This window comes from Grammomys surdaster, unplaced genomic scaffold (genome assembly GCF_004785775.1).
Source record: "Grammomys surdaster isolate TR1022 unplaced genomic scaffold, NIH_TR_1.0 125606, whole genome shotgun sequence".
NCBI classification, from domain to species: domain Eukaryota; kingdom Metazoa; phylum Chordata; class Mammalia; order Rodentia; family Muridae; genus Grammomys; species Grammomys surdaster.
The window spans coordinates 846,829-912,334 of record NW_021620449.1 but is presented as its reverse complement, the minus strand read 5'-3'; the positions used below and the strand labels follow the sequence as shown (position 1 = coordinate 912,334).

Here is a 65,506-nt window from a genome sequence, read left to right as displayed (position 1 = left end):
GCATATGTGAGTGTATGTAAGTATGCATGAATCGTATATGCATATGTAAGTGTATGTAAGTATGCATGAATACTTGTTGAGTTGATGAGACAGGGATCGGGCCTGACATGTCTGTGTGTATCTATAAATGTGTGTGTTTCTGTGCTTATTGTCTGTATAAAATTTTTTCTTACTGTGAACATGACTCTCTTTTTCTGGTTCACAAAGAGTTACTTGTTCCAAACCTCCCTCTCTCTCCTTGCCAGTGATAGGTGAGGCTCCTGGGCACAATTAGTCCTTCCTTAATTCCTTGCTGATGTCAGCAGGAATTAATTACCAAATGTATCTCTATCTGTCTGTCTATACATATGTACACTGAATTAGAAGAGCACAGAGTTTCTCACTGGGCATTTTTGTCAGTCCCAGATATTTAACTTTTGTTCTGTCAGTAGTATTGACACAAGAAGGTGCTATAACCAGAGATTCAATATTTTAAGTGTGTGAGTGTGGATTAAACCCCAGTATAAACTACTAAGGCAATTGGGGCTTTAGTCAGGGGTGAAGACCTCGAATGAGCAGTAAAGGACTTTTTCTGACCCTATGTACTGAAATGTGGAACTCCACCTCACAGTCCATCAGTGTTCAGGTATGGCCAGTTATAGCCGAAAGGGCTACATGTTTCCTTATTATTTGAATAGGCAAGAGGCAGCTTTAGTGGCACCAAGATTGCATAGGCTGGGGGTTGACTTCCCAAAGACTAAGAGTGCTACGTAGCCTGTTCGCCTTCTGTGGAAGTGCTTAAGCTGGAGAGAGACAGCTTTCCCAAAGCTGTGATTCATTGTTAGGTCACTCTGGTGACTGATTGAAGTGGAACAATCAAGGCTCAGAATTGGAATTCTGAACACAAGCTTGTGTAGCTTCAGGAGCACAGGTTGAGAACTTTGTTGAAAAAATATAGGAATCCAAGTTCTTCTTCTGCTTAATTTGGCTTCACTGTTGTCTTAAGAATACTCATAGCAATGTCCCATGTATTCATCTTCATCACAGAGTGCCCTTAGTGTTCCTAACTCCTTGTGGTACAGTGACTGGATCTTTCTGGTCTTTGTCTTTACCCAGATCTTTGGGTAGGTCTTAGGGGCTCCTTGAAAAGTTAGAAACCCATATTTTTCTGGCTAGCCCCAGAGATGGAGACTCTGTTATGTCCTGATATGTACTTGATTGTAGAACTTTGCATTTGTTCAGAACACACATCTTACCATCATACTCCATCATATTTGGATACAACCCAGTCCTCTTTAAGCAGTTCTGTCTGGGTTACATTGTGATCACCTACCTCCAGGATCAGCTTCTGTAGTTTAGCTTTATCAACCTCTGTTACCACTTTCATTTCTGAAGTTGGGTGTAATGGAGTGATGTTGATGTCATCCTTTCCACAAGCCATCCTGTCTTGGGAATTGCTAAAGAAATGCTACTAATTGAAAATCAGGTCATGTCCCTTTAAGATTTCCTTCATCTTCAAGATCTTAAAAGGAATATACTCTGCTATAGGGTGATTTTTAGTCTAGTGATATTAAGTAGAGGAAATACCTTTGTGTGCTACAATCACCACAAAAAAGCTATAATTTTGGAAATTGATACATTCAAGGCATTACAGGCTATTGGTTACAATGCTGGAAACTGGAAGCAGAAGGGAGCAAAAACAAACCAGATCTTTTGGGAAGATGGGTCTTTAGTTGGGATTTGAGCTCTGTAGAAAATCCCATGGCTGGCAGATATAGTTAGAAAATACTAATTTCTCCAGTGCTAGCTTTTGTCCTCTGGTTCCCTCTTTGGCCACACCTTTCAGTGAATGCATGTAGTTAAGGGTAATAGTTTCCTTTCCAGGACATCCAGATGCATCATAGGTCTATTTAAATTCTATGCTTAGGGTTGAATATAGAATATAAATTCTACCTGATAAAGTAATACTCAGGCTTTTCTTTTTAGACTCTATAAAATGAGTGAACTTCATACTATACATCTGGCATCCAAAATGTATTTGGTACAGAGTTAAGAACTTCATAATGACATTAGCGTGGCTTATTACAAGCCCAGTATAATGAAGTCAATATAATAAAAGCAAAAGAAGAGGAAAATTTTCATGACCCTATTACTCATAAAAATATATAAAATCTATAATCATATCAGACAATTTATGCTTTGAAGCTTGACAGAAGTAGAACCATGATACATTATGACAAAAAGAGTCAGTTCACTAAGCACATAACGTTGCTAAATGTGTGTGATGTGTCACCATTACTCCATTTATAACAGCTTTAGAGACTAAAAAGATTTACAGGACTGAAATGGGTATGGACAGATTGTGTTCACAAATACCTTTCAGACTTTACTCTATTGTCTAAATAAAATAAAAGCAATAAAAGGAAGTAACTAGACCATGAATCATTCACCAATATGGGTCAAATCAAGAATTACAGAGCATCTCACCCAACAGTAGCATAATACTGTTTCTTCTTAAGTTTAGATGGAATACTTTATCAAATGTTATCATATTTGGAACCATAATACAAATTTTAGACATTTGAAGAGTTGAAAACTTACAAAAAATTTTTTCTTTAATAAGATCCCAAAATAGTTGGAATAAGTTTTCTACTCTGTGCTATTTATTAATGACCTAAGGGTCATAAAGGAAGTCTTAAGGAAAAGCATAAAATGTTTTGACATAACAAAATTGAAAAACTAAACCAGCAAAATTTATGACCTATAGCTGAAGCAATGCTTTGAATAAGGGGAATTACAACATACAGCTTATGTTTGTGTACCATGGGTATAGCTTGTGACAAATTTATGCTTAATATCTGAAAGTCTCTAGGGTTCATCCTTAGTTGTGCCTGAAGCAAAAACCAAAACAAAAAACAAAAAACAACAACAACAAAAAAGAAAAAAACATGTGATTTGATTTGCCTAGTCTATGAGGACAATATAGCACAAACTAGAAGGTTTAAATAACAAATGTCCTGTCTCACAGATCTCAAGCCCAGGCATGTGGGATCTGAGTGCTGACTAGGTTAGTACTTTCTGATAGATTTGAGGAAGTCTCTTCCAGGACCTTCTTCTTGGCTAGAGCTGGCTGTGTTTATGTCTGCATGGTACCTCTAGGTGTTCTGTGTTTTCTTCTTTATCAGGAGAAGTATAACAAACATCATATTGGATTAGGAATTGATTACCTTCCTTCAGGATGACCTCATTACTAACTAACTAATTAATGTCTTACTCCAAACAAACCCACATTTCAAGATCTTTCAGGTTAGAAGGTCAACAAACAGGAGAGTGGAGGACACAACCCAAGTCAGGAAATCTTATACCAGAATGGGAATCTCAAGTCAACAACCAAAGTTTCTACCTTAGGAAATTCCCAAAAGAAAACCAAAGGGAGACAATGAAAAAGCAAATATAATGGAAGAAATCAGATTAAAATCAGCAACAGTGAAGAATGTTCATGAAACCAAATTCTTGTTTTGAAAAGGTCAATGTAATTGAATCACCACTTTATATGGATCAAACAAACAAATAAACAAATAAACAGAGCATATGAATAACTATTGTCACAGATAAGAATCAATAACAATAGAGACCTCTCATACTGTAAAAGGATATTAAACTATTTAAAGCAAATGCACATTTAAATTGGACAGTTCAGACAAAGTGCTTTCATTTCTTAAAAGCTGTGATGTTTATATGATTCTCAACTAACTTGACAGGATCTAAGTTCAGCTTGCAGACAAATCTCTACGGAAGTCTGCTAGGGATGTCCTAGATTGAACTATTTGAGATGGGAAGATTCACCTTTAATGTGGGTGACATTGTCTCCTGGGCTGGGAGTGCCATGGAATCCAAGCAAGAAAGCAAGCTGACCACCAGTATTCATTTCTGTCTCCTTGAAGACTGTACATGTGGTACGACCAGTGCCTAACCTCCTGACACCATTCCTTCCCTTCTGTGATGAGCAGTACCCTCAAGCTGTGAGCCAAAAACAAGCAAGCAAACAAACAAACAAACAAACAACAACAAAACAGTCCCTTAAGGTGCCTTTTCTGGTCAAGTTATTGTCATTGCAATGAAGAAAGTGACTAACATGCTACTCAAACTCCAAAATAAACTAATAAAGAACTTAACTCTATTGAAGAAACTGAAATCGCAGTTAAAACAATAAATAAACAACATTTCAAAAATAGAAACTTCCTAGATCAACCGGTTTTGCCTATTGGTGGGGAGTTTCCCCTGAGGTCAAGACTTCTCTCAGGGTCAATTTATCTGTCAGATGCCGCCCCATTAGGCTCCACAGCCCCGGAGTTATGGAGTTACAGGGGACCCAGAAGGCTGCCCCCTGGTGGCAGGGAGGGAGAATCCATTCGCATAGAAACTTCATTCGGCTCCTTTCTTATGGTGCTCTATATACTGAGGACCTAGGAATTCTTTTTCCTGTGATGCTGAGCTGGCTACTAGGTACCCTATGGCTTCCTCCTGTATATGGCCTTCTGCTCAAAGATTCTTTTTAGAATGTGTAGATGGAGCATGTATATTCTTTGAGGTGTCTACACTCATGTGGGGACTCTAGAGGTGTCTACACTCTAGAGGGCAGGGGAGACTTTTGTGTCACGGCTGTGTGTTCTTAATGTGGAACCGCTGTAGAGCTTTAATGAGTTAAACTGAAATGACGAAGCCATCGCTCACTGTCTGTCTTGCCTGTGATGTGAATTTGATTCTTGGAAGAAACTGGATCAAGAAAGACACTTGAGCTTTTAATAATCAGAGCACTGCTGTAATCAATAGGCCCTTAGAAGACAATAAATTCAAGGACACCATATGAGAAAACTCAGGGTGGAATGTGCTTGCTCCATGCTGATGAAAATTCCCCATTTATCTTTCGAATTTAATTGAAATAACATTTTAAAGAATTGTCAGGCAAGCTTTGTTCTGTTCCTGTAACCCACAGCCATGGCTATTACTCAACTTCAGGATGAATTATTCCCAGCTTTCCCTTTGTCAGGGGAGAGAATACAGCAAACAAGCACGCTAATTATTTAAAGGAACCCTGGGGCCAATTAAGCTTTTTCTATTACTGCCATAAGAATGAGTGAAACAGGTGGAAAGTAATGTATGGACTGGAGGCATCCTTGAGTCTCCAGCAGGCCATGCTATAGATCTATAGATAGGATGTTTACTTCACATGCAAATTCAGTGATTAGAGAAGATGGGCAGTAGCTTGCAGCAGCAGCAGCAGCAGCAGCAAGCTCCTTGGCTTGCAGACTTTCTTAAGGAGGGTACATCAGTGCACCCACCTCACTGATGCAGTGACAACTTTCAGGATGTGGTCCTTAGTTCTGTTAATTCTTCCATTCAATAAGGCTGATGTCTACAACTCTAACAAGTGTTTATTGAAGAATTTAAATTGTGTGTGTGCATGTACATGTGAATACAGGTGTTCTGGGAGGCTAGTGGCATCAGATTCTCCTGGAGCTGCAGTTACAAGCAACTCCTGACTTGGTTACTGGGATTTGAACTCAGGTCTGTCTAGCCCCTGCCTACAAGTTTAATTTTTTTCATAATAGTTTTCAAGATGATAATAGGATTACATCATTTACCCCTCCTTCAAACCCTCCTGAGGTACCCTCCCTTGTTCCCTCTCAGACTCACAGTCCCTCTTTGTTAATTATATGAATATATAATTTTTTCTCTTTGCTATTATATGAATATATCCATACATATGATTCTAAATACATGAATACAACCTACTCAGACTGTACAATGTTAATTGTATGCATATGGTTTCAGGGCTGACCATTTTGAATTATGTACCCAATTGGTGTGTTCTTCTCTAGGGAGGACTATTACTCCTATTTACAATGAGACCACAACCTGCCTGCAACAATTTTTAAAATACCACTAACCATTAAACAGAGAACAGTGATATGAAATATATACAGGAATTAGATCATTGGAATCTTTTAGGTAAAAAAAAAAATCTTCTCTAAAATAAGACAAACAGAAGTATGGCGATGTGGTTCAATGGGTAAGAGCGCTTGCTGCTCTTCAAGAAGAGAAAAAGAAACACTTAAATGGTGGAGGCTTCTTCGAAGATTTTAATATTTAAATGTAACCATTAGCATAATTAGTGGATGAGCTATTCATTCATCTATTAAGGCCCTTATTCTGACTGTTTCCCTTACAGCGCACGTCTCTGTGCTCTCACCTCTGTATCCTCAGCAGACCTTTTGTGAATGTTTTCCCCCAGTGTCAATCTCTTAATTTTGATTCCTTGCCATATTTAAATAATCTCTTGCATCTCTTAGCTATGCTGTTATCTTTTAAAACCTCTAGTACTCCTTTTTAGGCATATGCTTCCTTTCATTGAAGCCACTTCCGGTATAGAGGAAACATATTTCTCTTTTCTTTTGAATTTTGTCTTCGATCCATATGCTTCTGCATACGGTTTGTCACTCTCCATTCTTGGGAGCATATGCTAAGCTGGCCCTCGGAGGTGTTCTTTGGGATGGACTGAGGTGGGATTGGATGGTGTGATGGTTGGAGATCTGTTCTTGTCATTCAGTTCACGCTACTGTAAACTGATCAGAGACCTGACCCCTTATTTGGGGGAGGGAGCTACTATAAGTGTGTCCACAGGGAGGCTTCCCATCTCCTGCATAAGAATGTGTGGCTTCAGGTCTAGCACCAGGATGGGTAGAGAACTGCTGTTCTACAGGCTGACTCCATCTCAGGTTTTCTTTTCTGCATCACTCTTCTGGACCTCATGCTTCATTCTCAAAGTCTATGCTGTTTTGGGACAAGACTTGAGAGAGTGAATATCTAGGCTTCTTCCAGGATGAGACAGGCATCTCTAGGGTCTCTGGGTGGGATAAGAGGACATAGGTTGTTTAAGCATTTAAATCCATTCTTTGTTGTTCAGTTCCAGCTTGCTTTTTTTTTTCCCCTTGGAAATGCCTTATTGAAAAATAAAATCTGTGTTCATCTGGGAACGAGTGGGCGTTCTTTCCATCTTCCATCAGCTCAGGTTTTATTCAGGGTCCTGTGTTCTGACGCATGAATACTTTCTATTCTTATTAATCTCTTTCTCTCCTTCCCTCTCCTCTTTCCCCTTCTCCCTTCCTGTTTCTCTTCTCCCTTCTCATCCCCTCCAAGCATGTCTCTGCCATTTTAATCAGACATGCAAATGATCAGAAACAATATCAAGATTATTTAATACACGACTTTAAAAAAAAAAAACAAAAAACACACAACCAAACATTATTTGAATCAGTGGATGCAAATAATTTCATTATTTCATCAAAAAACCCAAACATTAATTGAATCAGTGGAGTTTAGAAACATTTTAAAAATTGAAACAAAGTCTCAGACACCATAAAAATACAAGAAGTTTAAAACTAGTTTTTACAAACATTGTATTGTTTCTAAAAATACTCTAATGGAAATTTTTTCGCTCTTTTGAGCACCTCAAAATAAAGTTTGCTTTGGAAGAGTAGAAGGAAGCATCAGGGAGACATTTACTTCCTCAATTTACCCAGGTTGTACTCCATTGTTTTTCTTCATTTAAGCAAGAGACAAAACAGCCATTCATATATTCATATATCCATCAAAACAACCATTCTCAAATAATTCAGCACTCATAAATTCCTGAAACTTGGGCTCACTGTTTGCCTCAGGAGTAGTGAAGTTAGGACTTTGTGGCAGTTAGAATGATGCTGATAGGTTCCTGTGTTTGAATGAGCTTGGTCCCCAGTTGATGGAATTGTTTGCAAAAGGATTAGGGAGTGAGGAGGTCTTACTGGAGCCAGTGTGTCATTAGGAATAGCTTTGTGATTTCAAAAGCCCATGACATTCTCAGTTAGTGCTCTTTGCTTCATGGTTGTCTCAACATGTGAGCTCTCAGCTGCTGCCCAAGCACCATGTCTGCCTGCCTGCTGCCATGCTCCCCACTGCTGTGGTCATGGACACTAACCCTGGGGAACCACGAGCTCCAAAGGAAATATTCTCCTTTATAAGTTGCTTTGGTCATAGTGTCTTATCACAACAACAGAGAAGTAGCTAAGACAGATCACTATCCTCCTGAAATGAAACAGAGCAACTAGAGAAGGTTACGATGGGTGAGCAACGCAACAGTAGTTACTCAAGTGCATCGATGAGTAATCAAAATGTTGATTCCAGAGATCAGACCCAGTTTCAGCTTGTTGGATGCTAAAAGCAGAAGTTTGTTTTACCTCGGAGTTTCTGGCTCAACGTTGCTTTGCCCATACCGCATAGCTGAGCCTAGTTTGTCTTGGCCAGTTTCCCTACTTCCCACTAAGGGCTTCAGTGTGAGGTGCCCTAGGGACCTTGTTAATGCAGATCCTGATGGAGCAGGTCTTCAGAGGAGAGGAAAGATCTGCTAGCTAGGTCCCAGGGGATGACAATGTTCTAGCCCATGCACATTTCCCAGACCAGAGAAGTTTTCCATGACCTCACCAGTATCATGTAACACTCATCCACAGGGCGTTTCCAATATGTGTGAAAGATGAAATTACTTTTCCAAACAGTTTCAAGAGTTCTGTGCATTTGCCTCCTATAATATATACATATATCTCCTAAATGGAAGTGTAAATATTATGGAAGTTTTAAGGTATAAAGGGTAATATCCTGTCTTGCAAAGGCCCTCAGGGGAGCCTGACTGGAGAAGATCTTTGCATATGCAAAGAAAGATAAGATGTGAATATGTAAAACCTAGAGAAGTCTTCACAAGAAAGGACCATAACAATTACAGATATATTCCACATGTATGCCACTTATGGCTGGCACTATTTTGAACTTATATACATATTAGCCAATTGCATTACCAAAATAGCTCTATGTAACAAGGCTGTTGTTTTCAGTATTGTGTGTTGAACCTGGGGCCTTGCATTTGTGTGGCAAGCACTATATTGCTGTGCCACACTCCCAATATCATTTTAAAGTCTGACACTAAGCTTGTGATCCTCTTGCCCCAGCCAAGAGAAGTAGTACAGATGACAATTGTCCATCCTCATCATGCCTGGCAGGTACTTATGTTTATACAACATTTTCGTGGATAAGACTGATGAATCAGAGAGCATGGAGAAATTTGGAAACTGTCCTTCTCCAACATCATCCAGTTGATAAGTCATGGAGCTGATATTATATGCAGGAAGGCATCACTATGTTAGAACATTCCTCAACACTATATCAAAAGATATGAACTACGGGCTGCTTACAGGGTCCAGCCTCATCTACCTGGTGTGGTAGGAAGGATGCATCAAGTGGAGTGAGCAGTAGGACATGATGCTGGGAAAGGAGCCACTGCTGAGACACCAGGAACAATTCAGTAGATTACAAACATTTTCAATGCTGACTCTTGACTCCCTTGTGAGTTCTATGCAAATCCCACCCCTCCCTAATGATAAGCAGCCATCTTTTCCTATGAGAACAGTGATTTTTCGAAGAGATCTCCATGTCCAAAGTTCCCATCTTTTGTTACTTTAGCAGTGCTCAGTATTAACTAAATGGAAAGTCGAGGTTGCTACTGAACAGTATGTACTACTCGTATTTCTTTTTCTTTACTGTCTGGTGATTTCTACAACACACATACATACACACAGAAATGCACACATACAAGCAAACTAATCCCTACATATGTTGGATAGACTATGGGCAGAGGGAAAACAATTAAGGCTAGCCTTGCTGATGACACTACATAGGAAGCTTTGATAGAGACCTACAGGTACTACCTAGGACTAAAGAACTACCACTTAGTGCCAATACTAAATAGATAGCCTTTTGGGTAAAAAATTAAAAAGCTATCTACTTAAGGGGTGCTGCCACAGAGCACATGAGTACTCTTGATGCCTGAAGAAGTATAGGCTGGCCCCCTTACTTATTTGTCAGAGAGCTTTATAGCATAGTAGCTTTACTATTGCTGTGTTCTTTTCCTTACTTGCCACCCCAGCCTGACATCTGACACTCCACTGGGAATCTCAGCCAAGCAGCATCTGGCAGAGGCTCTCAGTCAGCCTCTGGTGGAAAGCGGAGAAGCTGCATTCCTTTGTGTTGCCCCTGATTGGAAATGGGTTCCTCCAAAGGCCTGCAAGGCCCAAGGATCTCTTTCTTCTTTATCACAGCAGCGGTGCAGAACTACACAGCAAACCTTGTCCTGTGTCCACTCTGCCAGCTTCATAATGATTCTCAGATCTTTTCTCATTGGAATGAGCTATGCTATCTATGTATGTACCAGCATGAGGATGTCCCGGTCACAATGCTTCTTCTCCTGACCCTGACCATGACAGGATATTTTGGAGAGGAGCAGATGCCCTAGCTGAGTCTCTAGAACCAAGCTTGATGATCCTAGAACTGATGCTGCTATTAAACTCTGCATCATCAAGTTTCCTCCACCACAGGGAGCTAGCTCATGCAGTGAATAATGTGGTTATCATAGTAGTTGATCAAATCCTTGTAATTTTAGGCACCATGTGAATGGCTTTATAAATGTCATTGAAGTCGGAGAATAAAATAACTATTATTAAGTCTATTTTACAGATGAGAAAATTTAAGCAAAGTGTTAACTGACTAAGGGCTTAATCCATGTTATTTATACTGTTACAACAATGCAAAAATCATTTTTTTTATTTTGTGATACTACATGGTCTATCACGCATAAGACATTTTCATTCCCACATTGGAGAGTAGCGCATCCTATACAGGTAAAAATGGATTAGAAAGAGTTAGGGTAAAAATAATTTTCTGATGCTATGATCTGAGTGAATGTGTCTACCCCAAATCTCTATCTTAAATCCTAATAATCCCCAAGGTGATGGAGTTGAAGGCTGGGGTTGGGGACAGTGACTAGATCACGTGGACAAAGTCTTTGTGAAAGGGCTTTGCAGTCATTTGAAGGAGGCTCTGGGATCTTGCTTCCTTTATGTTGAAGAAGCCAATGAAAAGGTATTATTACGGGACATGAATTTGTCTTGAGTTTGGAGACTCTGGCACCCAGTTGTGAAAAATAAACTTGAGTATGTGTTTTATCAGGCTTCCAGTCTAAGGTGTTTTTGTTAGAGCAGATTAGATAGGTGACGAAGACAGACAAGCTCTGATGTTATATGGGGAGCAGGTCTGATGACTCAGGCAGTACTTATGGAGTTGGGGAGGGGAGTCACAGCTGAGCCCCTCATCTCAAGTTCAGAGAAGTATAGACACAGATGGGGTGTTGTGTGGCTGGTATTTAGTTTGTGGAGGCAAAGGTATTGAGTTTCTGCAGTACTCCATGGCTCTCCCAGGGGTCTTATACCCAGCTGATGAAACGGCCTTGCTGATTTCTTTGATCTTTCTTGTCTATGGATAATTAAAGGGAGTGTTTAACCTCTCTTCTATTCTTTTTAATTTTATATTTTTGAGATTATAATATAATTACATTTCTCCCTTCCTTTTTTTCCCCTCCAAGCCCTCCTATATACCCTTTCTATGCCTCTTAAAATTCATGGGCTCATTTTGTACTAACTGATAGTACATGAACATGTATATGTTGTATAAATATAATCTGTTCAATATACATAATGTTATTTGTATGTATGTATGTTTTCAGGACTAACCATTTGGTACTAAACAACCAATTGGAATGCTCGTCCCTGGGGAGGACCACCTCTTCCACCCTCAGCTTTCCCCAGTTACCTACAGTTCTTTGTGTAGTGTTGAAGACTCACCTATTCGCCATCTAGTTTGTCATGTCCACTGGTGTCATCCTTGTTCAGCCCATGTTTGGGCAGTGATTTGGTAATAGTCTATGGATGTAGCTTCTGATGCTACTAAGAGACACATTCTCATAGCAAAGTCCCTGATCCTCTGGGATCTTTATAATCTTTTCACTCTTTCGACAGCAATGTTCCTTCAGTCTTATGTGTGAAGAATGTTTTGTGGATGTATCCATTGAGACTGGGCTCTACAACTTTGCAAATTGTTCATTAGTTGTGGGTTCTGTAGTGGTCTCTCCTCTCTTGCAAAGAGAAGTTTCCTTACTCCTTAATGTAGCTGTGATAGTGGATTCAATGTTCTTTGTGTCTTGCGATGTCTTTTGTCCCCATTTCTTATGTCGAGACCCATTATTAGATGAACACTATGTTAGAATGGCTTCGTCTTTCCATCATTTATAACATGCTCCTGTTGGCTGCTGCTACTACTTTTCCTTAAGGTCTATTTTGCTTAGCTTCATGGGTCTCCTAATGAGGGATCCGTTCTGTGAAACACATCCTTATGTGATCTCATTATCGGAACATGATAGAGTGAGCTTTTACCAGCAAAGGCAGTTACAGTGCCACTGAGTGTCTCAAGTTTACATGTGGCCCCTTATTGACAGGGACACTTTATATAGCACATGTTTGGATTAATATAGTCACAAACATGTTTTGCTTTTGTCTAATGCTTGTGGGGTATGAGTTTCCAATGTGTTATGTTTCAAGATTTTAAAAATTAACTTAAAAACATTTTGAGATGGGTTCTTGCCTTGTTACAACTACTTAATTTGAGCATGTCTATGTCAGTTTTTTTAAAAAGGAAAACAGCAGTTATTTTTAAAAGAACTTAATTCTCTAAGATACTATAAGATGTTCTGGTCTCCTTTGCATATTTTCTGCTCCAATTTAAGAAGTGGGTGTTTCTGTCAGCACTTGTACCTCTTCTTGTCACTAGGACTTCAGGTACATGAGTGCTTTTGGTTCCCAGACTGGTGCTATTCCTAGGTAATTTGAGCAGCCAGAGTATGGAAGCAGTTGTGTGTACATAAGAACCCACAGAGTACTGGTATCTGTAAGCATATATGACCATCTGCATTGGTATTTAGCCAAGCTTTAGTTTGCCCCAGTCTATAAACCTACATACTTGTCTTAGTTGCTTTTCTGTTGATGTGAAGGGACATCATGACCAAGGCAGTTTATAAAAAAAAAAAAAAAACATTTCTTGGGGCTCAGTGTTCCAGAGGGTTAGAGTCCCTGACCATCATGGCAGGGAGCAAGGTGGCAGACAGGCAGTCATAGCACTGGAGCAGTAGCTGGGAGCTACATCCTGATCCAGAAGCATGAGACAGAGAGAGAACCGAGAATGACATGGGCTTTTGAAACCTCAAGTCCACCCCTAGCAACATATCTACAAGGCGGCACCTCCAATTCTTCCCAAATAGTTCTACCAATGAGGGACCAAGCATTCAAATAGATGAGCCGTGAGGCTGTTCTTATTCAAAGTTACCACAATATCATGCTAGCCTCTTCATTGTTGTTGAGAACTGGATATGACATACCACATGGTAACAGGAATGGGCAGTGATATTTTATGCTAATCTTGCAGGGCTGGATTGCTTGGATACTCTCATTATCTGGGTACTTTATCTCCATATGAAGCTCTGACTCCCCAGTGAGACATGTGCCTCCCTTGAAGAGCAGCATTCCCCCTTATCAACACATCTTTCTTATGCAGAATCTTCTGGGCATATTTGACCAAGACAGTTCTTCCCTCCTCTTGCTAGGGTACAAGAACTATTTCGTAGTTCCTCACCATATGAGGATATGACATGATTTCTGCAGGTAAAGCCAGTGCACCAAGGTCTGTTGCTATGAATAGAACATGAAGAATTGTAGACTATGAATGAGGTTCCCACAGTGGCCTCAGTGTGTGTGTGTGTGTGTAAAATCACCATGTATAAATACTTCTTAACTTACAGATTCAGAAGCTCCTGGATCTGTCCTTGCTGGTTCTCTAGATGGGCCAGTCCCTCCAGATACCAGGGTGTGCAGCAGCGTCTTGATACTTGACTCAGAGAAGTCTATTGAGCTTTGTTTACTTTTTCCTTGTTGTAAAGATGGAAGTGAGGTCACCTTTCTCATTGTTTTAGTACTAACTTCACTCTATCTATGTTTAAGAAATCACTTTCTAAGCATCGAGCTAAACAACCTGGAGTATCTACATATCTGTAACTGACATCACTGATAAAATTTGATACATGTCTATGATGTCACTGCTAATATTTGATATGTATCTGTGATTGTACTGTGACCTTTCTTCCCTTTTCCTCTTCTAGATTATTTTTCATGCTCCCTTTTTATTCTGATTCATTAAGCATACAATATATTGCTTGGTAAATAATACATACCCAAGAATTGTGTGCCTATATTCATGACAATTTTGGACTTCTTTCTTTTCCTCTTTGTTTTTTGTTTGTTTATGGTTTTGTTTGTTTATTTTGCAACATCTTTTTCGAATTTCAATGTCAAGGCTGTACAAGCCTAAGAAAACAAGTTAGGAAACATTCTCTTGGCTTTTATTCCTGTAAGGAAGTTATATAGGATTGGATTTATTTCTTCCTTAGATAATTATAGCTGTGAGGCAACTGGGCCGAGCCTTCATACTCAGAATGTTCTTCTTGCAGTTTCAATGTTGTCTGTAGATTTTACCTGACTTGGGTTTTTCTGGTATTCCGTTCAGTAGTTTTATTAGGGTACTTCTGAAGGAGCTGTAAATACAGTCACATAAAAATCTCAACAGTGGCTGTTTATTATACCATCAAGCCTCTGTGGGATGCAAAGTGATGAGAACAAATCTTTAAAAAGAGTGGCAAATAATAAGGCAATGACTAGAATCTGGCTATCTTCAGCGTAGGAAGTGGAGCACCGTGTGACTCCTGCTCAGTAGACAGAGAGAGGAGAAAAGATGTGATTGGGTACAAGTTAATATTCTCGTAAGTACTCCAGCTCCCGCAGATAGTGCATTAGTAAAGCAGCGCTTGACTTGTAATGAATCAGAGATAAATCTCTAGCTTTGTAAGGAGAAGTTGCCAAGGGGTATCCCCTGTAAAAAAGAGAGACTCCAGGAAAGGGCACCTCAGAAACTGGTCAGTGTGGGGCAAGCTGGTCAGCAGGTAGGCTATGGCAGTTCCCAACGACATCATCAATAGTCACTTCCCTGAACAATATCTTGTATCCAGGAGAACCCTAGAATCTTCTGTGATGTCACCAGTGTTGTGGTGACACCAACTGCCTGTCGGGTATTCCTTTAGAGCCTACAAGCAGTCATGTTGTCCATGCTGCGCAGGATATTTTGTTGGGAGAATAGAATACAACCAGATATCAGACCTAGGCAGAAGGCATTACGTAAACCAGGAAAAAAGATATGGTCCTGGGGAAGACAACGTGAGTCCTGGGCAGTGGTTGGCAGAGCTTCCTGGAGGAGGGGGGCTTGAGCAGATCCTTACAGGAGAAGGGCTTATCATCTGGAACCTCGACATTCCTCAATGGCAGACCCAGAGTCAAGAATTTCTGATGATTAGTTTGGCAGAGATCCAGGAATTGACAAGCCTGCAGTTGCTTTCCTGAGAGATCTGAATTTCCTGCTTAGTGGCAAAGGATGCCAGGAGGAAGTTCTGTGAGAATAACAAAGTCTTGCTCTCAGGATAGAGTGCTGAAGCGTTTCATCCTCAATAGATTTCTGTAGGTTACATGAATATGTGATTCCAAGAACAGAGAGGGATATTTCCCTGTCATGTATCAAGATCTCAGATACTTTGGACTTGAACACACATGATGTGGGCTGAATCACAGTGTGGGGGTCTGTTGGGAAAGAATCCTCCGAAGCCTACACTATCAGTGAGCAGGAGCAGAGAATGAAGAGGTTGGAGAAGCTCAAAAGGGATCTTGAGGTGATGAATAACGAGAGAGATGAACTCCCGGGAATCCTGGCACTTTATACTAACAAGGATTTGAACGACAGGATCAACTTTGAGACCATGATGCTCGAGATGCAACATGACCAGGTGATGACCGATCTCAAGAAAATTCCTCAGGAGATCAGTGAGGCCATGGACAAGTGCAAGGAGCTGACTAAAGAAAATCAATGTTACTGCATCAGCAACTGTCACCTCCTGACAGAGTCTCTTCATATGAAGAACCAAGTAAAAATTCTGTGGAATGAGAACAGGCAGCTGCTAAGGGAGCAGATTGCACTGGAAGAGTGTTCTAAGGAAACAAAGAGGCTATGTGTGGAGGCCAGCATCAAGATATACGACAAATATACCAAGCAACAGCACCAGCAGTTGTTCATTTCCGTGATCATTTACAAGATTTTCTATGGACTTAGCCTCTTTCAAGAAACTGGATGATTGGCAAGCAACCCCTCCTACTCAACTACAAGCTGCAGTTCATTAAGATAGATACGTTGAACACACTTTACACACCTACATGCCATTATGCTAGTTGAGTTCTATGTGGGTGCCTCCTTTGTAGTAGCACAGGACATTGAGTGATGTAGTCAGAGCCTGTAGCTCATTTTCTTTGGACCCATGGCTCCAGCTGCATATGTAGGGGATGATGACATAGGTGTCATCCTTGTCAGACATAGGTGGGAGAGGAGGTCCTTGGTCCCATGAAGGCTGGGTGCCCCAGTGTGGGGGAATTCAAGGTGGGTTGAGAAGGTGGTTGGGAGTGCATCCTTGTTGAAGGAGGAGGAGGGGGGATGGGATAGGGGGTTTCTGGGTGGGGGGGATGAAGAAATGGAATAACATCTGAAACAAATATCCAATAAAAAATTATTAAAAAAAGACAAATGAAAATGAAATTTAAAATTTACATACATATCAATTAAAGCATGAAGACCTTCCTAAAGATCAGAATAAAAATTGAAAATGAGAGTATAATGCATATTGAAAGTAATTTAGTAAATGTATCAAATATTTAAAAATTAAAATTCAAAATAGTAACATGATCTATGACCTATAAGGACACATTGGTAAGCTTTATTCACTAATTAGGATACAAATTTACTTTCTAATCTGATCATAAATACTAACCTCAGTTGTTTCTTTCAATACTGGAAGACAGACTCTAAAAACCACACTTTTATTTGATCTGTTTTAAAAATTGAAATGATTAGAGACATGGTGATGGGAAACAAGTTAATCACACTATATATTGAGGCCAGGCAGTGGTGGCGCACCCCTGTAATCCCAGCACTTGGGAGGCAGAGGCAGGCGGATTTCTGAGTTAGAGGCCAGCCTGGTCTACCGAGTGAGTTCCAGGACAGCCAGGGCTACACCCTGTCTTGAAAAAACAAATACAAACAAACCAAAAAAAAAAAAACTATTAGAAAGCCCTCCCTCTTCCCCTTTTCCTTCTTTCTCTTTCTTCCTTTCTCCCTTTCTTCCTTTCTTCCTCCCTCCCTCCCTCCCTCCCTCCCTCCCTCCCCCCCTCCCCCCCCCCCTCTCTCTCTCTCTCTCTCTCTCTCTCTCTCTTTCTTTCTTTCTTTCTTTCTTTCTTTCTTTCTTTCCTTATGCTGCAGCTTGAATCTGGAGCCTTACACATGAAAGGCAAGGACCCCACTGCTTAGCTACATCTTCAGCCCTTATAAGAAATTCTTGTAATAAAAGCACCAAGAAACCAAAAGAAGTCCCAGCCTGATGGCCAGGAGAACATGGACATTTGGAGAGATGAGACTGCATGCGACATTGTTGACATTGTTTCTGAATGAAAAGGGCCTGCAGGTTCAGAGCATCTGAGTAGAGACTGCGGCATGGATTTGGTGACTGTGATTATAGGAAACGAAAGTCAGCCTTCGAGCTGTTAAGATCTCTGTGTATCCTCTCAAACCCATTTGCTGGAATCTCAGTCCTTGATGTACTAGCAAAGCAAGTTCTCCTAGGAGGTATTTCGGCTGTGAACAGATTCATGCCACCACAAAAGATGGGCTTGCAAAATCAGCTTTGCTCTCTGCTCTCCATCAAGGCAGGACTGCCTTCTGGTCCTATGCTGCTTCCCAGATTGCTCTCCATCTTGTTGCTTGAGACAGGGACTCTCACTGAACCAGAGGTTCACCATTTTGGATAATCTGGCCAGTGAGCACCTAATATTAGGGCCAGAAATGGTTTTCTATGGCCTACTGCTGTGGTAACAGGCACATGTAACCACACTCAGTGTTTTATATGGGTGCTACTGATTTGAGCTCAGGTCCTTAATGCCTTTAAAGCAAGTGCTCTCACCCGGTGAGCCATCTCCCTTGTTCTTGATTTTTAATACAAATTTGACACACATCACAGACAAACCTAGATATATCATTTGCTGTACATAAATATCTGTGTACGTATGTAAATATGCTTGCAAAGATATCTATTACCCCCATAGCCATGGCTATTAAACCAATTTAATGTGAGTTAGCATCAAACACAAGTACTAGAGCACTATTGTGTTGGAACATTTTCATGCTGATAAAGTAGTCTAATTTGTATTAAAAGAATAACAAATTTGTTTTGTAAAGGATATAATTCCCTAACTCTGAATTTCCCATTTTTTTAAAGTGATAATAGAGGCAGAAATGTTTCAGGCAAGCCATAGGCCATGGGCCCTTTGTTTCTTTGTAATTCCTTTCTTTCTTCCAAGTTATTCTTACTGTGCAGAGAGCATAACCAAACACCAGACGATAGAGCATTTTTCCCTCCTGCAAGAGCAGCACAAAGTGCTGTTTTCTCTCTGAGGAACAGTAGACAAAAGAGACATGTTTTACGGCAGTTAACACGCAGCAAGCAACACACCAGGGCAGGGGAGAGCTCTTCAGAGCTCCACTCTGACAGCAGAATTCATTCTGCTAGTTCTGATTCTTTTGATAATCACCAAAAGCTCATACCTTAAGCTGGCTAAGAGCCAAAGTTCAAAAGCCTTCATCCCCATGTCTTACTCCAGCCAGTTCCATCTGCACGGACTCACCCAGAAACACTGTGGCAGGTGGTTCAGTGTCCTGTTCACACACTCCTATCTGGGAGTCTGCCTGCTCTCACATGAAGATGCCCACTTCTGCTCTCTTGACATGTCACCCTATACATGCACATGCACAACACATACATACACATATGTGTGTGAGGAGGGTTACTGCTGAGCAGGATCACTCTTTGACCCGTGTAAGTAGGAATCAGAAGACAAATGATCCCTCTATTATGCTCAGAAGTGGCTAGCTCAGAGCAATGACAATGGGGTATCTGAGTGCCCTCAGTGTCATTTCTCTTCTGCAGTGGACACCTATGTCTATTGGCTCTTTCTTTTCTTCCCCACATCCTATCTGCATTCTTGCTCTCTGGAATTATTTTCTAAACTCCCAGGAATCCTTGTCTCAGTCTCTGCTTTCAGGAAAACCTAAGCAAAGAAACAGGAGCAACAGTACAATTGTTGTTCCGTACAGCTAGTGTTGCAGGGTCCCAGGGCCTTCGGGGATGCTTGGATCTCGGACAGAATGTTGCTGTCATTCTCTTGCCCTTTCTTCTCTCATCTCCTTTCCTCTAGGAAAGTCTCACTTGTGTATACAACAGAAACCTCTCCTAGCATCAGCAAGGAAGCAAACTTCAGTGAGTCGTGGCCTCCCATTTGGAATAGGAGATCTGGATGGGGACTTAAGTTACCACGGACAAGGCTACAAGTTCCATCCTCACCCAGAGGTTGAGGAAACCAGGCACCAGGACTACCCAGGCTGGGATGAGCAGGGGTGGGAAGAACTGCTTCTAATAGTGTTGAAAGCAAATACTACATGAATCCAATGTTTCCATAGAAGCAGATGATGTGGACCACCAAGCTGTCCATACTCCACATGTAGGACATCTGCTATGCAGCTCCATACTCATAATTTGTCAGAACTGCACCTCACATATACAAACCAAGATAATAAGGGCCAGTAAACGAACAGCCTTTATGTGGCCTTGTGTGGATCTCCTCCTCCCTAAATCTTTCTTGGATTCAACTTATGGGTTTGTTCCTCGCTATTTCCCAATTTCTTGTCTATCTGTCTGTCCAAGCTCTAAGATTATGCTGGACAGAGCTTTAACAGCCCTGCTCAAAGGCTCCTTATTGAAAGGAACAGCTTACTGAAGGGTTCTGGTAGCTGTTCTAGGCCCAGCTATGGTTCCTAGAAGTACTTCCTTCAAAGCTGCGCAGTTCTCACTCTTAGTGTGTTGAAGGCTGGGTTCCCCACACCACCACTTGTAGTGGAAACTTCTGGTTTCTTTGGAAAGTCAATTATGTCAAACATTTCTTTGAAGCGGAAATGGGTGAAAAGATGTTCTGCTAAAGCAGACATGTGAAAGGATGCACAAAGTTAAGAAAGACTCAACAGACAGAAGACAATGCTAGATGGTATTGGTACACCTTACCACTCCTTAATGGTCATGGTTTTTGTGACTTTATACAAAGAAATGCATCACAGATCTTCTGATGGTGTTTTGGTAGCTTCTTGCTGCTTCTGCATACTCTGGATGATTGACAGAGTGATTGATGTCAGTTGATACAGACTCACATGGAATTTTGCTAAGACAGTGACTGCAGGCTTGCATAGCTAGATTTGCAATGCTTCCTTGGTCTCAAGTCTTTGTCTTAGCTGATCTTCACTTCCTTGAGAGAGGCACAGCAGAAAACTTCTCCTGGCATCCTAGCTGGTCCTGGTTGCTCCTACTGACTGTGCCAAGGCCTGGCTGTTACTGCTGGATCATGCCACCACTGCTGGTTTGTGTTTTCTATCCTGACACTACTGAAGTGGACTGCTGGTATATATCCAGACAACACAGATTGGATTTGCCCCAAAGAACTATTTCTAACAGGCCCACTTCCCTCATATCCTAATAACCTTCCTTTTCCACTACCTTTGGTGGGTGGTAGACTAAAAGGTGGGTTAGAACATTTAAGAACTCTTATTAAAAGTAGGTTTTGAAAAATCTAAGCCTATCACCACTGGCTTATATTTAGAAATTTTTTTTTGGAGACAACGCTGTTTTAAAGTTCAAAATACCTAAGGGTAAATAGTTGAGTTAGGAGATTAAGCATGGCTGGTATATACTGCCATATATAGAACCAGTTTGTTCTAGCTTCATTCCTGTTGCTGTGATAAAATACTCTGACAAAACAGCAACTTAGGGCAGAAAGTTTATTTCATCTCACAGTGCCAGATCACAGTCTGTCCCTGGAGGGAAGTTAAGGCCACAGAAACTTGAAACAACTAGAAACATCACATCCATAGTCACGATCAAAGGGAAATGATGTGTACTCAGTATTTTAGGAAGCAGAGAAAACCCTGAGTGAGTGACGTCCAGGGGGAACTGTGAGCTGTTGATATGGGCAGAACCATGACGAAGACCAAGGCTTCTGACCCATGGGACATTAGTAACTTCAGCTTCTCCCAGGATGTTTATAGCCTGAGACTTCTGACACCTGTGGCTGAGATTAGAACCACCCCTTCCCCTGCGCTGCATACAATAAATATGCTGGGGTTCCAGGTTGTGGTAGTAGGAGGTTCCATTCGTCAGAGTGCACACACCCCACCCAACCCTAGCAGTTTTGTGTGTGTGTGTGTGTGTGTGTGTGTCTTTTCTTCATGTCCTTGCCACCCCTATTCATAGCAGATTTTCATAATCCCTTTGCTCCTAAACAAAACTTTAGGAGAATTTTCTTGCATGTGTACCTAAAATTACAAGGGTATAAAAATTAACAAGAATTAATTTTTGAAAGTCATTTTGATTCCCCAAAACATAAATACTTAAATAAATTGAGACCAATGTGAAAAGACAGATGAGATTAACATTTCTGGTGATAACTTGAAATAGCCTTCAGAACTCAACATGAGGATTTCAAAGGAAGAGTTATTTTATCCTGTAGATATTTTGGAACAAGATATACAAACTGCAGATGTTCTGGTCTTTCCTATGAGCACTGAATGGATACAATTAACACTGAATAAGATAGGTTGTTAGATTTTTCAACTTTTTGGAGACTCCTGTGACAGCAGAGGTGAGGAACCTTGCCCTGGGTCACATGGCTTGGCACTAGCAAAGACAGAATGAAAGTGAGGCTGCCTGGACATCCAGGACATGAAGCCGCCTTAGTCTGCTTAGGCTCCTAATAGTGCCATTAACTGGAGACAATGAAAGTGCTCACCCTTAGAAACTAATTTTTGAAACAGGCATGTAAACAATGAGTCACTCTCATAGCTAGAAAGAATGGAGATAGTTACACATGGTGTTACGGAAGGTGTCTACTATGCTGGAGAATTTTCTGTTCCTCTCCATGAAGATTCAAAGCCAAAACCCCCACTGTAAAGATTAAAGCAAAGGGTGGGGCCTGTGGGAGGTGCTGAGACCATGAGAGTAGAACTGGTATGAACACAACTAGAGTCCGAGATAGAAGAGACCATACACAGCTCGCTTATTCCTTTCCTCACAAGAGTGATGGGATGGTCATCTGTAACAAACAGCCTTTGTCAGGAACTAAATCTGCTAGTGCCCTGATTGTGTACTGTCTAGCTTCCAGAATTGCAAGGAACACATTCCTGTTCCTCATGAGCCATGTGACCTACAGTAGTCTAACATCTCGCACAGGCTGAGGGCGGGCACACATGGCATCTTAAAGGACAAAGCCAAAGTGAACATGCTTAGTGTACTAAATGTTTCACTATAAGTTATACGAATCCCAACATGAATATTTATATACACATATAAACATGCAGACGCACGTACACATACCATTACACATGTACTTGCTTATGGCATCCAGGAGATTGAGGAGGTTGGATTCTGAATGTGGAGGGAAAAATATAAGCTTCGGCACTTCAAGTTACACCTCTCAGAATGTTTGGATTATTTTTCCCCAAGGTTGGCCATAAAGCAGCTTTTGCTGCTTAAAATAGAAATTCTGCTCTGGCTGCATCCAGAAAGCTACGCGTTTATGTCAATAAGTAAATACTAAATCAACAATACTGTTTTCACCTTCTGTGAATTCATACAAGAAGTATTTAAGCACACTGTCATGGCTGTGATTGAGCTCTGCTGGCCACGAGCACTTGGCTTCCTGGAGCCTGCCCAGCAGCTCAAAGCCAGATGAGATCTGTACCTGTGTACACCTATGACCTATTTCTGGGGATTCAGCAGCTCACAGCTGGAGACAGAGAAAGGAGGGAGAGGCTAGGTTTGGACCTCAGGCACTGTGGGCTTCACATCCATGCACAGAATACTGTAGGAAGCTAACTTGCCTGTGACCTTGCTGTGTGTCCTTTTGGAAATGGGAATGAGATTTGAGAGCGGCTGTTTGTCTTGGCATTTTATGGGCACAGACTCTGAGATCGTTATAAACACAGTGCTGGTCTTAACATGGAGTACTCTGCCCCTCTGTAAACGGTGACATTGCAGCTTTGCAAATGCTTGCTGCGCAGTCATTTTCAGTGTCTGAATTACACTCAGCAGAGCTTTTTTGGCTCCTCTGTGGAGTCAAAGCAGGACGGCAGCAGGCTTCTGGACAGATTGCTAAATTAAAGCCTGATTGAACCAGAATCTGTGTTGACTGTGTGCAGATGAGCAGACAGAACCTACCTGCTGTGGGCTTACTGAATACATTTTCGCTGAAGGGAACTTAAATTTAGAAAAGGCAGCGGGCTAACAACGTGTAGGATACTCTTATGCCAGCCTCCACCAAATATTTCCAATATAATTCTCGCAGATTACTTACTTTGAAGTAAAATATTGGAGACATTTTCCAAGCCAGTGAACAAAAGCAGAATCAAATGGAGTTAGGACTATCAAATACACTTGTGCAGTTCGCACAGCCCTGAACAGCTTCCAGCCAGGGGAGCAAATAGCATCTGAAATTTAACAGATTCTCTGCCTCTCAGCTGTGCACACAGCTCCATAAAAGCATCAGCCTAGAAGCAGCCAAGAGGCTCAAAGCAGTGGCCCTGGGAGAACTACTTGGAATCACTCTATTTTCACTAATGCATTTGCCAATTGTGATAAAGTCCAAATTGAGCCCAAAGGCGGGGCTGCTGGGGAACCAAGACCTTGAGTGCTCTTCCTATTTTGTGGAATCTAGGTTGCTCTTATAATTTCTCTTGACCGGTGAAACAGGTAATACAATATCAGGGGTTTAAAAGGATAAGTTCCCAAAGCCCTGGAACATCTGGTCTTTACTTTTGAGAGCCCAGGTGCTGAATGTAGCTCTGTTTGATCATTTTGAGGATTTAGCAAAACCAAACCAAACCAAACCAAACCAAACCAAACCAAACCAAACCAAACCAAACCAAACCAAAAACCAACCAACCAAAACAAAACCCAACCCAAACCAAACAAAGAAAAAACATGTACAGAAATGCCCGTAACAGGTGAGTTGAAACCATGCCTGATTAGGCTGAAATACTGGATTGCTGCAGTCACTAGAGCCACCTGGTAAAACAGAAGCAGGGGGATTGCCTGGATGAGTGCTGCTCAAATAGCTGTCTTCCCATATTGGGGCAAATTAATGATCCTTGATTTAAAATACAAGATGACGAGGCAGGTAGTTGCCTATTAGCAATAAAAACAATAAGCCAACAAAATATTGGAGAGGATTACAACTATATTGTAAGAATTATCGTTCTTCTCCTTCCTAACTCTGAGGACTTCAACAAGTAATTCACCCTTTCTGGAGAGGTTTCCTAACATCACCAACTACTATGAATGATGTTTTGAGGAACCAATAAAAATATCCTCTAAAAGTTCACTATACCTGAAACATAGCATCAAAGGATGCCAGTGCTTTTAGACAGAAACTTGATTTGGAGTTAAACTATATTTAACATGGAATCTTTGTACTGAATACTGTTGAGAACTGGGGGAGATAGCTCAGTAATTAAAATGTTTGCCCCATAAGCTCCAGAACCAGAGATCCCCAGAATCTATGTTAATCCAGGTGGGTTTGGTAGCTACTGATTTGTAAGTACAGCCTCAGAAAGCTGAGATAGAGGATTTCCAGAGTGAGCTGGCTAGCAAGACTAGCCATGTAAATGAGTTCTGGGGTTTGATTGAGAGAGCCTGTCTTGATGAGTGAGAAAATGGTTGACAATGACTTGTAGCCTGGACCTTGGGTCCACAATCTGCCTTCCACAGGTGCTGGGTGCCCACCACATATAATTGGGTGTCTTTGTTAGGATTTTACTGCTGTGAAGAGACACTATGACCAATGCAAATCTTACAAGGACAACATTTAATTGGGGCCGGCTTACAGGTTCAGAGGTTCAGTTCATTATCATCAAGGTGGGAACATGGCAGCATCTAGGCAGGCATGATGCAGGGGGAGCTGAGAGTTCTACATCTTCATCTGAAGGCTGCTAGCAGAATACTGGCTTCCAGGCAGCTAGGAAGAGGATCTTAAAGCCCACACCCACAGTGACACACCTACTCCAACAGGGCCACACATCCTAATATTGCCATTCCATGGGCAGAGCATATGCAAACAATTACATTGGGCACACATGCACTTGTATACCTTCAAATAGTTAAATAAAAATACTACTCAGGTGCATGAAATGATGTACTTAAGTTTAGAAAGTGATCCTCTTCTATTTAAGTTCTTGATAGACAATGAGAAGCGTAACTATAATGCAATGAAATACGAAGTTAAAAATATATGTTTATTATTAATGGTGGAACTTAAATACTACAGCCATTGTTGAAAATAGTATTGTAAAGTTTTAAGAAACCCATCAGGTTACATAGTTGTCTAGCACAATGGCAATTTTCATTTCCCTGAAAATAAAAATTTGTCTTCAGTGACTCATCAGATTTTAAATCAGTAGGTCGTCTAACAATAATAAGTCTTTTATCTGCCACATTTCCTTAAAATTTTTTAATTGTTACATGTTTATTTATTTACTTATTATGTATGTGTGCCATGGCTTGTTTGAGGACTACTTGTGGGAGTTGGCTCTTTCCTTCTACCATGTAGGTCTCAAAGTCATGTCATCAGGCTCAGGTGCCAGAATCTTTACCCACTGAACCATCTTCACTGGTCCTTACCTGCTAAGACCTCTTGCTTCAACAACTCTCATTGTAGAATCACAACATCAACGTCATGCTAGTAGGTCTTCTGCTATATTTTCGTGTCCACACTTGTCTTAGAGCTGATGATCAGAGTTTAATTCCTGGCACCAACATTGGGTGGGTCACGACTGCTCATAACTAGCTCCAAGGGGATCTGATGCCGTCTTGTGGCCTCTCTGGGCATTCTTGGACAAGTGGGAACACATACACAGACAACACTCATACACATATGCATATACAATCAAAGAAAGAAAACTTATAGTAAGCATATACCAAATATTTAGCAGAACCTTTTACATATTTAAATTACTTCAACTATTGTTTTACTTAAATTGATTTACAGCCCAAAGTAAAGCATTTTAAAACTCAGGAAAAAGCAGAAAGTGTGTTAAGTGATATTTCTAACCATAACATGTTGCTCAGGAAAAGATCCCCAAAGAAAGGACTGTGGCCAAGCTAGCCTTGTTATTCTCTGGCTGGAATTACTGATAATGAGAGAGAGAGAGGCTAACTGAGTTCTAGCCAAGGTTATGCTCCAGATCTCCAGAATGTGCTAATTATGGTGTGTTACTAATCATGGCAGACCACAAATTATCCCATATCAAAGATTAATGGTATTAGAAATAAATGGAGTTTAACAACTTTATGATGATGATTAATTACAGACAAGTCAAAATTAGGTAAAAGGATGAACGGCCCCGAATCACGCTGGGTGTAAGTAGGCTAGCTCAGAATTACCAACCGTCACACTGGAAAGTAAGAGTCAGAGCGAGAAGGAGAGCAGTTGGTTTAGATTTCTATCAAGAGCCCAGGAGAATCTGCTGATTCATTCACACACATTCTAGATCTTGAAAGTTTAGCAGGTGTGAGGAAAGTGCTGTGTGCTTGGCACTGAACCAAGTTTTTCTAGAGAGGTATGAAGGCAACGTTTCTGTGAAGCAGAAAGGTACTGGAACCGGAGCTCAATCAATCTGTGGCAAGAAAAACATGCTCGTGAATCTCCTCTTAGTCACTAAAGGGCTGAGTGTGGAAAGATAAAATAAGACTACAGCGTGTAAAGAATTGTTTAAGAGAATTTGACAAAAAAGGACCTGATTGAAGAGGCTTAACTGGGAAATTGCTTCATATTTCTAGAAAATGGGTTTAGGAGCCATTAGACATACCTGGAAATTGGAGTCCTGGAAATAGTAATATCCTCCCAATGAGTAGGTAGATGATAGCACTTCATAAGAAATATGGAACTTTCTAGCAATATAGTTAATAAAAAAGAACAAAAGAAGATCTTGACAAAAATTGACACTTGTCTTGAACACCACTAGAAAAACAGTTAGGGATCAATGGAGGGTGAGCCGAAATGTTAAGGAATCCAGAGAGAAACATTTTAACTGTGCTTGGGATATATGTGCACAAGCATATGTGTGTGTGTGTGTGTGCTTGTGTGTGCATGCATGTGTATGCACATCTGAGCATGTGTGTGTGCTATTACCAAAAAACATTTACCAAAGTCCACTATATCCCAAAGACAGTAGAAGGGACTGCCAGGATCCCTGTAACCACTCTGAAAGAAATGAATATATTCTAAAATGATACTATATAAAAAGACACTGTCAGACTACCAAAACAATGCACTCCAACAGATTGCTATTTTTCTTGTAATTTCCTGCTTGGAGAAGAAAAGAACAGAAACTATTCTCTTCAGAAAACAGATTCACAACCTTATAGAGACAACGATGGGTGGGTGACAGACAAGATCACATCTAGGCCAGGACTGCTTAGACATGAAGATCCAGGATTTCTCTCTGTCTTTTAACCTCACTTCAGAATCCCAAAGATGATCTTGGGAGGTCTATGTATCTTACTGCTCCTCTCCCAAATGTGGCCACATTGAATAATTTTTTTCCTGCCATTTCCCTATTAATTTGGCTCTTTAAACTGGCTTCTGTAGGATGGGTACCTAAGCCTGGCTTCTTGGGGCACATGCTGTGATGTCCAAGTTTGTTAACAGAGGGATAAAGCGTAGTGGAATGCCAAATTTACTTTTGAAGATTCCACAGCCAGTGAGTCAAAGGATGGAGCTAAGATTTCAAGCAGAGTAGAAATGACATGGGAGAGGTTTGAGCTGGATATCTGCAATCTCAGAGAGTGACACATGCTACTGTCATGGATTGACAGAAAGTGTTTCTTAGTCCATTTCTGTTGCTATGACAGAATACTTTAGACTGGTAATCTCTAAACAATAGACATCTATGTTTAACCCATTTGGAGTTTCAAGTGTAAGGTAGCAGCCCACTTATGCATGGTGAGGGCTTGCTCTGTGCTCCACAGAAGGCACACATTGCTTGCTACCTTCTCACTGGCAAAGTGATCAAGAATCTTGAGGCATCTTTTAAAATGGCATCAGTTCCATTCCTGAGGGCTCCACTCTCAAGGCATATGCATCCACCAAGACCCTCGCTACCACATATGCTCCAGAGTAGGTTTCAACATGTGACTTTTGTAAGAACATCTATTAATCACCGTGGTAATGTGACAATTGAGTCCACGTCAATATGAGTCAATAGTCCTGAGAATACCAGAGAGTTATTTACTACCTCTCTCTCTCTCTCTCTCTGTCTGTATGTGTGTGTGCACAAGTGTGCATGTTGAGGTGAAAGAACAGTTTAATTTGTAGGATTTGTAGGTGTTGGTACTCTTCTTCACCATCTAGAGGATCTAATTTGTGTCATGAGGTTTGGCTTCTCTGACCCAACTAAAGGTTTTAAAGCTCCACTTACCTTAGTTGACTAATCTCTTTCTAGACACACATTTAACCTTGTCTCTTAGCATCCTACTTTAAACATTTCCTCCACTATCTGATATTATCTTAATCCCCAAACACCTCTAGGAAGATCTGGAAATGGATGGGTTAGTTCTTGGGTTGCAGATATTTAAATAATGTCAAGGGTTCATATGTTCTGAGCATGGTTCAGTCTACTGTTCCTATCCGTGTATCAACCTACAGAGTGAACACACACACACACACACACACACACACACACACACACACAAAGGAAGATATATGCAAGCCTTCAATCTAATGTCTGGAACAACTTGTTGTTGTCTTGGCAGGATTGGAGCAATAAGATCTAAGCAGAGCAATGGCAGCCTGAAGTACGTGCACATGTGTATAAGCCTACCTGAGACAGCTAATAAAGATGTTTCCCATTAACATAAGGAGAATACAGCAAGACTTTCTGTCCCATCTTAAGTTTTATGCTACTACTATCAACATCTCAGCTTACATTTTCTACAACCCCATGAAAAACTGTTCATTCCAGAATTACATTGATGTAATTTTCTGGTTATGTAGGTCACCAGAACACACACGCACACACACACACACACACACACACACACACACACGTGCGTGCATGTGCTAAATCATTATGAAAGGCATTCACTATGAAATCTGCATGGTATGGTACCTTTCTTGTACAAAGAAGGAAATGGTGGTGCTGAGGTTGCTGTTCGTTGTGAGCATCCACAGTTGATATTCGAGGTATAGTGAGGTGTAAACCTATTTATGTTCCCCCAACACCCACATTCATCTGATAGCTGCATCTCCAGAAAACCTGAGCCTACTCACACATCTGAAATGGTGAGGCCAAATGAGGGTTTCTCCCCTTTAACTTGTTTGTGTTGAGCATTTTGTCACTGTGATGAAAAGCTGACTAGCAACAGTGTTGAAAAATAATTTTTTTGATTAGGAAAAGGAAGACACTTGTCATGTGTGCACTCTGTGTGACAACTCTCATTGGGAAAATAGTGCTTAGGTCTGGGCTTTCTGGGGGCCAATTACTCTTTAGTTTATTGCTAAAGTGGATCTGGACAAGAAATGGAAACTTGATTATAAAGGTTTGGGAGTCCAGGAAAAAAATGACTGTGAGCCAGCATTCAGCAAACAGAGCTAGAGAACATTGGATTTATAAAGACTTCACATACAATTCCTGACTTTGTCCTGAGATGCTGGAGGGTGGGATGAACAGAAACTAAGGAAGTAGACTCTTGCCTCGTGAAGACAATGGCTCCATGAGCTATTCTTACGTCGAGAGTGCTAGATTTCCTCCCATCAAGATGGTGGACAGAGGCTTAGCTGATGGGTGAGTTCAGCAGTCGCAGGTGGGCAGTGACCTAATAAAATTTAGCTTTGGTAGCATTGGACAGATCTGTATCCAGCGAGTTAGCCTGCTGAAGAAGTGTTTTGTATGCCAAGGTTACAAATAGAGTTGAAACTCACCTATGTTTGTTTACTTGTTCAGGAGTAGGCAGGAACATGCTCAGGCCAATATACTGCCTAATAAAATTCTTTCATTAGATATACAGCCAAGGGGTCCCCCAGTATCTCATTATGTATGCAGTCAAGGGGTCCCCCAAGCTTTCATGCTTTGTGCAGCTGTTTTGGGATTACTTGAGTAGCTTCCGGATTTCCTATCATTTCCCTAACCAGAGCCAATTTCTACATCCCATATTTTATTCTGAGAAAGGTCCTTGGCTTTAAAAATGATGAAAAAGATATTTCCTAGAACATTTTAAGCCAAAACCTTATGCCTCATAAGTACATTGTAGTTTTGCATTTCTCAATTCATAGCAAGTTCTACCATGGCCATTAGCCTATAACTCATCTCTCCATCCATTCACTAGTTCATCTATCCATCCAATAACTCAACATCCAGACTGGTCCAAGGACTCTTTTAGAGAGTAGCAAGGGGTGGAAAGGGTGTTTAAAGTAACATTTGCAAAAGTCTTGTTTTTAATGAGCCACACATTCTAACCAAAAGAATTAAAGGCAAATAATTTGGAGTCATGTGTGTGCAGTCTTTTGACGTCACAGCAGGACATTGTTATCTACACGGTTTGTGCTAAAATACTACCAAATTGAGTTGTGAAAATTGCAAAATCAAAGTCTCAGTGTTTTAACTCAGTTCATGGTTTTGTGTGGGGCTGGATTCACCACTGTCCTTGGCTGAATGTGGTTGTGTGTGGCCTGTGGCCACAAGTTAGTTCTACTTGATGGTGTGGTATAAGTATAATACATGACATAAAATTATTGCTTGAGAAAAAAGCACAGATGTGTAACTAATATTTAGGTCACTGGCCTCATGACCAATTCACTTCCTTCTGAACTAGAAAAGTGACAGAGCTAAGGGGGGAGGCCAAGAAGGAAGCATTTCTGTGACCTGACAAACCCGCTCTACCCTCACTCATTCTTAGACAAAGTCTGTGACCTGAAGTGACTCAGAGATCCCTGGGCAAAGGGTGGTTAAAGTGAGAATTAAACACCCATCTCCTTGCTTTCTGTCATGGGGAAAACATCTGTCTGACAAAGAGAGGGAAGTTAGAAATAACACTCTAGCAGGAGCAGCAGAAACAAAAGCTGCTCAATTTGAAACTGGGATCACTTTTTCTTGCTGGAAGCCTGAGTATCTGCTTTTAAGAAAACAGTATGAATGAGCAAGGGCTCACTGCATGCAGGAGGTGTGCCAGTGACCTCACTGTGTGCATGAGGTGCCCTAGTGACTTCAGTGCATGCACAAGGTGCCCCAATGACGCAACTGCATACATGAGGTGCCCAGTTACCAACTGCTTGCATGAGGTGCCCCACTGACCCAACTGCATGCATGAGGTGCCCCAGTGACCTCACTGTAAAATCACACTGATCACGTATGTCTGAGTACCATTGCCTAACTGGCCATTAGTCCTCAGTTTCCCTCCTCAGTTATATAGCATCAGATGAATGTTTCATAAGAGAAATCCAATTAATTGACTTTTAGCAAATATGCTTAGAAGTTGGTCTTTAACTTCCTGTCCCCAATGACCCTTCCACTTGGTCCCATGTTCTGCTTTCTCACTTCTCACCCACATGATGCTCCCCTGGGCTTCCTTGCTGCTTTGGAAGGGTGTGCCACATACAACCTCTTTCCAGATTATTTATCTAGGCAATTCCTCCATGTCATTGAGCACTTGGCTCATATACAATTTGCTTAGAGAGTTTCCCACTAACCCAAGCATCTCAAACACCCAAGCTGCTTGTTCACCTACCTTCTTGTGTGTCCACAGGAGGACTGGTTACAATCTAAAGCAACACTGTTTCTTGTTGTTGTTGTTGTTGTTTCTGTTTAATGTCTGTGGACTTTCCATCCACTAGAACATGAGATGTAGAAAGGCAAATGTTCCGTTTGCTCCCTTCTGATGTAGCTCCAGTCCCGGAGTAAGTGACTCCATGCACACTGAGTGAACACCAGGCAGAAAGTTTGGGCACTGGAGAGACAGAGGTCTCTTGAGTTCCAAGAAGCCAACTTGAAGTGAGTGGAGAAAATTGCTTTGTTCCACTTGGTGTGTGTAGCCTTTGGCTGAGAGCTCAGCTTCACTTTACCTGTTTCCCCAAAGAGGCTCTTTGATTGGAGGATCCGAGGCTTGATTGATTTAGAACATTGCTGAGGTAAGAGCATGTATAGATAGCACTGAGAGTGATTGTATGTCCTTCACATGCACTTCATTCACTGCCTGTCCTGCTTTTAAGTCCCTGGCAGAACAATCTGATAGTAAAATGAAATGTATGGATTCAGACACATTTTAGGTTTTTGACAAAAGAAGGTGGCTAGATTGCCACTGGTGGGTTTTCTTCCATGGAGAGAGGTGTTCCAGGTGTTTGAATCCTGTATTCTTTATGAATTGGCACTGATGTATCTTGTAGAACACAGAGGAGTACGCAGTGAGAGTTCTTTAAACCAGTGCAAGGGTCTGCATATGCTCCCACCTCTTGTACAAACAACCAAACTCCTCGGTGGATTTCAGCCATGTGGATACCAGCCTTGGAGCATTCTAAACATTCCTTCGGCTAGAGTCGCTATCAAGACCTGGGTCCCATGTGTGCCAGATGAGCAGAGTTTAGTCAAGTGAGCCAGCAAGACATAAAGACACATAGTAGGGAATGGTTGGTGAATGGGGAGAAGAGATATAAAATGAAGATGTGCACATAGCTTGCTTGTTTGCATATGCCTGTATATGCAGTGTTCTAGTGCATGTGTGTTGACATGTGCGTGTGGGCTTATGTGTGAATGCAAATGTGAAGGCGGACACATGGAGGTCAAAGACTGACATCTAGCCTTAATTTTCTTCACTATTCTTTGAAGCAAGGTTTCTCCCTACATGCAGTATGTTAAGGTCCCTCACTGAATTCAATATAGTTAGTCTGGCTGGCCAGCTCGGTCTTAGGATTCCTTGTTTCTACCTTCCTTGGAATTATGGGGAGAAAAGGGATTCCCTATCCACTTGATGTTTACATGGGCGCTGAGGATCCAAACTCTGGTGCTCACACATGTGTGGCAAGCACTTTACTCTCCTAGCCACCTCTATCGAGCATGTGACAAGAGTGTCCCTAAAACAGACACACACACACAAATAACAATAAATGGTAAACTAAAAAAAACTAAAGGTGTGTGTTTGAATTAAAATTTGACTCTGTAATTGTCATTTGAATATCCTGTGAGAGCATAAACTACCATAGGGTTTCACAGATTGCTCTGAGCATAGTGTGTGGGCTTCTCGGTATGCTGAATGCAGAAGGAGCTCCCTGTGACCCCAATTTACTGCTATTTTCGCTGATCACTTGGCATTTCCAAGAATAGTGTTAATTAACCTTCCTGTAACCATAGAGTTTAGCAGGGGCTGCACATTCTCCACAGTGCTTCTGCTAGGTGGCACGCTGGTACTAGCTGATGCTGCAATGGTTAGTTATTACTGCACAGTTGGCTAAATTGGTGGCAGAAAGGCCCATGAAGGTGTGTTCCTGTGTTGTGGGACATTCAGGTGGGAATGGTTAGAGTCTGGGAGTATCTGTCAGGAGCATCAAGACACACTGCTCTGAAACTGAGATGGTGTTAACAAATCACTGAGCAGAAAGATGTGTTCATTAGAAACTTAGTCCAAAGCATCATTGTGACTCATTGTGACATGTACATACTGGGAGGCCTCCTCAACAGTGCCAATTTTCTTGGAAATTGTACATAGCAATGTGTGTGTGTGTGTGTGTGTGTGTATGTGTGCATGTGGGTCTATGTGTGTGTATGTATGCACTGTATTGAGATTTTTAAACGTATGTGTAGCAATATTTCTATGCATGTCCATATAACCTTATGAAATAGAATAATACAGTACAGGCAAAATATTCAGAAGATATAGTTAATTTCTGATTTCTTCCTTTTATTAGCTATAAGTACTATTTGCATACTTAGATTTACAAAATAAGGGTAATTGTTTAGGGCTCATAAAGTCTTGTTTAAGCCTACATGTTGAGAATTACACTAGGGTTATTGAGAATATTTGCAAAAAAGTGGGGGAGGGGGTAAATAGGCCTGGCGGATAGCTCCATTGGTAAAGGCATCTGACCAAGGTTGACAGTCTCAATGTGATTCCTGGGACCAACGGGGTAGAAGAGAGCTGCCTCCTAAAGATTGCCTTTAGAACTCCACAAATGTGCCATAGCAATATGTGCACTTACAGGGACAGATGCATGCACATACGTACACATGAACACACAAGTTAACTCCAGTTATTTTACAAAATGGTAATTACATACATCTATGTTTATGAGCCAAAATAATATGTAGAAATTACGATCTTTTTGTAAGCATGTGCACAGAGTTATAAGTAGTATAAATTGTCAAATAAATTGAGTTAGATCTATTTTCCAAACAAAGAATAAGAATTTATGATTAAACTTAAGGTTATATCATAAAGAAATGGAGATACATAAAAGTATTGTTTATTGAACGTGTATATGCTTCTTGCATTGTGAAGGTATTTTTTTTTATGTCATGGCACATACCTGAGAGCATGAATTTGGATTAGCGCTGTCCTTCTCAAGGGGGCCTGGAGGTGAACGGCTGTTGAGGCTAGAGTATTACAAATTGAAGAACAGTCTGGGCAACTTAGTGAGGTTCTGTCTTAAAATTTAAAAGAATATGTAAAAAATGCTGGAGATATAGTTTGTTCATAGAGTACTTGCTTAGCATGATGAAGTATTCATAGCAGAAACAGCATCTGGTCAGTGTGAAGGAAGTGAGACCACTGAGACGAGCGAAGAAGAGAGGGGTGATGCAGGAGGACTCAGAAAGAGAAGGAAATGGGAAATCTGAGTATGTGACCTGGGTTAGCATGTACTATGGTTAGACAGACTGTATGCAGAAACACTGAGACACCGTGAGAGACTCCAGATCATCCCACACAGCATGGAGGAATTCAAGAGTATTTGGGGGATTCCCAGTTTATAGCAAACACATGGGTTTGTTGACTTGTAAGCACTTGTTTAGATATTATAATATTTGTCTGTGTATGGCATCATAAAAATTTATGAGTGTTAACACTATTAATATTGATCACCATTATGTTTTGTTTTTATGAAGAACTTTCATAAAATAGAAATAGAATGAATGTAGGGTGTAATATATGCTACCACATTGTGATGATGATGATGATAATGATGATGATGATGATGATGATTACAGTTCACTTGGGAGATGAATGTGTGCCTAGTGGATCAAAGCCCTTACTATGTAAGTCTAATGACCTCAGTTAGAGCCCTAGGGTAACTGATTCAAGATGGAAGGAGAGAACTGACTCCAAGAAGTTTCCCTCTGACCTCTACATGCTCACTACAGCATTTGCCTCTTCACTGTAACACAAAATAATACCGAGTAACAGTAATAGTAATGACAGCCATTTAAAAAAGGTATTATTGGCATAGTGCTAGGTTCCAGAAAACATACCAACCTGGTGAGAGTATTATAAATTTCTACAACAATTATTATTTTATAATGCTTTCATATTTAAAGAAATCTTTGATATTTGGTAAGAGAGTCTCATGGGGCCCACATTTAGTTTCCTGCATCATTAACCTGTGAGTTATGGTGTGTGCCACCAGAACACAGACCACTTTGCAATTTATTTAGATATTCTATAACTTCTTCTTTGGCACTTTATAGATTATTGAACTCAAAATCTGTGTATATATTTTAAAAACTATTTCTGATTTTTATGTTTTAATTTTATTACAACTTAATTATTAAAGTTAATGTCTAATTTCAATCTTCCTTTGCCAAAATAATAAGAAAACAATTGGAAGCTAATGTAATGGCTCACTGGGGGAAAGGTGTCTGCTACCAAACCTGATAACCCAAGTTTAATCATCCTGAGACCCATATGTTGAAGGAAGAGAACTGACTCTCAGATTGTTGTCTTTGGACCTCTATTTACATGGCATAGTTAGTGTGTGTGTGTGTGTGTGTGTGTGTGTGTGTGTGCGTGCACACACGTTACTCCTATGACTTTGCTATACTGTACACCTATGAGTTCCAGGAGATTCTAGATGATTTTTGACACAGAGTATCTTTGAATAAACAGTGTCACTAATTTCTTTTATAATATGAATACCTCCTTTTAACATTTTCTTTAAGGTATTGCTAAGGCTACCTGTATGGAGTTAAGCAAAATAGTGGAAGAGAGCAAATTGCTGTCTAGTATCAGGAACAAATCATCCTGTTACATTAAATACGATGCTTGATTGACATCAGAAGGAAACTCCAATCTTGTGTGGTCATGGGTTTCCGCCACCTTCGTAAGTCCCCATGTGAGCATCACCTCCCACTCCATGGGACAGGCTGAAAGCCATAGTGGGGTTAATAGCTTTTCCCCCAAGGGGCATGAGCTGCTGGAGAAACCTTTTTCTACAAAAACAAGATGTTATGATGGAGAATACTGTATGTAGTATGCTTGTCAAGCCTTACCTCTGCTCTACTTACTCGGTCATTACTCTCCACTCCCTCTGCCATAAGCAACTGTCTCAGATCTTCATCTTGGGAATCAGGAAGGGATTCTAGAAGGAAATGCCAGGGATCTGTGGGTCCTCTCTAAGACTGAAGTTCTCAGAAGTTTCTAAGTACTAAAACACCGGTGGATGCTCAGCTTCCAGAAGGCAACAGTTACCAGCTACTATTTAACAGTCCCTGATACTTTATGGTTCTAGCAAATTCTAGTGCCGTTTAGTAGATCTATGCCTCCCTAATTTCAGAAGAACAATTATTTTCCCCAAGGTCTCAGGTTTCCAAGGGGACAAGAAAAATCATCAGCTCTGAATTAGTTCATGTTTATCCCCCTGATACCTGGGCAGGAGAGTAAATACTACAGCCCTTACATGCTGGAACTTAATGCAGAGATCTCACAATGGTGAGATCTCAGAGACACCCTTCACTTCAAAGTTAGCATTGAGCTTTCCATGAGACACAATCTAGAATGCACTCTGGACTAAGTCACTGAGGGGAAGAAATGGATCCACACAGTTCACTATGACTCCTTACTTCAAGACCAGGCTATTTCCTTGCCTGAGTCAGGATGGACCCCTCCCATGCTTTTGAGAGTCATTCATTCTACCACACTAAGAAACCGGCCCTGTGGACGAAACCTTCAGTTTAGCTCACCCATCTGCTTTAATTATGAAAAGAGAACCCTCCTGTTACAAAGCTAAATTCTTCTTCTCTGCAACTCTGAACAAAGGTAGCCATGTGATGTCTTCACCAGAGTATTCCTTGGCTTCTGTGTCACATTCCATGATTGAGCATCTCTGTTGACTCCCTCACTTCTCTCCCATGTGATGACCTAATTTCCATTCTGAATAATCTTTTTTTGGTGGCCTGTCTTTTTCTCTAAATGTTCCATACTATATGTCACATCCATGATTAAATGTGGTCATAGATACCAAAGGCTTGTCGTTTAGATTGCTGTGTAATGGGAACGGTGTGTTTGGGTGTGTTTCTGCTAGTCATGACTGAAGAACGTTGTGATACCTAACTCTTAAATCCCATGTAACTGGAACTCAGATCCATCGTCTAGCTTTGTGATGACCTTACACCCTCACCTTCAGAGAATGTGTAATGATTTAATGAATTTTATGTTTATAATCTTTCTCTTACTAATGTAGTTGTGTATGGGATCAAAATCTTCATGGAGCAATAACTTAGCTTGGAAATGTTTCTTTTGGTGACTGTTGATGTTTTTTTCTTTGCAGAGAGAAGTATTTGTTACTGTCTTTTCAAATTCAATCTTATAAATCGAGTTAATAAAACAGTTATTTTTCAGGACAACTGGACTAAAAAAATATTCTCCAATCCATTGCTTCACAAGTCTTTGACTTTAATGAATTCAGACAGGAAGAATGAAGAAAACAAAAGCATTGTGCCTGCCAATTTCTGAGATCTGCTCCTGGTCACTAACCTTTCTTGGATTAAACATCTGCCACAGGGTGGTTCATACAGACTCTCAGGACCACATTATCCCCTGAGAAGCCATTCCAAGGACATTACAAGGGTTCGGGGATACTCTACCAAATACTGTCCTTCCTTTCTTTATTCATTTATTAATTCATTCATCCATCTATTCATCAAATATATAGTAAGTTCACACTCTAATTAACAAACAAGCACTTAGGGGAAATTTGGGGGAATGAAGATACCATGTTTAGACATATTTGTGGTTGGTGAATGAGTGTGATTTTGGTAAGAGAGAAACAAAGTTTTAGGCCACATTAAATGATTATCTTTTAAAGACTGTGTTATAGCCAGGGGTTTTGGTCATAAAGAAATTGTGCTTGCAGAGTTCCTTCCAATCCAGTACCCATAATCCTGCTTGGACTCTTCCAGGCCATTCCCATTCTGTGTATAGGGCTTTGACTATTTGACCTTCCCTTTTTTATGCACTGGAATTTTTTCTCTGACAATACCTTTAAGGTTTTGTTTCAGCTGTTGGAGACATCTTATTATTTAAAAGGTGATAAACTTCTTTCAAATGGTGCCATTACATAGCTGTAGTTTTCAATTCCCCACTTACACTAAGATGATTAATACACCCTCAGTAATGCTTGGTTGTGTAACCAAAGCCCGCATCTCAATACACAGAAATGGTTTTGCTTAAACATCCAAGGCTAAGGAATAACTGCGTAAAACAGTGTTCAGAAAAATCTAATCTTACTAAGTTCTAAGTGACATTTGTTATTTTTCAAGTTATGGATTTAGCTGCAACCCTTGATGGAATGAACAGTATCTAGTCTCTGGTCACTAACAGAAATGACAGATACCTGTAAATATCAAAATAGTATTTACATTCACGTTCTCACAACGCTATTTATTAGAACTGACTACAGAACATACTATGTATCAGTGTGCTTCAGTAACGGACAACTACCTCACTAATTTCTTGCATGTAAGTCTGTAGAACTGAATACCTTTATTTTAGTCTAGCTGCTTTTCTTAGCTAACCTATATATTTTGTTCAATGTATGTAAAAACATAATTCTAGAATGGAGTATGTAGAACCAACTAGAATAAAGAGTTGCTTTATGGTGCAAAAAATAAGTGCATTCATTTCTTCATAAAAATTTAATAAGAAAACAGGTAACATCAGAATTGCAGGATCTAAGTCTACCTTCTTTTATTTTTTGAGTAATAATTATTATCATCATTATTATTCATGTGTGTATGAGAGAGACAGATGGATCAAGACAGAGAAAGATAGAAAAAACAGGTAGATACATAGATAGATAGATAGATGATAGATAAATAGATAGATAGATAGATAGATAGATAGATTGATAGATAGATAGATAGATAGAGAATGTCTCGTGTGTGCATATGTCTGAAGTGGCCAGAAAAGTGCATCAGATCCGTTGAACTAGAGTGACAGGTGGTTGTGATCTGCCTGACCTCGATGCTGGGAATTGAACTCAGGTCTTCTGGAAGAGCAGCATGTGTTGTAAACGGCTAAGCAACTCTCCAAATCATCTTTTCTATATTTTAACACCCAGCATTTCCTCTTCTTTGAGGTGTCCTAAATGTTCATTTGTTTATTGTCCTCCAGAGAACAAGAATGAGTTTAATCTCAGAGGTATGTGGTGGCACCCTGATGATCCTTGCATCCATACACTGAGGATGGACTCTTCTCTGGACGTGCTTTCCCACTGTATGGTGGAGGAAAAGATACTGGCAACACACACACACACACGCTCACACACACACACGCATGCATACATACACATGTGTATGCACACAAATGCACATGCATGCATATACATGTGTGCATACACATATACACACACGTATACATCTATGTGCAGACACATGCAATTGTACACATGCACACACATACACCACACTCACATACATACACACCACACACACATGAACATTTTAAAGTTAGACTAATATTAAAGCTGAGCATAACAACACATTTCAAGAAGTTAGGGTTAATTATACAGTTGTGATCAACATGGAAGTTATTTTTTCTTCAAATTCATCAAGTTTTACTACAGGGTGCTCAGAACTCACAGGACATTGTGTAGTAACCATCAAGAGAATGTGCCATCCACACTGTCAAACCTCCAGGGCCTTCATGGATCCATAGAGGATCAAACAGAAACAGATCAATACATAGGGAAGTTACTGAAAAGATGAAATCTTAGCCAATCTAGACATTTAAAGTACGCGCTAAATGATGTATATGTTATGCTATGGGAAAGTGAAAGTAAGCATGAGTTCATTTCAGAGGGGCCCACCCTGTGTGATACGCCGAACTCTATGTAGACATTGGGGGCAGAAAGGGAAGAATGCTTAGGGAGCACTGGTATGCATAATAAAGGGATTTTCTGGGGCTGGAGAGATGGCTCAGTGGTTAAGAGCACTGACTGCTCTTTCAGAGGTCCCGAGTTCAATTCCCAGCACCCACATGGTGGCTCATAAAGAGATTTCCTGCTAGTGCCAAAATGTTTGGTGACATCCAGGGGCTCACTGGTAGTGGAGTTTTGGGGGAGGCAGGGCTACTAATGGAATGAAAATTTAGACTTTGAGTGATGGGAGCAAATCAGGCAGAAAGAATCCCACAATTTTAATCATGACACTAGCAGTTCACCTAAACATAGTTTTGTTTTAAATTTGTATGCATTTATTTCTGATTTTAAGGACACATCACTCTGCTCAACTCTGCATAGTCAGTTCATTTAGGAATAGATGCCAAACACAGTGACTTTAACAAAATCGTTTCTATTGGTTAGACACTATAGCTTCAGAAGTGCCAGAATGTGTTTGTGCCACATTAAGGAAAGAAGACAGCATTTTCCCTCAGATGAGTTTGACCAAGGATGAGCCCAAGTGTCCATGCGTGACTCTCCACTTCTCTCCGTGTTTTTCAGCTGCTGTCATGTTCAGTATCTGGCTTATCTGCAGTCTGCCTGTCATGTGTCTACTTACAACTGATGGGCATTTGAGCGTGTCTAACGAAGGGCTTTTGCTCTGTCTTTATTGACTAGCACAGGAAGCGTCACACTGGAAAAGAACTGGGTATACTTTACAGAAATCTTAACAGTTTAAATGCTTATAATGTAAGAAACCCTGAATTTGATCTCCAACGCGACATAAACCAAATGTACGGAAACTGTCACTGTTGGGTGTGGACATTCAACAATGCATCCCTCTGTCCCCCTTTAACACAGAGAGAGCTATATTCAGGTATCAATGACATACTGTAAACTGTATATTTTAAGTTAGAATGTGTCAGTTTTGAATAGGAGTGCAGCCATGAAGCCAACACCGTCCAAAGCGTCCTCACATCTTTTGCAGTCTTTTTCTCCTCACCTTGCCGCCATGCAGCTCTGGCCTCCAGCTAACACAGGCCCCTTTAGCATTGCTATTGCTGTACATCAGATTGACATTTTTAGAATTTTACAATTCAATAATTTGATGTTTTGGCTTAGTGCAAAAATTATTTTGGTGTTCACACAAGTTCTTACATACATTAAAAGTTCTTTTTAGTGATTTTTTTTTGTGTACACATATGTGTGTGTACGTGCTTGTGCATGCTGACCACAGACATGTGGTCGTGCGTGTCTGTGTCTAGGGTCACATGGAATCTAGAATATCTTTGGGTGTTGTTCCACAGATGCTGTCCAGCTTGTCTTTTTGTCTGTCTGCCTTCCTTCCTTCCCTCCCTCCCTCCCTCCCTCCCTCCCTCCCTCCCTCCCCCCCCCCCCTCCCTTATGTTCTTTTTTTTTTCTTGTTGTTTTTCTCCCTTTTTTAGGACAAGTTCTCTCATTTTGTATCAGTGACCTGGTACTTGTCAAATAGACTAGATTAGTAGCTTATTGGGACCTATCTATATCCATCTCTTTGTGCTGGGGTTACGAGTACAAGCCACCATGGATGGCTTCTTTCCCATGAGTTCTGCAGGTTGAAATGAGTTCTTCATGTTTGAGAGGCAACTTTCCAACTGAGTTACTGCTCTAGTCTCTTTTTTGTTTTGTATGAACAAGTATTATATCCGTGGTTAGACTTGAACTGTGATCCTCATTCCTTCTCTTCCCGAATTCTGGTATTCCGGGAATGTGCTACCATTCCTAGTAGAGCAATTCATTTTCACCTGATGAGTGATATTTAATTGTAGGCTGTCTTATATTTGTTAATACACATACCAGTTGGTTGACATTAGAATTTCTTCCATTTTGGGACTATGGCAAATAAAACTCCACTGTGCGTATGTGTGTAAGTGCTTGTGTGCACACATGCTTTCATGTTGAGTGGGTGCATGCTTGTTAAGTAGTCAGAAGAGTATATATATATCATATATTCAGGTCTCTTTTTAAAGAAAGTTTAATTTTAGATTGCCCTCTAGAAGGACTGTAGAAGAGCCTTATATAGTGATTGGCTTTAACTGTCAAGTTGACACAATCTCAAATCATCTGGCAAGGGCATCAGTGAGAAACTATATGACTTGGGTTGGCCTGTGGGTGTGTTTTTGAAGTATTTTCTTAACTTGAGTTAACTGTTCTGGGAAGACCCACCTTGTATGTAGGTGCCAGCATTTCATGGGCATGGGTCCAGACAGGGTGGAAAGAAGAGAGGGAACAAGTCACTCATCCATTTACTCATTGGTTCTCCTCTTGACTGTGGATGTAACATGACCAGCTTGGACCAGATGCTTCAGATTCCTCCACTTTGTCCTCCCTGTGTGATTATTGTGACTGGAACTTTAAGTCAGACTGACCCCTTCCTCGCTTACACTGCCTTTGTCAGGGCAGTTTATCACAGAAAATGAAACTGGCCCCTTGATGCCTCTGTTGTTTCATGGACACTTGGCATGTTTGTTTTATTCTGCCATTCTAACTGGCATGCAATGCTCATTGCTTTAGATTTTAGTTTTCCTTTTCCTGATTAGTAGTGTTGAATATATTTTCAGGTGCATATTTATTATCTATGAATCTTTTCGAGAACTTTTGCTATTTACTTTATTGAGACAAGGTTTTGCCTCATAGTTGAGTCCATCCTTGAGCTCACAATGTAGATTAGGGTGGCTTTGAACAGGGCTGGGATGACTGATACATATTCTTATGCCAGGGTTCCATTTTGTCAGTTTTTAATTGGTGTTTAGCTTTATTTTGTCCTGTTTTTGAGTTTTGAGAGCTTTGTACAGATCATGGCTATGGATCCTTAGATATATGGCACATGATTTTTTTTCCACTTTAAGGTACATCTTTGCATTCTTTCTCTCTAAATCCTTGCAGGCACTTTGAAACCAAAACATGTAAAACATACCTTGAAGGTTAAGAGTTCTGATTTCAATTAAGAGTAGTTCTGGTTTGTCCTATGATGTTTGACCCATCTGCATGGGATGTGCTGGATCACATATGGGTGGGAGGTATGTGAACAGCAAATGTATCAGGACATGTGTTTGCCCAAACTGGATATAGATGGGAGGCAAATAAGCAAAAAATATGTCAGGATGCCCCTAACTAGACCTGATAAGAAATGTAGTGAATTGTGGGTTTTGCCTTTTTTGTCCCTACCAATCACGACTTGAGGCAATTTTCTGGGAACCCAGAGATGGATCTGACCAGAGTTCATCAACCTGGTCAGTATTGAATTAGAATTTTCATCAAATTTGGATTTAATTGTGGTAGTGGTCTTTTTCCTGACTGGTGGACCAATAGTTCTTCCCCGTGTGCTGGGCTCTCCTCTTTGGGGCTGTCCTTGTGAAGGGAGATCCTCACACTACAAGTCCAGGAGACCCTATCTTGATTCTACCTCTGTGCTGTAGTCATGAAATTCTTTTGAAGCTGCAGAGTGGACAACACAAGAGCTCAGCACAGTTGTCCACATCTCAAGGATTTCTTGTTTGCCTGGAGCCTAGGGTCTGAAAAACAGTTGCTCTCATACATTTTTGTCGGCAAAAGGACAACCCCCCGCCCCATTATTTCACAATGCCCATGAACAGAGATCTTGAAAAAAGATCCTGCTTCTCGGGGATTATGGGGTTTGTCTTTTCACCTCTGAGGTAATAGTGGTGATGGAATGATGGTGGCATGGGGATGAAGGGTTGATGGGGTGATGTGGTGATGGGGGATGGGGCGATGGGATGATGGGAGTAATGGGGGGGATGGGGTGATAGGGGGATGAAGGTTGTCTTTTCACCTTGGCCTGTGCTCTGGTTCAGTCACAATTCTATCCTTATCCAATGGTGCAGCTTATTTAAGAACTCACTAGTCTGAATGCCTGTCTAACAGGCAGTGGAGAAGGAAAAATGATTCCCTTTTGCAAAACACAACAAGGTTACCTGGAGACCAGATGAGAGTCTCCTGGGCAACAGGAGCCACAGAGCTGGTGCAACAGGATACTTCTGCAGAGGGGGCTATGCTCTGCTCTGGTCTATGAGATTCCATGACCTAATTACACTCACAGGGTTCTGGAAAATTCTACCCATGGGAAATGGAAAACTACAGAAAATAAACACAGAATCCACATAAACAAACCCCAGAAATCTCATGTCTTTTATTTTCAATTTTTATCTTTTAAGACAGGTCTCATATAGCCCAGAATGGCTTCAGACTCACAATGGCTAAGGATGACCAAGAATTTCTGATTCTCCTGCTTCCACCTCCCTAGTTCTGGGATTATAGTCATTCATTAGCATAACAAGAAAATGTCATAATCAAGACTGACTCGAGATTGGAGGATGTCAAACTCTATTAAATTTAAATTAAAAATAAAGATTATTTATTTACCTTTCCATAAACTATCAGTTAATAGAAATTCAATTGATTATAGACACATTCTTGGATTGATAAAAGAGAAGACATCATCGGTAACAATATGGATGTTATTATAAAATATTATGATCCTGTTGAAATTGGTGTAGTAAAAGACATAATAATTTAATAGAATTGTCACAGTATGAAAGAAAAGATTATAAATTTAGATTATGCAGCCAAAAGAAGTATTGAGTGGGATGGAATACAAGAAATACACAATAACAATAAGAAAAAGATGTAAAGCATGAAACATGGGCTGAGTGTTTCCACTTCCACACAATCAGAGTTCAACTAGTTGGCAGAGGGATAAAAGGACAGGGGAGTCATTCAAAGAAGCCTTGAAATTTCCCAAGTGTGGAAACAGTGCATTTCTTCAGGTTAAGAACAACTGAAAGAAAATCAAAATGAAATAAAAAGAAACAAAAGCATACTCCAATGCCTATTTAAATAAGTTCAGAACAGAAGAAAAACCAAATCTTCCACCAGTATTAGGTAATAAAAATGGTGATAAAAATTGGATAAAAGGTTACATTGGGTATTAATTCTGATCATATTCCTAGCAAAAATTTATTTCAGACATTTTGGGGTATAATGGTTTTGGATATGTACTTCTATATACTGTCACCTTAGCGTACAAGATTTAGTATTAGTTTATGTTCTGTTGTCATGATAAAAATACCCTGGCAAGAAGAATTTAAAGGACAGGGGCTTATTTTGGCTTTCAGTTTTAGAGGGTGAGAGTCCATCATTGTAAGAGGTGCACAAAGCTGGCTGATCACATTGCCTATATACTCAAGAAGCAGGAACAGGAAGTGGGAGCAGGCTACAAAACTTTAAAATCTGTTCATAGTGATGTAGTTCCTTTAGCAAGACTCTACCATCTACAGGTTCCATAACCTTTCCAAAGAGTATTGCCAGATAGGAACCAAGTATTCTTACAACATGTGAGCCTGTGGGGATCATTTCATCGCCAAACCACTATGGTGTATAAATAAGTGAAGAAATATTTCCAGGTCTGCCACAGCATTTGACCCTCAGCTTGGTGATACAGAAGTCCATGTGGGGAGGGATCAACCAGGGCTTCACCTGGAAACCCATCCTGTCCAAAAGAAATTGAAATTGCTGATCCTTCAGTTTCCTAACAACATACAGAGATGCCATAAGGAATAGGCAGGCCCCACTAGAGGCACAGAACGTCTAGGCAGCTGTTTACAAATAATAGTCCTCTTTCAATACAGAGACAAGTAGATATGAACTGAGCTTCCAAGTGGTGAATGATTATCTGTTTTCACCAATGTCTCTTCTTATGCACGGGCTAGGGATCAAGCTTGTAGAACATTTAGAAGAACCCTATAGAGTATGTAACATTAGGACGAGTGCCAACCATTAAGAAAGAGTATGTGTGAAGGGATTCAAATGGGAGGAGAAAGTTGGAATAGATTTTATGTCAGGTAATATTGGTCATTTTGCATATAGCTTGTCTTGAATAGTTTAAATATATCTCCAATATTTGACACCTCTGTCCAAAGCCTCCCAAGGGGATTCTGAAGTCCCTGGGAACTGTCTTCAGAAAACAATGGCCATTTCCCTCCATCTTTGAGGAATTCTGTAGTCTATGATTTTGTTCATCTCGTTTTTCTCTTGTCTAACACTAAAGGAAGAGACTTGGACTTAGCTAAGTGCTCACCATGTGCTCAGCATGAGTGAGGCCCAGGGGTAAGCCATTACACAGCCATCTTAACCAAATCCCTTGAGGAAGTGAAGGGACTGAGTGGGCAAATCTGGAAGGGAAGCAGGAGAGCATTTATTATCTTTTACTCGGCTGTAAGGAAGCATGCATGTTTAGCAAAATGAGATTTTAGGTAATTGCCTCAATTCCACTGTACTATTCTTATCTTGTTGCTAATTGGCATTTAAAAGAAAACGAGATTGTGGGGGTGATAATAGGCGTCCTACAGTGGACTAGGGTGTAATTTGGGCCTACCAACAATCATTTCAGATAATGTGCTTGTAAAACATTCAATTTAGGCTTTCCGAGGTATTGTTATGGAGCTAAAGTGGTAAGTTCCCAAACCAAAGTGGAACCAATCATAGAGTTAAAGCTTATAGGTGAGCTGGCGGTGGGGAGCACCTGCAGCTCCGGAGGGGGATCTGGGTGGAGCACTGGCCGAGTCTGTTTCTTTGTGATTGTGCTAAAGTACTAGCTTAAAGCAACCTTTGGAGGAAAGTGTATATTGGCTTATAGGTTATCCATTATCAATGATAGCCAAGGCTGGAACTCAAGGTAGGAATCTAGGGTCAGAAACTGAAGCCTAGACCATGGAGGAACCCTGTCTATTGGCTTGCTTTCTTTGGCTTATGCTTTCTTTTGGCTTATGTCTAGATTTTTTAGAAAGGGCATTATTTATAGTGGGCTGAGCTCTCCTCCATCAGTGGACAATCAAGAAAGTGCTCCCCCGCCTCCAGACATAGACACAAGCAAATCTGGTTGAAGCAATTCTTCAATTGAAATTCCCTCTTCTCAGGTGTGTTCAGTTGTACTGAAGTTTCCATCCCTCGTGAGCAGTAGATGTGCTTTCGAAAACACGATGGTGAAGGGGTAGAGAGATGGCTTAGTCAGGAAAGTGCTTGCTCAGCAAGTGCGAGGATCTGACTTCACTTCCCAGCAAGCACATAAAAAAATTGAGCATGGTTGCACATTCCTGTAATCCCAGTATTGATAATGCAGGGAAAGGCAGATCTCTGAGGTTCTTAGGCACCCAGATCCCAATGAGAGACTATGTTTTAAAATACAAAGTGAGTGGGTCTGAGAAATGACACTCAAGGTTAACCTCTGGCTTCTACCTATCAGTCCATGCATAGGCACACACTCTGATGTACACCTACCTCTACTCCCATACAAATATATACATCCTACACACACACACAAGAATGTGATGGTACTGAAAAGCACTATATATCCTTATACCTATATACAATAGCAGAGCCCAGTGGGTTAACAGAAATGTATTCCTTACAGTTCAGGAGCTAGCAAGTCCAGGATCAATCTTTGGGTAGACTTGCTGGGCTGGTTCCTGGGTTTTCCCTTCCTGGTTGATAGGCTGCCTCTTATATTTGTTCTTACAAGATGGGAAGAGTGAGAGAGCTATGTAAGAACTATATAATCAAATCCCGCTTGAAAGGGCTCTGCCTTCATGACTTGATCACTTCAGGAAGGTCCCTTCTCCTAACACCATCACACAAGCACACACGTTTCAGTACATGGATCTTTACACAGAGAGACGTTCAATCAGTTATGTTGTGTGACTTGTCTATTTCAAGGTCATTTTCATCTCAGTTAAATGTGTGTTCCATGTCTATGTATTAAGAATAGATGCAAAGATTCATACATTTAAATATGGAAGAGAACACTCTTAGCTCTCAGTATTTCTGGACCGTCTTCTCCTCTTATGGGAGTCTCCCTTGAATGAGTTTTGGCTAATGGTTAGTGATGGACATCACTTGTTATTTCTTCTATTTTTTTTCTTTTCTGATTTCACAGTATCCTGACAGAAGCCAAACCTTCGCTCTGAAACACTGTTCTTCACAGTTGCCATAAATATAGCTCAGACAAGCAAGGACAGGGATGACAGTACTAATTATTCCAAAAGGGTTTCACTGCACCCACACAAGTGTTTCCTCTTGGGATTTTGATGAAGAGCATGGGTTTTCTCTGCAAATATAAGGTGGGCTGTGTAGTAAGTGATTGTAGGGGACATACAGTTGTTGCAGAACTGAGATCCTGCTTCATCTACCCCCTTCTTCTGTGGTCCTTGCGATGGTTTCATGTGTTCACCTTACACACAACTCTGAAGAAGATTTTCTTCACACAAGACAGAGACACAGAAACTTGTTAAATATTATTAAGTACAATCCATATTTTCACATTTCTTGGCTGGAATTTGAGAGGATAGGCCTGGAGCCTTGAGTCAGAAGTCAGATGTTTCTAGTTGTTTCTCCTAGATTGAAACATTTTTCTACTCCCAGGAGAATGTAGAGGCTCCCATGATCTGGGAAGCTCATCTAAGAAATCAGACTCAGGGCCTCTCCCAGAGGTTAAACAGTAAATAACGGCTGAGGGGAGGGGATTCTTCAGGGGGCTGTACAGGAAACTCTAATGACTCAGCTTCTGCAAGTTATCAAAAATGCTCCTCCATGTTCTCATTAGTAACCCTTCACTCAGATTTCTGTAAGTCACTCCAATAAACTTTGGTTCTATGCTAGACTTAGTTCCATCATTTCTCTGATCTCTTGTCAGTACCCTTTCCTGGGTGAACAGCTCTTTGGCCATGCTTTCCAAGAAGATCACACAACGTTTGGGCAGCAGCCATCTACCCCTCACCACCAAGGGATCTTTAAGCAAACAGTTCCCCAAGTGGACATTCCCAATCATGAAAAAAGATATTCAAGTCTCTTCCAGTTTTACTTCTCAGCGGCTTTAGTTTGAATGGTTCTGTGCAACTCAAGATTGGTTAGTGACACTTGTGTCAGTTATGGAGACCCATGAAGGTCAGAGAAAAAACTGTTTCTGGTAGGAATAACTATCAATTTCCAAGAAGAATGATAACTCTTGTGTGTGTGCATGCACACACACACACACACACACACACAAAATATACATAAATAGAAATGTAAAAACATATACATAGCACACATACATATGTACCATACCACACTCACTCAGAACACATACCCACTCAAACATACATGGAATGCACATATATACAAATGTAAAAACATGTACATAGCATACACATACACACATACCAAACCCACTCATAGAACACACACATATCTATGCACACATGTACACACACACACACACACACACACACACTCACAGACACAGGGATGAGCAGCAATAATGGGGTTTTAACATCGTAGGGCATGTAGAACCCAGACTTAGGTTTGCCTTACCCTGATCATGAGCACTTTACCTTGTAAGAGTTGCTTCAAGAATTCTGACTCCTCGTGGCTACATAAACTTGAATGGTTCTTGCTTTGTGTTAAATTCTTTTAAATGATCTTTATGTTTTCAAATCTGCAATTTTAACTTGGTGCACTGGCACTACTGTAAATGTGGTCTGGGCAAGCTGCCTCCTGTGGGCTTTAGAAAAGGAAAGGGAAAGGAAATGACTGGGAAGTTACTCACAGAGCACACATGAAGGAGCCTAAGAATTACTGCAGAGAAGATTATGGGCAAATCATTATGGCTTTGTTTTTTTTTTTTTTTGCATCCTGCAACAGACAATAGAAAGTATCTCCATTTGACAATTTTGTACCTCTCTCTAAGCATTCACAAACAGATTTCTTTTTTTATACTGTTTCCATGACAACACCTGACATTTCACGTACTTTTTTTTTTTCAAGGAAGGAAAGGTGAAAATTACTCTTGGTGTTAAATTGAATATTTCTCCTTCTCCTCACCTATTTTATTCACAGACACTTAGGAGACATGGTAATTTCACATTCCTTTCAGAAGTTCAATGCTATTTTCCTACTTTAGATGCAGAGATTAAATGACTGCCACTGCAATTGCTTTTGCTAAATCCAGTGTGTTTGTAGAGAAAGCCAGTCTCCCTAAAGCTGTTTTACAATCAGTAGTTGTTGAAACAGCAATGCTCCACAACTACTTGCTCTTTCTGTAATTGGGACAGTGGAGTTTTCGAACAGCTGAGAACCACGTTGCTCTGTGTTCACGGTTGTGTTGTAGCAACTGTATTGTCTCATACAGTTTCTCTTCAATTCCAACTACCAATTAGCAATGAAATGAAGGAGATACGTGCTTATGAAGAATAGATAATCAAATATGGGGTATATGAGTGGACTCGAGGTTTGTGTATGTATGAGTGTGGTATGTGTGTGTGTATGTATGTATGCATGTCTGTATGTGTGTGTTGAACTTCAACTATTTTTTAGATCATTTTTGTTTGTTTGTTTCTTTAGAAAACAGGATCCTTTGAGAGGTGACTACTTTTGGAAAGGAAACTCCTGGGTTTTTGTTTGGGGAATTGTTCTCACATATCTCAGGCTGATATGGAACCTACTATGTGGCTGGGAATGACCATGAGAACTTCTGATTCTTGTGTAGCATGAGTTTTGGCTACTCTGCTTATGCTCCCAGTGGGTTCTAGTGCTCTTCCAGCCACTCGGCCAGCAGCTCTTTGGACCCAAAATGAAAGACACACACACACACCATATATACACACACACCAAACACATACACACACACACCTCACACACATACCACACACACACACACCACACACCACACACCACACACACACACCACACACACACACCACACACACACACCCCATACACACACACACACACACCACACACACAAACACACCATACACACACACACACACCACACCACACACACACACACACACCACACACACACACACACCATACACACACACACACACACACACACACACACACATGTGTGCATGCATTAGCTTATTTTTAAAATGCCTTCGCTAACTCAATGACTGGGCACTTCTAATCTTCCACCTGCTACCCTGAACCCGACCGGGGAGGTGGCCAGTGGCCACTTACCTGCAATCTCACATGGTTGGTTGGCTTTATACCCTGCAGCTCTCATCATCTGTTTCCCACTGCTTCCTGGCCATCCCCCATCTGTTCCCCACCATATCCTAGCCCTTGAAACTCTAAGGGTCTCACCCTGTTTCCCTTTTCCCAGCCATGGCCACTGGCATCTTTAGTGAGTGATCAAAAATCAATTAGGGAAAAGGACCTGTAGTGTTTGATCATGCAGATTCCCGATTGGACCAAAGCGTTAAAACCAATTTCAACATACTTGTCCACATCCTAACTGCTGGGATTGTAGGCAAGTGCTGAATATAGCTGGGTTAGAGTGAAATATTCACTCATATCGAGGAGGGCCTCTTGTTTCACTCTAGCCCCTGATTCACAGGTTAATCCCATCCAAAACCATGTTCCAGGAAACATCTGTGGCCCAAGCAAGTTAAATGAATGGATAAATTTACCATAATGTAATAGTGTGGTGCCAAGCTCTATGCCAGGAGGAGCTAGCCTCTTGAAGATGACAACAAAGAGCCAGCATGTCACAGCAATATCTTTTGACCTCCATTTCCCCAAACCTTGCTCTGGCATATTTATTAACTGTTGACTACCTAGGATGCTCCATTGTGCTTGCTGCTCTGGACAACTGGCCTGACAAGGGAGCCACTTTATTGACAGAGGCACTGAGTAATGTGGAGTATGTTCAGGGCTGAATCCTTTGCTTTGTATGAAATGGCTCAGTTAAATTGGAGAAAATATCACCTAGAAAACAATCCTTTCTATTTGTGTAGTATTTAAAAGTAGCTTCAGCACTTTAGAATGAGTCTTCTTAAACTGTGCCACCTGAGAAGGTGTTGGGTAGCTGAACGTGAGAGTAGTAAAGAGCTTGAAAACAGTAAGAGGTTTCTGAACGAACCATGATCAACAATTAGTTAAAAATCAAATGCTGCGGGAACCTGAGGTGTTTCCAACGTTCTCACTGTTAGTGCACAGCACAACAACCGTGGTTCTGAACACACAGCATGCACAATTCCTCAGCAGGTATCACATTAGCACATCCTAGATTGTACTGTGGTAAAGGAACAAGCTCACACATCTCATTAGCATGCAAACTTACTTTCATCTTTAAGAAATGGTAACATTATATGTGTGCCTACTTTTAAGAAAATTGTGTGTGTGTATGTGTGTGCATTTGTGTGTGTGCACATGTGTGCATGCATGCACTTAAGTGAGAGCATGTATCTCTACAGATCTCTGAGGTCATTGGACTCCAAGAGTTAGAGTTACAAACCTTTATAAGTTACCCCATTTGGATTCTGAAACCTGGCTCTCTACAGGAACAGTGAGCATCCTTAACCCCTGAACCCATCTGTCTAGCCCAAGAATTATTTTAGAATATCTTCTTTTGTAATTTATTATCAGTAAATGTTTTATTTATATACCTGTATTATATATTTAGGTTTAAATAAAAGTTTTCCCCAAGAGGAGAGGTCATGAGTGGAAACCACTTCAGAATCCCTGACTGTTGAGAGCAGGTTGGATCTGAGCATCTCAATACCACAACCACACAGCAAGGTTGAAGTACAGATGTCCTCCCAGAATTTCTGAATACATCATGGTTGGTACCTAAATGTTTGCACTTTAGCAAGTTTCCAGGTCTTTCAGCTGCTGCTGTTTCTGGACTACATTTGGGGAGAAGTAATGTCAGAAGAAAGGATTATTCATGGATTTTACCTGACTCAGAATCCAGCTGTCAGTGTTCTACTCAGAACACTGAAAAGGCTGAGGAAGGGTATGGTTTCTCTCCACATTCTGCTCCCAACACGCACAAGGAAACACCCTAGAAGATTCTCTCATGCTTGTCATCTTCACATGTGAGATAGGTGCACATTTTTCACCCATTTATTGACCTAGAAACATGATCATGATCTACTCATGATCACCAGGCATCAAGTGAAGATGCCCTCATCCAGCTCTGGGTACATAATCCACATAGCTATGTCCTCTCAATATGTTCCATCTCTGTCAAGAAATTTTGTCAAGAAATTTTCAAGAAAAATGAAATAGGGAAAACTACATGTCTATGCTTCTGGTCTAGTTCACTTAGGAGATCACTGCCCCTTTCATTAATATCATGGGTTTTGCAATTACAGAAAATAAAGATATAATAATATAAATAATTTTGGTCATCATGAGTATGTAAGCTAATTACAGAGTATACTGAATTGTATGCTTATTGCATACTTGTATGTTTCAAATGGATAAAATTAACTTATCTATTTGAAATTTTATTCTTGAGATCTATTTGCCCACTACATATCTGTCTATCTATCTATCTATCTATCTATCTATCTATCTATCTATCTATCATCTATGTATCTATGTATCTCTGTATCCCTTTATCTATGTATCTATCATTTATCAATTATTTATCTGTCAGTCATCTTTATATCTATCAATCATTTACATATCTTTCTATGGATCATTTATCTGTCTTATCATCTCGGTCTTTGAACTTCTAATAGAATCAGTGATACTATCTCATTGGTTTTTCTTATTAATTAAAAAACAAAATAGAATCTTTGACTTTTTGCCTCATCTGTCTCAATGTGTACTAGAGTTAAATTATGCTTTACTTTGGTGAGCATCTGGTTCTAAGGACAGCACTGGGTGAGTTCTCATAGTTCACTATTCTTTATATACTCTGATTTCAACAGTCACTATAGTGAATGTCTGATGAGCAGGAGTTAAATGGTTTAATGATAAAGGAATAGAAGGCTTACCACACCAAAAATTAGACAAAGAGTTTTCTAGACAGAAAGAGCCAGAAAACTCCCCCAAATGAGACAGTGCTAGAATACAAATAGTGCAAGAGAAAGAGGAATAGGTAGAAGCATGCAGTCATTAGAGAGCATAGGGTCATATGGAGAGCTGCCTGTCCTTGAGGACACCGTGGAGCCTCTAGACAATCAAATACACGTTGGAGAATGGTTCACAGGGAGGAAACTGGCTGTCAGAGTGACCATTAAAATCCTATTGTACCAAACACTGCATGATCTTGCATCTCAGTGTCAGGAACCCAGTTATCATAGAACAGTGTCCTGGCTCCTCTGTGTCATTTGTCTCTAGAGAAGGAGTTATCAGAGGCATTCAGTCACACTTCAGTGGCTCTGTCACTGTTCTCAGACACCTGTCTGGATGGGTGACACAGGGCTCTGTCTTTAGGTAGCTTCACCATGCTGAACTATACCTATGCCAGTATGTGGGAACTCCCAGACAACGTGCTGTTATTAAACTACCAAGTTTTGACTTATGGCTTGGCCTTATGTACTCAGTCTCAGCTGTGTCTTGGTACAGGTAAAATTGTACTCAGCTTTCATCCCAAGCATCACAGTGGGTGTTTGATAAACGGAAGTCCTGAGTACTAACCTTTCAGTTCCCATCTGGTCTGTATTTTGGAGGAGCCAACAAAGATCAGATACCCATAGCTCCCAATTTCAAAATGTGACTGTATTGGTTAGCCTTTGTCAGTTTGACACAATCTTGAGTCATTTAAACCTCAGTTAAATTCCTCCATCAGATTGGCCAGTAGGTAAGTCTGTTAGAGGAATTTTTTTTCTTTTAATGAATGTTTAATGTGAGAAAGCCCAATTCATTGAGGGTGGAGTCACCCCTGGGCTGGCTGTCCTGGGATGTATAAGAAAGCAAGCTGAACAAGCCATGGAGAGCAAGCCAGTAAGCAGTGTTCTTCTAAAGCAGTGACTCTCAACCTATGGGGTGTGACCCCTTTGGAGGTCAAATATCAGATATCCTGCATATCAGATATTTAAATTACTATTCATAACATTAGCAAAATTATAGTTACGAAGTAATAGTGAAATAAGTTTGTGTTGGGGGTCACCTCAACATGAGGAGCTGTATTAAAGGGTCACAACATTAGGAAGATTGAGAACCTCTGATATAAGGGTTCTACTTCAGTTCTCGTCTCCAGGTTTCTACCTTGCTTAGGCTTCTACCTTGACTTTCCTTAATGATAGGGTGTTTGGGACACCTAAGTCAAGTAAACCCTTTCCTCCCCAAGCTGCTTTTGGTCATAGACTTTATCATAGCAATGAAAATCATGTTTAAACAGTCACTCACAGTGTTGTAACTGGGCTCATTCTATGTCATTCAGTAAAACAACAGTTAAAAGGGTCCCCAAGTTTCTAATGTTTAGTATGAACTTACAGACTTAACACGAAAGTCAAATGCAATGGGGAGATCTTACATAGTAAAAATGACTCAACCTTGTTGGGAGGAGAACAGAATAAAGTGACAGGGAAGGTGATATGTATTCACTCTGCAAAAGATAAAAATTAGATTTGACTAATGGCCTTCTTGCAAAGTGAAATTCTCTTATTCTGTGGTTGTCAGTAAGGATAGCAATGTGAGAGCAAAATGTTTGCCAATGCCTTTAAACTGCAGACCGGCTCCACTGGAACACCCTTCTCCATCAAGGTACCACATTATACCTAGGTGTAGGATTTCAGTGACACATTTTAGTGACCCATGCTGATGCTTCATGTGGCCACTACTGCAAGCTCTGTGAAAGATATTGACCTGCCTGTGTGTGGCCTGCTACCACATTTATTTCTGAAACAAACCCTGAACTTTTTTTTTTTGAAGCTTAAACTGGTTTTTTGAAAGTGTTGCATATGAAAAGAGAAAGAATTAATTGGTAAAACCATGAGTCAGCCTTATTTTTGGAAGGAATTTGCCAAGCTTGCTTTGTCTCACTGAGCCATTGAAAGGAGGGACACAAGAATTCTGAAGACCTCGCATTCCACTGAACCCCAGGACCAGCTACAGGCTTCGTGGTGATTTTGTTGATTTCTCTGTAAAACTTCCTAATCAACACAGCTGGTAGAAAGTTTGGTGACAAGGAGGGGGGCCCAGAAAAACTTGAAATTAATATGGATTTTGCTGATCAAAAGAAAAGAAGAAAAATAAGAATTTTACTGAAGTTAGTCTAATAATTGACAGGTTTCCATTTATTGTGAATGGGGAAATCAACATAAATTTACATGTTTCATGTAATCAGTAAGAAAGCAGAAGCGAGACTCTAAAGAAAAAACAGGGATAATAAGAGCCAGCAAACAAGCAGACGCACCTTCACTTACAGAATTCCTGATACTTGTGAAGCCTCATGTTTTCCAACTGTGTGTGTATGTGTGTGGTGTTAGGAATGTGTGAGGTGTTATATATGTGTGTGCATATGTATATGTGGATGTATGTGCACACATGTGCATAACTGTGTGTGCATGTATGTGTACATGTATCATATGTGTGTGTGGATGCATGTGTGTGTGTGTATTTGTACATGAGTGTATACATGTGTGTGCCTGTTTGGGGGAAGGCCTCAGTCTATATAGGGTGTTTCCTCAGTTGCTCTCAACCTTCATTTATTTAGACAAGGTCTCTTTCCAAATCTGAGCTGGTGAAATTTAATTAGGACAGCTGGCCAGGGAGCTTCGAGGATCCTCCTATTTCTGCCTCCCCTGAGACACCATTCTTTTTTATTTTTAATTGGATTTTTATTTGAATTCTGGGGATCCAAACTCATGTCCTCAAGCTTACATGCCATGCACTTTCCCAACTGAGCAATCTCTTGGCCTTCTCTTCTTTTTGTAGGGAGAGGATATAACCTAGGAAGTAAGAGAACAAAGTTAGAAAACTATCTACAGCTTTAACCTACCATGAGAATGGCAGATCTTCTATTTGTTGAAAAGTGTTCTTTCTAATGGCACCAGACAGACAAGTCAAGATGGAGTTGCTATGGTTACACTACAGAGCTAAAATACCCCAATGAAAGGCAACTCACGGGAGAAAGAAAGGGTTTAAGTTAGCTTGCAGTTCCAGGTTACAGCCCATCATGCTGGAGAAGTCCACAGGAACTTGAAGCAGTTAGTCATGTCCATAGTCGAGAGCAGAAAGAAATGAATTAGTACAGATTCCTGGTGTGCAGCTAGCTTTCTTTACAGTGTTGTGCACTGTGGGTGAGCTTTCCCACCTCAGTTAAATTAATCAAAGCAATCCCCCAGAAACACGGCCACAGGACAATGTTATTAGATGATCCCTCTTTGAGAATGTCTGCCCAGTGATTCTAAACTGGGTCAAATTGACAGCTGTTATGGGTACATTTCATTGATCAAGAGACTGAGGCATCAAGCAGAATTCTCTCACTTCTATTTGTGTGTTTTACACTTGAGTGTATGTGCATGCATGCACATGCATGTGTACAGGTATTCACAGAGGCCAAGGGATGGGCCTTAGGTCATCTAGAGCTAGAAAGATGGGTGCCGAGAGTTGAACTCAGGTGGTTTAGAACAGCAGCAAGCTCCCTTAACCCTTGGGCCATCTCTTTAGCTTTCCTTTCTAAAAATGTATTTCTCTGTAACTCTTGAATTTGTTTACAAAATATATTGAACTTTTCTTTTTCTTTCAAGTTTACCCTGTTGACTTAAATTGAAAGTTCATGTAATGCTAGAGGACAACCAGGCACTGAGGAGATGAAATAAGCCACTAAATGTCTTAGGGGTCAGGATTTGGGATTCTAAATTGGTTTTGCTCTGCTGAAGCACAATTACTGAGACTTGGAAAAAAGTTTGTTCACCTATTTGTTTACTCTGTGAAGAACAGAAGACAATAAAGTCTACCTTCAGATCCCAATATCTGATTTATAAGACTCTAAATGGTTTACTGTGTTGAATATGATTGTTTATTATGACTGGAAATCTAGATAGTATATGGAACTAAAGAGATGACTTACTGATTAAAATTGCTTCCTGTTCCCAAAGAGGATCCACGTTTTGTTCCTAGCACACATGTTGGGTGGTTCACAAATGTGGGTAATCTAGCCCTAGTGGGTCCAACACTTTTTGGGGTTCTGCAAGTACTGTATTCAAGTAGCATATACACTGACACACACACGAATCAAAAATCTTAAAATTATATATATATATGTATATATAATTATATATTATATTATATTATATTATATTATATTATATTATATTATATATATATTCCTAACCAGAAAATCTGCAAAATGAGGATATTTTGTTGTGGTGTGAGTTCTTATAAAGAACCATTGAACAATGAAACAAAAGCTTACAACAAATATAGAACTAAGCCTAATTATTCATAGCAATGTTACTCTAGTTGCTGTGACAAAAGAATTTACATATAATAATGTTGTAGTCTTCAAAACAGCTGATGGTCACATAAAATAGGCTCCCAGGACTATAGGTCTTCCCATGTTGGACATGTTCAACAATATTTTCTGTAATCTCAAAGGACTGAATAACAACAGGTCAGTTGGCAGCTAGTCGTGGGTGGCTTTTGACCATGCCAGATAAATGAGAAACACACAAAAAGGAGGCTGTGTGCCTAGTGATTACACGTACTGTCTACTGGCTCATTAACCCTTAACTTATAAAACACAATAGGGAAACAGCAATAACTTTCATCAGATAACAGTTATTAATGGTGACAGATTTTTGTCTATCTGGAGTCATCTAGGAAAAAGAGAGCCTCATTGTAGAAAGTGTATCCTCAGATTGGCCCCTGGACAAGTCATGGGGTATTGTCTAACTCAATAGTTAGAGTAGAAGGGTTCAGCTCATTGTAGGCTCTGGTCCTAGGGCACATAAAAAGCAAGTTGAGCAAGCCTCAGACAGCAAGCCAGCAAGCAGGCTGCCTTCATCATCTCTGCTTCAGTTCCTGCCTCCTAGTTGTGGCTTGAGTTCCTGACCTAAGTTGCTAGGTCCTGCTTGGCCATGTGTAAGGAATGGAATGACATGGTTCCTGTACTTGGAACCAAGTCAACAGGGCATGGGCCTTAGCAAGTGTTGGTGGTTACTGTGCGAGTAAGGCTTGTTTGTATAAAAGTGTACATATTTTCAAGTGCTTCCTTCAAAGAGTGCCCTCTCTGCCAAGGTTAATGACTCCATGATAATTAGAGACAGCTCAAGTCTGGGAGGCTAAGGTGTATCTATGTCTCAGCAAAATGGTAGAATGCTGTTACCTTCAGGACAGCCATTAAGGCTGTGGGAAGGAACTCTAAAACGTGAGTTTGAAAATATATGATTTCTCAACTATGTAAAATATAAGGATGTAATATGAATTGTATAAAAAGCTTCATAGATCTAAAGGAACAGAGACAGCTGCACTATGAGTCAACTTGTCAGAAAGATACAAAGACAGGCAGATACAAATGCAGGCAGATTCCTGAGTTGAAGGTCAGCCTGGGACAGAGCAAATTTAGGTCCAGGCATGGTAGAAATGGTAATTCCAGGATGGGGTCCCACCAACTATATTATTGTCCATGCTTGTGCTTGCTGTCTCTTCCTAAGAATCAAGGGGCTATGGACTTGAGGTGGTAATTCATCAGATAATAAAAAAGGAGCTTGTTGTAATGACTGAATTGATATGTAAAATAAATCTTTTTATCTGTAAGAGATGAGCTATCTACACAATTTTTACAATAGTAAGAGAAAGCTGCCCCAAGCAGAACAGATACAGAGAGCAATCTGGAAGGCTGTCTCAAGCAGAGCACAGGTCACCAGTCAATGCACAATTTGACTTTTAGTCATTTGTTTTGCCTCTCTCAAACACTCCTCTCTCAGAACTCATCTCCAAGCCAAGGCTGGTCCTTGGCATCAAGTTCCTTCATGATGGCCTGTGATTAGAACAGGTAAGCCAAAATGAGCTTCTTCCTCCCCATGCCATGGTCATGGTATTTTATTACTGTGACAGAAACCAAATTGGGGCATACATTTGCCTTTAAAAGAGGGGGAAAGGCCATGTCACGAGGCTTCTCTGAACTTGGTAGGAAAACTGACATTCCTCCTTCATGGAAAGATATGGATGATGTTTGACATTAAATTCCAGTACTGAAAAATGTCTGGAATCTACTTGACCTTTTCTGGAGTATCTCAAAATATTAGACTACATGCCACATTGCTAGTATTACTCTCTTGACTCTTTCTGAAAGGCTGGGGATTGAACCCAGGGCTTACTCCATGCCAGGGTAGTGCTCTCACCTGGTTCTACCTCTGGTCATGTTATTATCTACTTTTTCCCAATTATGTAATTTTCACAGTTTCTGCTTCTTATTCAATGATGTCAATGATATTGTCTCAGAGAATAAAGCATGAGTGATATAAAAGTACTCATAAACCTTCCAATGTTGTTCCAGGTGCATTGAGCAGCAGCCTCTCCTCTGCTATTACATGACCAGCATACATGTGGGCATCAGAAGTCCTTTCAGATAGAGATATTCCTGAAATTCATTAGTAACAAAATCAGACTAAATTAGGCAGTTAAAGATCATACATTTCATGTTTGTCTACAGTGACCAGAAGAGGTGAATCTGTGAAGACAGAAAGTATATTACTGCCTGATTGGGGGTGAAGTAGCAGAAAACAGCTTACTAATGAGGACAAAGCTTCCTTCTACAGAGATAAGAATATTCTGGAATTATATGGGATGAGGGGTTGGTTAGCATTATGAGTTCTGAAGAGTACCTAATTCAATAAAGTGCTTAAAATGGTGCATTTTATGTTACTTGAATTTTACCTCAGTAAAAGCTCATGATATGTTTTAAAGTTTGAGACATTCAGCTATAAAATGTAGATGAGAAAAGGTTATGCTAACATCTTATGCATTTCTCCTTTGAAAATTATCTCCATTACACCCCACAAGTGTCATTCGATTGTGTTTATACATCTCATATCTCACAGCATGAACTTAACGGATTCATAACATTGATTTTATAAACTTAACCTCATACTTCTTGATTGTCCATCTGCCATGTTCTATGTGCTACATGTCTCAGATCTCATCCTTTTGATGATATGAGTATTTATCATCCATGTGTGGGATCTGTCCCTTTTAAGCTAAAGATCTAGATATTTCAAAAAAAATTTCAAAGAATATATCCAAGTTGAAATAACTTCTTAGAATACCTATACCATAATATCCAAATTCCACCATTGGCATTAACTCTAAATTTATGGATATCTGCTGAAAAATGTGTATTTCTGTCCACCCATAGCCCCTTTAAAGTCATAAGCAGTCATTCTTGTTTGGTGTTTTGAAAGCATTTCATGTTACTGACAATTATGACTAAAAGCTTGGTCATTTCTCATTATAGACCTCATAAGTCTTTAAAAGTTTTGGTCAGTGAGCAGATAATAAGCAACCATGGGGTACTCATTCCCAAAAGAGACATCTATGCCACATCCTCTCCTCTCAAGGCTCAGGGAGGATCATGGGAACAGGGGGATAACAATTCTAAGAGCAAGAGTTGGTGGACAACTACAAGACAGTGTATTCAGAAACAAGAGAGCCACTGCACATAAAAACTCCCAGTGTCTGCAGATACATATACAAGACATGCACAAGGTCACTGCAGATAAAATCTCAACATGGTCAGGGAAGGGGACCACAAAGTCCCACCTTCCCACTCCAGCTGGGGAGAGATTGGCAGTTGATAACTTATGGAAGAGAGAGAGTCCAGTTCTCTTCAGGGATGAGCTACCTAAGCTCCAGTAGATGGCCCTACACTTGTGCACATACTGGCAAAGTAAGTGGACTTGATAGGGTTTTTCTTTTTTCTTTTTTTAAAGAGACCATATGAGGGCTGAAGGAAATAATAGTGGAGAGTATGAGAAGAATTGGAGGGAAGGCATTGAAGTTGACTTGATCAAGAATATATTATATTCTTAATGTATAAGGTTCTCAAATAAAACTTCATATTTAAAAAGTACATTTTATTTTTTTCAAGAAATATATATATACTGTATTTGTATTTTCATCATATCTACTCTCTACTCCTCCACTCTAGCTATCTCTAGACTACTCCTCAAGAATATCCATTTCTTCTACCTACTTCATGTCCCGTGTGTGTGTGTGTGTGTGTGTGTGTGACATTGAGTCTGCCCATATGTACATAGTTGTGAGGCCATCCATTGAAACATGGGAAATCTATCACTTGCTACACTCCCAAAGAAAAATGATCCACCTTCTTCCAGTAATCAACTGCCAATAATAGCTCCATAGCTACAAGTGGAGCCTTGTAAGCCCGTTCCTCATCCATGGTGGAATGCTGATTAGCTTGATCTTGTACAGGCCTTGTGCAGAGCTGTTGTGATTTCATGAGTGCAGTGGTCATACCATGTCTAGAACATAGTATTTCCTAGCACTTCTTCCCACCCTCTGACTCTTGTACTCTTCTTGCCTCACTTTCTACAATGTACAGGACATATGCTTAGGAGACAGGGGTTGGTGGGGATGTCTCAGTGAAGGCTGAGAACTCGACTCACTTATCCTCAGAGCTGGGCTACTTATCAATGAATGCATTAACTGATCCCTGCAAAATAAGTGTCTCTGATCAAGGTTTTCTACGGATATAAACAAAATTATTAGAAGGCATTTTGACAACATAACCACTAACAAAATAGCAACAATAGGTTCTGACTTAGGGCCATTGACTTCTCCAGTCATGAACTCTGACGTCTTTGCTAATTTTTCCTATCTAACATCAATAGTGTCGCAATACACACAAATGTGCAAATTCCCCTCTAGGAGAGTATGGAGTGCTTTGGGCATGTACTTAGGAGAGGTATAGCTGAGTCCATCATAGTTCTACTTTTAGCTCTTTAGAAACTTTCACTGATTTCCAAAGCATCTACATCCATTTACACACCTACGAACAGTGGGTTAGCATTTTTCTTTCCTCACATCCTAGCTAACGCTGTTGTAATGTGATTTCTTGATGACAGCCATTGTGGCTGGGGCAAGGTGAAATCTCAAAGTAGTCTTAATTTTCATTTTCCTAGTGGCTAATGATATGGAACACTTTAAAGATGTTTATTATCCATTTTCATAAATTCTTCTTTTGAGAATGCTGTGTTCAGGTTCATAGCCCATGTGGGTGTTGTTGGTTTGATCAGGTCATTTGTCTTCTTGATGTTTAGTTTCTTACATTCGTTGTATAGTCTTGGTAGGAAGCATCTGTCAGGTACCTAGCTGGTAAAGGCTTTCCCCCATTCTGTAGGCTGCCTCTTCATTTGATTGAAAGCTCCTTTTGCTTTTGATTTCAAGAGATCCCATTTGTCCGATGCTGACTTTTTCCCTCAGTCATTACAATCCTATTCAGAAAGTCCTTCTTAGAAAGTATTCCAAATCTCAGACCCTTTCCACACTGTTTCCTCTCATCTCAAAGACTCTTCCTCCTTGGGACCATTGGTGGTTTGCATTTATTCTTACATATCTGTATTAAAGCCTACACTCTATAGACTGGCTTCACAATCTGATCTATGTTACCCAATTCAACTACTACTCAGTGAGTCAGATATTTCTATCTGACTACAAGGTATGCTATTCCAGACCCAGTGCCTTCTCTTCCACCTAATGACATGCACACACACACATACTCCTGTTACCTGCCTGTGCTTTGTTTGATTCTGAGCAGGTCATCTTTGCCAATTTATGCCACAGAAAAAAGAAAGCTCTGCATATTGGGGAATCCATCAGTACACAAAAAGAAGTATCCCCAGTACGTTGTTTTTGAGAGTTTATCAATCAAAATTAACAATAAAATCACATAATCCATAATCAAAATACAACTTGCTGTCATGAATCTATGAAAGTGACTGACGAGCAAAATGTTTATTTTTGAAATAGAGGGGCTAGAGAGTGATGGCCCAGAGGTTAAGAAAGCATGCATTCTACATTTCCAGAGGACCTGAGTTCAATTTCTAGTACTCATACTGAGTGGCTCACATCCACCAGTTACTGCAGTTACAGAGAATCTGAGACCCTCTTCTGGCCTCCATAAACACCCGTGGTTAGCTGCATACCCCCCACCCTGCCACAACACACCCATAATTTAAAAATCTAGATTTGGCTAACTTCAGTTTTTCCTTGGTATGGCCCAAATTCAAATTCTTCCCTGGTGTCTGTTTTCTTTACCCTATCCAAAGCCTATCAAAGACCTAGCACAGCGCTTGGAATGAAAGACAGTGGAATCCTTCTTTACAGTCTGTACTTCATCACAAGAGATAAACTGGAAAAGCAGATGCATGGGTCTCAAATATCCTATCCCAAAGCACATTTTTATCATCCATAAAAAGAATAACATAGATAAACAACCTAAGAGGAGTGGACATTCTTCTCCAGGAGTCCCAAGGTACCCAACAGCATCTGTAAGATGCTCCTGGTTTGCATTTTGGCTGAGAATGTCCTCACAGTGGCAGACAGCACTGAGGTTATGTGTAGAACACTGCTCTCAAAGCAGGCTATCTGGGTTGAGGGCTCTCGGCTATTTATTTTCCCTTAGTCACTAAGAGAGAATGAATACACCCGGCTGCTCTCTACTTTCCAAACAAGCCAGGCCTGGAGAGACATAAATTCTTTCTATTTATAATAAACAATCTAGATGACCATGTGCATATTGTTAAAAGCTGTTTCAGGATATCTTTGGCTGCTACTAAACTCAATCACAGTTGGAGACTGTTTGCTAAGAGGTCTGACCAAGGCCAGCTTTTATGGGCTCCGAGAACCATAACCCTCTAAAGGACACTATGAGTGATTTTTGAAAAGCAGACCCTGTAAATAGACATTGCTTCTCATTTGAGTCCATGGCATTTTTCTTACCATACTGTTATTATTTTTTATAAAGTCTCAACAGCTTTCTTTCTGTTTTTATTAATATCCTGTACAGAGAAGAGGTGCTTAGTAACATCCAGCTTATTTGTTTTACCTTAGAGTCCATGCCACCTATCCTGGAGGGGTTGGGGGAGGGAGACTCTAACAGAATATATTGT

The 65,506-nt window shown here is 40.4% G+C and overlaps 1 protein-coding gene across 1 annotated transcript; it reads left to right on the top strand.

The window, feature by feature from the left end:
* Positions 1–5,233: 5,233 nt before the first annotated feature.
* On the top strand, positions 5,234–16,177 carry LOC114638539. The gene is made up of 2 exons (XM_028787045.1): positions 5,234–5,303; positions 15,621–16,177. Exons 1-2 carry the CDS (start codon positions 5,234–5,236, stop codon positions 16,175–16,177), a joined length of 627 nt encoding a protein of 208 aa, XP_028642878.1.
* The last annotated feature ends 49,329 nt before the right edge of the window (positions 16,178–65,506 follow it).

Bases quoted from the DNA above. Each gene is read 5' to 3' on its own strand.
- LOC114638539 (XM_028787045.1), top strand. From the start codon at position 5,234: ATGGGCAGTAGCTTGCAGCAGCAGCAGCAGCAGCAGCAAGCTCCTTGG. The intron at 5,304-15,620 runs GTACATCAGTGC...GCTGAATCACAG, and splicing joins TGCAGACTTTCTTAAGGAGG to TGTGGGGGTCTGTTGGGAAA.